Raw genomic sequence first — 71,070 nt, forward strand, 5'->3', positions numbered from 1 at the left:
CCAGAGTACTCAGGACCTCAGACTGAGTGGCCGAGCCAGAGCCCGGATTTGAAGCCGATCGAACATCTCTGGAGAGACCTGAAAATAGCTGTGCAGTGACGCTCCCCATCCAACCTGACAGAGCTTGAGAGGATCTGCAGAGAAGAATAGGAGAAACTCCCCAAATACAGCTGTGCCAAGCTTGTAGCGTCATACCGAAGAAGACTCAAGGCTGTAATCACTGCCAAAGGTGCTACAAACAAAGTACAGAGTAATGGATCTGAATACTTGTATAAATGTAATACTTCAGTTTTTAATTTGTAATACATTTTCAAACATTTCTAAAAACCTTTTTTTTGCTTTGTCATTATGGGTTATTGTGTGTAGATTGATGAGGGGGGGGGGGGGGGTTCTTTAATACATTTTAGAATGAGGCTGTAACGTAACAAAATGTGCGAAATGTGAAGGGGTCTGAATACTTTCCGAATGCACTGTATATAATACATTGGAAGAGGCACTGTATATAATGTGTACATTATACTTTGCTCATTTCCCTTTCCAGTTAAATAATTGTTTAATGATACAATTTTGTCTAAGAGGCAAGGCTACTTACTCTAACTTGGACAAGGCTACTTACTCTAACTTGGACAAGGCTACTTACTCTAACTTGGACAAGGCTACTTACTCTAACTTGGACAAGGCTACTTACTCTAACTTGGAGAAGGCTACTTACTCTTACTTTTGACTTATTCCTAAGAGTGACTATTGTGTCCAGGGGACAGTTCCCAACAGTTCTATAGTAACCCAGGCATCTGTAAGGCCCATTAGCCTCCTGCTTCCTTTCACATACACTAATAGTTCTCTCAGTCTACTCACAGCACTTTTAACTGCACTGTCAATTAAATGTTAGTTGCATGCTCAGCACTCATTGGCGTAATCAATTTAAATCTTCCTCTGAGAGTAATTGAGTGGATTTCTCCTTGGTTAAAGACTTTACCTCCGGGCCTAGTTCTGATCCGGAGCGGCCACTCGAACACAGTTGATTAGGTTATCCCGTAGTTTGGTTTATAACATGATTACTATTTCAGCATGTAGTTAAGTTCACGGTAAGTGAATAACTCTAAATCTTGATAAGGTACAGTATCTCTAGACTGAATAATTGATAAATACACTACAATTTGCTTGCTATATAGCAAAATGCATGTAAATGATAAATGAAAACATTACTTTAAATGGGAGACAACCTAAAATAGTAGGATTCTATAGGAGATGAAAGCAAGCTATGAAACAAGAACAACTTTTCGGTGGAGATATTGGGGGGATGAACATTTTAAAACGCATTTCCTTCAATTCACAGTTTGACATGGCGTATTATGCTTCTTTTGAGAGGTATTTTTAGGGATATTTGAAGGGGTATTCTGAAAAAACAATAAGTGGAAGGCCTCCCACCCCCATTTTGCCATGGGGCAGAGAGAAAAATGTGCTGTTTTATAGCTCATCTCATGCTTTTCTTCACAGTTTGCCATGAGAATGAGAGAACATTTTGCAGTTTTAATGCTAATTTCCTGCTACTCTACACATTTTGCCATGAGGCTGAGAGAACATTTTGATGTTTTAAAGTAACTATCCAGTGAAAATCTCACATGCTGTTAACCAAATAATATTGCTGACTCATCATATATTCCTATTTGTGGACAAAGCATAAATTCAAGAAAAAACACTTCAAAAACCTGACCTCAAACTTGTATCTCAAACAGACCATTTAAAAAATGCTTGCTATGTCCATATAAAGGATGATGTCATCCTCCTGAGGAGGATGAGCTGGCCAATCAGCGGTATACTTGTCTGAATATTTTTTATTACCGATATAAGCCCACACCATTCCAACACAGAAGAGCTGTTTTATTTGTTTATGTTTGGAAACAAAACTATCTCACTCATATTGTAACTAATTATAGGTCATATTTCAAAGAAATCTGGAAATCAAATCAAATCAAACTTTATTTGTCATAACACATGTTTAGACCTTACCGTGAAATGCTTACTTACAAGCCCTTAACCAACAATGCAGTTCAATAAAGAGTTAAGAAAATATTTACCAAATAAACTAAAGTAAAAAATTATAAAAGTAACACAATAAAATAACAATAACGAATATACAGTGCGTACTGGTACCGAGTCAATGTGCGGGGGTACAGGTTAGTCGAGGTAATTTGTACATGTAGGTAGGGATATAGTGACTATATATAGATAATAAACAGCGAGTAGCAACACTGTAAAAAACAAATGGGGGGATTCAATGTAAATAGTCTGGGTGGCCATTTGATTAATTGTTCAGCAGTCTTATGGCTTGGGGGTAGAAGGTTTTAAGGAGCCTTTTGGTCCTAGACTTGGCGCTCCGGTACCGCTTCCCATGTGGTAGTAAAGAGAACAGTCTATGACTTGGGTGACTGGAGTCTTTGACAGTATTTTGGGCTTTCCTCTGACATCGCCTAGCATATAGGTCTTAGATGGCAGGAAGCCTGGCCCCAGTGATGTAATGGGCCGTACGCACTACATTCTGTAGCGCCTAACAGTCAGATGCCGAGCAGTTGCCATACCAGGTGGTGATGCAACCGTTCAGGATGCTCCTGATGGTGCAGCTGTAGAACTTTTTCAGGATGTGGGGACCCATGCCAAATATGTTTTTGGGTACTGAAAATATTTGCATGGGTCCCCAGATCCTGCAAAAGTTGGTGATGTGGACACGAAGGAACTTTAAACTCTCAACCCGCTCCACTCAATGTTAATGGGAGCCTATTCGGCCTGCCTTTTCCTGTAGTCCACGATCAGCTCTTTTGTCTTGCTCACATTGAGGGAGAGGTTGTTGTCCTGGCACCACACTGCAGGTCTCTGACCTCCTCCCTATAAGCTGTCTCTTCATTGTCATTAATCAGGCCTACCACTGTTATGTTGAGAATCAGTGTGGCAGACGTGTTGTTGCCTACCCTTGCGACCTGGGGGCAGCTCGTCAGGAAGTCCAGGATCCAGTTGCAGAGGGAGGTGTTTAGTCCCAGGTTCCTTAGCTTAGTGATGAGCTTTGTGGGCATTATGGTGTTGAACACTGAGCTGTAGTCAATAAACAGAATTCTCACATAGGTGTTCCTTTTGTCCAGGTGGGAAAGGGCAGTGTGGAGTGCAATTGAGATTGCGTCATCTGTGGATCTGTTGGGGCAGTATGCGAATTGGAGTGGGTCAGTGTATCTGGGCTGATAATGTTGATGTGAGCCTGGACCAGCCTTTCAAAGCACTTCATGGCTACGGGCGGTAATCATTTAGACAGGTTACCTTCGCTTCCTTGGGCACAGGGACTATAGTGGTCTGCTTGAAACATTTAGGTATTACAGACTCGGGCAGGGAGAGGTTGAAAATGTCAGTGAAGACACTTGCCAGTTGGTCAGCGTATGCGTTGAGTACACGTCCTGGTAATTCGTTTGGCCCCACGGCTTTGTGAATGTTGATCTGTTTAAAGGTCTTGCTAACATTGGGTACGGAGAGCGTGATCACACAGCCATTCGGAACAGCTGGTGCTCTCCTGCATGCTTCAGTGTTGCTTGCCTCAAAGCAAGCATAAAAGACATTTAGCTTGTCTGGTAGGCTCGCGTCACTGGGCAGCTCGCGGCTTGGTCTCCCTTTGTAGTCCATAATAGTTCAAGCTCTGCCACATCTGACGAGTGTCAGAGCCGGTGTAGTAGTATTCAATCTTAATCCTTTATTGGCGCTTTGCCTGTTTGATGGTTCGTCTGAGGGCATGGCAGGATTTCTTATGTGTACGGATTAGTGTCCCGCTCCTTGAAAGTGGCAGCTCTAGCCTTTAGCTCAGGGGTGTCAAAGTCAAATGGACGGAGGGCCAAATAAAAAAATCAGCTACAAGACGAGGGCCGGACTGTTCGAATGTTCATTGAAAAATGTTTAAATGACGCATATAGTCTAGTGAACCTAATTGAACCTACTGAAAACCTAACAAATATATTACAATATGATCAGATAAATAAAGCAATATTTTCTTATGGCTCTGTCAGTAATCTTTAATTTTCAACAGACACAAAAGACAAATTTCCTTTATATAAATATCCCCATAACATGAACATTAAATGAAAGAAACCGGTATTCAAGGCACCATCAGTAGACTATATTTTCTATTTTAGCAAAAGTGGGCTAAATTTACTTCAAAGAAAAAACAATAATAGCAATTTTCTATCATCCACTCAACTGAAATATTTTTAAAATATAATTGGATTGAAATACAAAAAAATAAAGTGCAAAAATCTATTAATCAAAAACAACACTTTGTTTAAGGAGAAGTAACATGCAGTGAAAACAAATATTAAATTTTAACTTTTAAACTTGAACTGAGTAAAAACTCTAAATATGTGATTGCACAGTAATGTTCACTTGTTTGAGGTTGAGGGTGATACTTGGTGGTGTCCCATCTTTTCCACAAGTTCATCAATGTTCGGGGTAAGGCTCTGAGCTGAAGAAATCCTCAGAATTGAGTGGAGGTGTTCAGCAGTAAGTCGACTTCTGTGTGATGTTTTGTTCAGGTTCATCAAAGAAAACAGTTGTTCACACAGGTATGTGCTGCCAAACATAGACAACGTTTGAGCAGCCTGGATGCGCAGCTGGGGCATTGTGCCGGGGAGGAAACGGGCGAACTCCGCAGCACCCACTGCCGCATATTTTGCCCTCAGTGCATCATTGCATTGGAGGTCAATCAACTCCATTTGGAGGTTTGGTGGTGAGCTTTCCACGTCAACAGCAAATGGGTTACCGAGCAGTTCCAACCTGCTTTTTTGTGCTTCAAAGTCAGCAAATCGGCGTCGAAAGTCAGCGGCAAGCATACCTATTTTATCAGCCAACTGTGTGCTCGGGAACGCACTGGTAGAGAGCTTCTCTTTCATGGTCTGGCAGCTGGGAAAGTGGCTCAAATTTTCTTTCCGCATCTGCGTCTCCCACAGAGTCAGTTTGGTTTTAAATGCCTTCACTGTACTGTACATATCAGAGATGACACGATCCCGACCCTGCAGCTGCAAGTTTATTGCATTCAGATGACTCGTAATGTCACACAGAAAAGCCATTTCACACAGAAACATTTCGTCTCGGAGTTGTGTTGTGTCTTTCCCTTTGCTGTCCAAGAACAGACAAATCTCCTCACGAAGCTCGAAACATCTTTGAAGCACCTTTCCCTGGCTTAGCCATCGCACCTCTGTGTGATAAGGCAAATCACCATGCTCCGTTTCTAACTCCGTCAGAAATGCCTTGAACTGGCGGTGATTCAAACCTTTGGCTCTGATAAAGTTAACTGTGCGCGTGATGATGCTCATTACATGCTCCATTTTCAAGGCTTTACCGCACAACGCTTCCTGGTGTATGATACAATGATAAGCTGTCAGCTCACCTGTCGCGTTTTCCTCTTGCATCTTTTCCCGTATCTTCGCCACCAGTCCGCTCCTGTGTCCACACATCGCAGGTGCTCCGTCGGTTGTCAAACCCACGAGTTTTTCCCAAGGCAGCTCCATCTCATTTACACATCTTGACACCTCTTCATACAAATCATGCCCCGTAGTTGTGCCATGCATAGGACGTAAAGCCAAAAACTCCTCTGTCACGCTTAGGTTGGAGTCCACTCCGCGGATGAAAATTGACAACTGGGCAATGTCAGAAATGTCGGTGCTCTCATCCACAGCCAAGGAATATGCAATAAAATCTTTTCCCTTTTTCACAAGCTGCTCTTTTAGATTGATGGACAACTGGTCTACTCTCTCGGCAATGGTGTTTCTGCTCAGACTCACATTTAAAAAGAGTTGCCTTTTTTCTGGGCAAACTTCGTCACAAACTTTAATCATGCAGTTTTTGATGAAATCCCCCTCCGTAAATGGCCGGGCTGATTTAGCGATCTCTTCTGCCAAAATAAAACTGGCCTTGACAGTTGCGTCCGCGTGTGTGTCCGCGTGTTTCGTTTCATAATGTCGTCTCAGATTATACTCTTTCAGTACCGCCACACTTTCTCCACACAGAAGACACACAGGTTTTCCAGCTACCTTCGTGAACATATACTCCGACTCCCACCTTGTTTGAAACCCCCGGTTCTCAGTATCCACCTTCCGTTTTGCCATTTTTGATGGGTATCTGAAAGTTAATTTTACTGTGATGCTGACGACTGCTGTGCCAATAAATATTGAAATGAAGCAGCCTACTGCTCGGTGCGTCACCTTTGCATTGTGGGAAATGTAGTATTGGTGCGTGTAAAAGATCTGCGGGCTGCTGGCTTGCTGCGGGCCGGTTCTAATAATAAATCAAGATCATCCCAGGGGCCGTAAAAAACCTTCTTGCGGGCCGGATGTGGCCCGCGGGCCTTGACTCTGACATATGTGCTTTAGCTCAATGAGGATGTTGCCTGTAATCCATGGCTTCTGGTTTGGATATGTACATACGGTCACTGTGGGGATGACGTCGTCGATGCACTTTTTGATGAAGCCGATGACTGAGGTGGTATAATCCTCAATGCCACAGACTGAACATATTCCAGTCTGTGCTAGCAAAAGTCCTGCAGTCCTGCAGCATAGCATCCGCGTCATCTGACCACTTCCGTATTGAGCGAGTCACTGGTACTTCCTGCTTCAGTTTTTGCTTGTTTTCAGGAATGAGGAGGATATAATTATGGTCAGATTTAACAAATCGAGGGCGAGGGAGAGCTTTGTATGCGTCTCTGTGTGTGGAGTAAAGGTGGTCTAGAGTTTTTTTCCCCCTCTGGTTGCACATGTCACGTGCTGGTAGAAATGAGGTAAACGGATTTAGGTTTGCCTGCATTAAAGTCCCCGGCAACTAAGAGCGCCAAAACACTGGACAGTTACTTTGAAGCTGCAATATGGACCCAACCAAATTCACACAGAAATATGAGTTATAGGTCTGACAGATTACCAGGACGCATACTCAGAGCATGCTCTCTCTAGCTGGTAAGTGTCTTCACTGACATTTTCAACGCCAAAGGTAACCTGTCTAAATGACTGTGACTCCGTTGCATGCACATCTGTAGCCATGAAATGCTATGAAAGGCTGGTTATAGCTCATCGTCCAAGACACCTTGGACAACCTCCAATTCACATCCCGCCCGAACAGATCTATGCAATCTCTATGCCCTTTCCCACCTGGACAAAAGGAACACCTACAGTACAAATGTAGTATCTTAATTTGATCACTATTTTCTTGCTGATAATTTTTTCTGCACTGCACAGCAGCAAATGCGAACTTGTAGTGTATTTGAGTTTTAAAAGGATTCTAAAATTTGTCATTTCTACTTTGAAAATTCAGACTTCTTTTGCCCTAATGAAAATGTATCAACCTCTACAAAAATGTCTGTTAATTAAAATCCACATAATAATTGTCTTGCTATAGCTTGATAAATATCCCTGCGATAACTGCAATTATTCCTTATTGCTCCGATCATTGACTAACAGTGAAATGTTTCCCCTCAGAGCTTCACATGTGCTTACAGTATCAACACCATGCTTGATTTACTTTGAAGGGACCTGCTCTATTATTGAGTCAGGGACAGACTAGGACCAGAAATCGGCCCGGGCAGGCCCACTGGGCTAAAGATGGACCCGTCCATCTGTCATTTGCCAGAATTGGCAGTCTGCCACGTCAGTGAGATCTCTTCATATTCAACAACATATTCCATGATCTCAGTGTTGATCTAAGATTGGATTAGTTTAGAACTCCAATATTTGAAGGTGCACGTTAATTGAATTGAATGACCTGATTACTAAAAGTCCCTAGTAAAAAAAAAAACACGATGTGTAGCCTAGTTTCTCCACTGAGACAATTTGTTGTGTTCACCATGCGCTGCTGCCGCAGTCACTGGCTCTTAATGGCCTTACGGCCAGGAATTTTAGATACACTTCCCCTCACCAGCAGAAACTTATGATGAGATGCAATAAAATACATGGGCCAGTCAAGAGCTTAAATAAAACACATCAATGTCCCATATTTTATTTGTATTGTATAGCTTGGTCTCTGTAACAGTAATTGACAATACCAACAAATGGCCACAAAGTGAAATAGTCTAGCCACATCTATGACTAAGTGTATGATTTTGCTCTGCCTAATGAATACTCAGAGAGAGAGAGAGAGAGAGAGAGAGAGATGGAGAAAGAGGGGGTCAAAATGAGACTGAGGAAGGGAGTCACACATCTGCATCTAAAACCAACGAAACACCATTTAGTTCTTGCTCCTTTTGTCTTGGAACTTCCTTTCATTTTGACTGAAGCTCCTCTAAATCAGGACCGCTGAGTGGGATCATTCTTCCAATGTATCACTGTGCCTGGTCTTTCCAGTCCTGTCTGTCTGTGTGCTGAGGTCTGGGATTCTACTGTTCAAGCCAGTGTGTCTGCCGTAGGGAAATGTGTCAGAGGACGGGAGTTACCTACAGCCACAGGCAGCCTAGAGAGTAGTCTGATCAGAAAGCTGGGTGTCTCTCACATGCTAAGGAGACATGGCGGGGGATATTGTGGTGGGGATACTCTATAATTTAGTACTACCTCTTCTTCTGCTTGCAGGTAAGTTGGGTTTGGAAGAATGTAAGTTAAGAATTCAAGTGTTAGGTACAGCAGGATGGTGGACTTGTTAGTTATTTATGTCATAGCAGTGGTTTTTCCAGTTCAATTGAGAGATTTTGCTTTTATAAAGTGCTTAAAGAATGCTGTTAGAAACACCGTTTTGGATACTTTACAAAAAGCACAGATGATGTATGTGAGACATGTTGTCTGGGGGAATGGGCAGATTAAGCCATTATTTCTTGTTTCCCCTGATGGTAATTCTTTGAGTGGACACAGAAACGTTGTAATAATGTGAGAAGTAGTCATTGAGTAAATTGTGCCATAAAACTGTAATGGGAAATAAAATGTTTGAGTTGTTGAATAGTATGTTTATTGTATTGTTTTGTTCTCAACAGTACAATATTGAGCATGTGAGTTCAGAGATGTGTGTAATTGTGCACTAAAATCAGATAACTTTGAACTTTTCAGATTGTGGAATTTTCACTTTGCCCTTAAATTACATAATTTCTGAGTATTCCAAAGGAGCATGTTGACAACTGGCCATGCCTCTCATAATGTTAAATCAAGGAAACAAAATCAACTCTGACCAAAATATTATTGCAGATCATTTTATGATCTATTTAGCTGTTGTATAAGAAAGGAAAAATAAACAAACAGGGAAACTTTTGCCTTTCTCTTTTAAGACACATTTTCCATGTTAATTGTATTTTTTTAAGTGTATTTTCTACCTCACCATCAAGTAAAGCAAATCAAGATTCCAAGTCATTTCAATAAGAAAGAAATATAATACTCATTAAATTATACTTTGTGTTTTGTATTATTAAAAGTTTTAAGTTCAGACTAGGATCCATGATTTTGTTGTCAGTTTCATTGGCATTGTTGGTCGAAGAAGACCAACAATAAAATAAAATGTGGTGTGACCAGTAAGCAGCATTATTTTTTAGCTAGCTACTTGTTAACCGTGTGATGGGGCTTTGTTCAGTCCAACACGTATGCATTTTGTACTAGTAGGTGCAATGGATCAGAGCATTATATTACCAATCCCTTTTCTCTTTGATGGATGAAACAGTAGGCTATTTATTTCTAGCAGCTGTTGTTTAATTATGGGTTTCTGTTTCAACTGTGCATATTTGGATTTTCCGTAAGATGGACTCAACATAATGAACAATCACATAAAATACAGCACCCAAGACAAAAATGTCAGTATATACCTAGATATTATATTGTACATACAAATAAACATCCATGTAAAATCTTTGTTATCTCTCCATAGCGTCATCCTTCCGGTACAATGGTCTGTCTGTGGTGTATTTCCTTTTCCTGCTCACCCTTCCCCTGCTGCCAAACCCCTCTCTCACCTCCATGCAAGGTAAGACCTCAGAGGAACACCACTGGGTCTGAAATGGCACCTCAAGTTCTAGACTATAAACAATAAGGCACATTTTATTCCAAGTTACACTGTCTTTTGTTCTATGCTACAGGGTCCTCTATATGTTTTAATGTTTGCTAATAAACACCATGTTTGATCAATGTGGCCCTTGGGAGACAAATCATTTTAACGTTCATGTTTATTGGGCTGCCTGTCTATTATTTCCAGAATATTGTTAAATTACACCCATAGGGTTCTTCGGTTTGTCCACATTGGGGAACCCTTTTTGGTGCTAACCTTTGCAAAGGTTCCTACCTAGAACCCTCTATGTAGGGTTCTCATAGAACCCTCTGTATAAGGTTCTGCCTGGATCCCTCTATGAAAGGTTCTACCAATAACCATTTTATAATCTAAAGATTCTTACTAGAACCATCTATGAAGGGTTCTACCGATAACCATTTTTATCTTTGGAGGGTTCTTCCTAGAACCGTCTATGAATGGTTCCACCCGCCTCATTAGCCTTTAAAATAACATTCTTTAGAACAATAATTAGATATATCAAAATGCCTTTATTTGAGGGCCTGCTTATACCCTAACACATTAGGCTTGGAAGTCACATTATGCTGGCTTGCAAATAGATGTGTAATTCCTACTGGATTCTAGCCAGAGTTAGGATATCCAACAAATTGACTTTTTTTATCATCCGCAACCTGCATTCAGAATGACTGCTAGGGTAGGGAAGATTGAATACAGAGACTACCTCAATCATCTAAACTAGAACTACAATCCCAGTAACGGGCATAATAAGTTGTGTGTAATAAGTACTAACAGATTGGATTAGTTTAAAAAAAGGTTATTTATCTTTGTGTATCATAAAATGTATCAACCAATCAATGTACATGCAAAAACACAGATATTAAAACAAACAATTCTGAAAATAACCCACAATAGAGCATGCTGGGAAATATGGTTCCATGTAGAACCTTTCTTGCCTCCCAAAGAACCCTTCTTGCCTCCCAAAGAACCCTTCTTGCCTTCCAAAGAACCCTTCTTGCCTTTCAAAAAATCATTCTTGCCTTCCAAACAATCATCGTAGGATGTTAAAGGTTCTAGGTAGGACCCTTTGCCTTAGAAAGAACCCTTGTCTTCCAAAAAGGGTTCTTCAGATAAAAACAGTTCTAGGTAGAACCCTATCCCTCCCCAAAGAACCCTTTTGGAACCCTTTTTTTCTGAGAGTGTTGCAGTGTGTTGCTTGTGTGTGTGTGTTGTGTGTGCAAGTTTGTGTGATTCCTCAACTCATATTGACCAACATACAAACATGTGTGCATTCTATTGTATGTTTATCAATAAAGTTGATGAATTAAAACATTGTCTGTGTACTTTGTAAAGGGATGTAGCCAGTATGCCCCGATCTATAATGTATAACCTACTAATTACATACTGTAGTGGGATGAAATGTTGTGGTGTCAGCGTTTGCGAGATGGTTGCATGCTGGACTGTTAGCCTTTTTCTCTTTAAAAGCTTTGTTGATCATTTTTCAATCTCTGTCTTGCTAATATGACACCACCCCTGGGTTGAGTGGTCAGGGGTGGGGTGCAGAGATTAAACACATCATACTGAAGCAGAATTGACCGGCCTTCACTTAGTAGAGCAGAAATGAAACAAAGCTTTTAGTGAAAACCCGGGCATCGGAAGCCCATCTGCTGGCTCAGCTAATGCTGCACCATTCCACCAGGACTTGTTTTCACTCTTCTCTCTTAATTATAGGGGTCAGCCTCTGTAAATATGCCACTGATGTCTTACAGCTCTGTTCTGTTCGGTTGTTGCCTACAAAGGAAATTGTTTGCTTTTGTTGGTGTTGAATATTTTAACATTTCAAGAACAACCCTTTAATATAAAGAAAAGACATACAAATTTCAAAGAGCATTATAAATCTTTGTCTTCATAGATTCTGTATCTATTCGATGTACACACACAATTAAACTGAAACCAAATGTCTTTGTTAAGTACAACTGTTATCTTTTTTTGATTGGATTTGTTCTGCTGTTCAGGGGAATCCAGAACCATGAAGCCTACTTTATTAAACTATCAATCACAGAAACTGCTCTTAAGACACAGAATGACTCTGTGGTTTAAATACTGCTGTTAGGCATCCTTTGGGAAGGCAGAATGTGACCGTCCTCGTTTAGTAAGCACAGCTCACTATGTATCTGCAAGTACGAGACCTATAGTATCTGTAAGTACAGAGACCTGTAGTATCTGTAAGTACAGAGACCTATAGTATCTGTAAGTACAGAGACCTATAGTATCTGTAAGTACAGAGACCTGTATTATCTGTAAGTACAGAGACCTATAGTATCTGTAAGTACAGAGACCTATAGTATCTGTAAGTACAGAGACCTGTATTATCTGTAAGTACAGAGACCTATAGTATCTGTAAGTACAGAGACCTATAGTATCTGTAAGTACAGAGACCTATAGTATCTGTAAGTACAGAGACCTATAGTATCTGCATTCCCACAGTAGACTCTACCACTAGCCTCAGCCATTAAGATGGGGGAAAATTGAGTAAAAAAGGCCATTAAAAGAAACAGCCTAATTACATGCAGTTTCATTTTGTCATTCTTTTTTTTTTTAACCAGGCAAGTTAGTTAAGAACAAATTCTTACTTTCAATGACAGCCTAGGAACAGTGGGTTAACTGCCTTGTTCAGGGGCAGAATGACAGATTTTAACCTTGTCAGCTCGGGGATTTGATCTTGCAACCTTTTGGTTATGAGTCCAATGCTCTGATAACAGAATACCGACTGGCTGATCTGAATACCTTGTATGTGTCTTGGAGGGGTAGGGAATAGGAAGAAAGACATATTATTTCTCACAAAAATTGAAAGTAAAGTTTCCATTCTCTTCTATTCTCCCCCCAGTAATCTGTGTCTCTGGTCTTCTATTTCTGAAGGAAAAACAGGGACGTTCCTGCTGCTCATTTGTTCTACCAGCGTGACGTTTCTGTCTCTCCAGTGTTTCATGCAGATCACTTTTGCCTACGTGCCTCAGTATGGTAAGATAACACCAGCCTCTATCGGCTCACTGAGTTACTAACAACAAATACTCTGAGATGCTGCTGGACAGCAACCAAAAGAGAGACAGATGTTTGTTTTAGCGTTTTCATACACGGAGAGTATAATGAACTTACTCATTCAAGAAAACATTTATGAGGGTGGATGTTGCTTTGGAATTTTGCTGATAAGACGAGACTTGATTTCTATTTGTTGTTCAACAGAGAACGAATATTGGGAGAATATTCTCTACCATCTGGGCATTGTACGGTAGGGCAACATTTTCTTTACTTTTCAAAAACGGACTTTGGTGTTTTTTCTAATGTGGGTGTTGTTAATCACTTGTTGTGTGTTGTGTCCCCAGGTTCAGTTTGGTGGATGCAGGGAACATTGTGCGTCTCTTAGCCCCTGATCTGGGGCTCTTCCTGTCAGCGCTCTTCATACTGCGTCTGATCAGGAAGCTGCTGCGCCCCACGCCCCAACTTAACCAGAACTGTATCGCACCCTCTGACCCTGAGGTATGCACATGGCCAATTTCACCTGCCTCTTTTGTTCAATTCACAGTACACAGAAGTTGAACCATTATTGTTTTAAATGAGAGTGTTAGAATGTACATCATACATTCCAATATGTTGTAAAGAATTTGAAGGTGAGGCGCATCACTTTCTAATGCAGTATTTCAGCACTTCTTCTCTACTGGTTTGAACATGGAACTCCTTTAGATTGAATCTGTTACAAAGTAAAAATGTTGTTATGTCTGTCAAACTAGTGCTCTTTTGACAAGCAGGATGTGGAGATGTCCGACTCAGAGTCTGAGGTTGGCAGTGAAGTCACAGACGGCTCGTCTTATGACAGCTCAGATGAAAGCATAGAGGTGCCGGCAGCCCTTCCTCAGTTTGTCCAGAAGTTCATGGCATTTTCCCTTGGACTGCGCCTCTTGCTGTCCGCCATCATGAACACAGCAGGGAAAGTAGTGGTCACCATACTACTAGGGCTGGCAGGTACATCTCAAAAGGCTTTCCTTTCCTTGCTGTGGATTGTAATCTAATTCATTGCATTCAAAGAAGTCACTTTGGACTCTTATGTACTATTCTTGCGAGCCAACCTCAAAGTCTTGCATTGGCTCAGCCTTCTCCGCTGTATAGCCCAGCCAAATTAAGGCAACTCATTTACTATCTGCTCCCCTACACTACCATAATCTTCTCCTTTCTCCCCTTGACTGGTGCTTATCCCCATGTACCAGGCATCGCTCTGCCCTCCCTGACCTCAGTGGTGTATTTCGGGACGTTCCTGTGCCTGGTGTGGTGGTGGGTTTTTCTCCACTCCCTCAGCTTGCTGCTCTTCGGTACCCTCTGTGTGATGATGGCTATATTCAGCGCCGGTCACCTGTTGAGCCTCTACCTGTACCAGCTGCCCCTGGCCCAACAGATCGTACCCCCACAGGACATCTACGCCAGGTAGGGCCACGGGACCAGGATGTAGCATCACAGGATACTGGCTGGACACTGACTATACAGATACACACAGTCCTTTTTACCATATTGGTTTGCGGGCTGAAACCCAGCCACTGAAAAACGTATTGTATTTATTCATATTGTTGAAATAGAAGATAATGACACACTCTACTACACTGGACACAGACATACACAAATCCCTGTTCAATTTCATAAACTGATACATGCCATCTATCCACTGTGAATATTGTTTGTTAACCGATCTGGTGCATCTCTCTCTGATTTTGTTCAGGCTGTTTGGTATAACAGCGGTCATCCAAACCAATGAGACTGAGCCATACAGTCTGGGTCTGCAGCCAGACATCAGCTGGCCTGTCTTCACCAACCCCATGGTGCTGCTGCTCCTTTATTACACACTAGTGGCTCTGCTGCACAAGTGGGTCAACATCACTGAGGAGGAGGAGGTACTTTAACTAAGACTGAGGCACCAATGCAACTAAGAGGCCTAAGTTATTGATTGTGTCCGAAATGGCACCCTATTCCCTATGTAGAATATGTGGACAACTACAAATACCTAGGTATCTGGTTAGACTGTAAACTCTCCTTCCAGACTCACATCAAACATCTCCAATCCAAAGTTAAATCTAGAATAAACTGATACATGCCATCTTCCTATTTCACAACAAAGCATCCTTCACTCATGCTGCCAAACATACCCTTGTAACACTGACCATCCTACCGATCCTCGACTTCGGCGATGTCATTTACAAAATAGCCTCCAATACCCTACTCAATAAATTAGATGCAGTCTATCACAGTGCCATCTGTTTTTTCACCAAAGCCCCATATACTACCCACCACTGCGACCTGTACGCTTCCGTTGGCTGGCCCTCGCTTCATACTCATCGCCAAACCCACTGGCTCCAGGTCATCTACAAGACCCTGCTAGGTAAAGTCCCCCTTATCTCAGCTCGCTGGTCACCATAGCAGCACCCACTTGTAGCACGCTCTCCAGCAGGTATATCTCTCTGGTCACCCCCAAAACCAATTATTCCTTTGGCCGCCTACCCATCCAGTTCTCTGCTGCCAAAGACTGGAACGAACTACAAAAGTCTCTGAAACTGGAAACACTTATCTCCCTCACTAGCTTTAAGCACCAGCTGTCAGAGCAGCTCACAGATTACTACACCTGTACATAGCCCATCTATAATTTAGCCCAAACAACTACCTCTCCCCCTACTGTATGTATTTCTTTATTTTGCTCCTTTGCACTCCATTATTTCTATCTCTACTTTGCACATTCTTCCACTACAAATCTACCATTCCAGTGTTTTACTTGCTATATTGTATTTACTTCGCCACCATGTCCTATTTATTGTCTTTACTTCCCTTATCTCACTTCATTTGCTCACATTGTATATAGACTTATTTTTCTACTGTATTATTGACTGTATGTTTGTTTTACTCCATGTGTAACTCTGTGTTGTTGTATGTGTCAAACTGCTTTGCTTTATCTTGGCCAGGTCGCAATTGTAAATGAGAACTTGTTCTCAACTTGCCTACCTGGTTAAATAAAGGTGAAATAAAATAAAAATAAAAATAGTTCACCACTATATGGCTAGGACTCTATATAGTGTATAGGGTGCCATTTCATATGCAGCCAATGAGTTGTTAAATGAAAAAAAATGGGGTTTAAGTTGCTGGTTTATGCTTTACTGGACGTGTTCATTGTGTGTCTGTCATTTCATGGTGCTGTCGGTGTATTTCTGCCAGGATACTCTGGAGAAGTCTGAGAGTCCAGTAGAATCCCTTGAGGATCCACCCAGCTTCTCCAAGGTCTTATTCATCTCAGGAGACAGATTGGAGGTGTTAAAATCTTCTACATTTCCCAATCTAGCCTCTTGTAGTGTTACCAACATGATTCTACAGATTTCTTGAACAGTTGTCTTTCTTTGTCTATCACAGCTACTGACCAGTACGGATGATGAAGCGTACATGCCAGACGAGGAGGTACATGAACTACTTTCTGCTCTCCCAATGTACCCCAAATTGTTGTTGTTATAACTACTTTAAATAGACTTTAAATGTCTGGTTAGATACTGTAAATTTGATGTGCATCACTTATCTTCAAAGACAAAATTCATAGTAAACAGTTTTTCCTCTGCAGCCAATGGTTTTACTGATGAGCAGATCATGGCATGACCTGAGAGGACAGGAGATGGGGTCCCTAATGGGAGCGCCAGCGGCAGGATATACAAACTGCTACCCTCCACCACAATATGAAGGAATAGACTTGGCACCCTCACAAGGTAGATGGTCACATTGTTTTGGTCACATTTAATTTGGATAGTCCGGAATGCTTATCTGTTGATAAGCACCTGCTTGCTAATGTTACAGTTAGGGTTACGGTTAGGTTTAGAATAAGGGTAAGGGTTAAGTTTAGGGTTAAATTAAAGGTTACGGTCAGGGTTTGAGCTAGGGTTAGGGTTAGTAAATAATTTAAATGTTACTGATAGTCTGTAGAGAATCTACAGATGGACTATCCAAATAAAGTGTTAGCGTATTATTTATATCTACCTGAATATTTTGATCTTACCCAGTCATGAATAAATGGTAGTAAACTGATATTGAATAAATATCCCTCACTAGTGTAGAAACTGACACAGTAAAATATGCCAATTATATGCAATAGAAACTCTTATAAACTCCTTCCTCCAGCTGTTTCTCCTCTCTCAGAGTCAGAGGAGTTGAAAGAGATGAGTGAGGAAGAGAAGGAGAGGAGTGAGGTGTCTATGAGTGATACAGAGACTGGTCCCACCCCTCCTGGCCCCAGTGGACTGGTTGTGTTCGGCTTGTTCATCATGAAGCACAGCTACGTCAGCGCACTCATCATCATGATGGTAAACCACTTTAGTCACTGAACAATGAACTTTCCGAAAACAATTCCTTTAAAAGTCTAACTGAATAGAGATCAATTATCTTCATATCTCTGTAACATAAACGTGGTTATATAACTACACTAGGAGAAAAAAAGTGCTATCTACAACCTAAAAGGGTTCTTCAGATGTCCCCATAGCAAAATCCTATGAAGAACCCTTTTTGGTTCCAAGTAGAACTGTTTCAGGTTCCATGTAGAACCCATTCCTCAAAGGGTTCTCACATGGCACCCAAAAGGGTTCTCCTATGGGGACAGCCGAAGAACCCTTTTGGAACCCATTTTTCTAAGAATGTATTTAAGATGTGTAGAGTGTCAGCGGCAGGTAGCCGAGTGGTTAGAGCATTGGGACAGTAACCGAAAGGTTGCTGGATGGAAACCTCGAGCTGACAAGGTAAAAAATCTGTCGTTCTGCCCCTGAGCAAGGCGTGTTAAACTGTTCCCCGGGTGCTGAAGATGTGGATGTCGATTAAGGCAGCTGTTGGATAACTGACTAGGTATCCCTGTGTCCTGTGTTCCTTCAACCCCTCAGGTGTGGAGCATCACCTATAACAGCTGGCTGACGTTTGCCCTGCTGGTGTGGTCGTGTCTGATCTGGATAATGCGTGACCGTCGGCGCTACGCCATGATGAGTGCTCCCTTCCTGGCAGTGTACGGCACCGTGCTGCTACTGCTTGCCTTCCTGAGCAGTCTGAGGCTGCGGAGGGACGAGCTTTACCCTGACCTAGCCCACGCTGTGCTGGTAGATTTTGACATGGCCAGTTACCCAGCACCCTGCGTCCACCTGGGAGCCAAGGTGTTCTACGCCTTTAGCTTCTTGCTTCTGTTCCGTCAACAACTGAAGGAGAAACAGGAAGAGCAGGATCTGAAGGAGTCAGAAGAGTCTCTGGATGAAGTCAAAGTGCTACCACGTCTGGACTCTTCTCCTTTTATGCATACTTTATGGATTCAAACTGATAAAGTCACATTCTCTAATACAGTAACAAATGCATTAGAAATGAAAATTATATTGTACCCAGGTGTCTGTAACATTCTTCACTTAACAGTCCTCTAACCCACAGAGGTGTTTGACCCTTTGAACCAGTTCTATGTTGTGTTCATCCTCTCCCTTAGCGGATGAAGGTGATACCTCCCTCATAATGGAGATGCTAGGTTCAGCGGTCAAGGGAACCCTGGTGAAGTACTGGATCCTGTTCTGCTGCTCCATGTTCTTTGTGGTCAGCTTCTCCGGGAAGGTGATGGTCTACAAGATCCTCTACATTGTGCTGTTCCTCTTCTGTGTCGTCCTCTATCAGGTGGGCCTCCTACTTACTTCTAGATAATGTTAAACCGATGTTGTCGTGTACACTACACAGGAAATACCATATGGATTGTGCTATATAAATAAAGTTTATATTATATAAGATTCAATCTACAATGTTATTTATAAGAGAAGGGTGAAACTGAGTGAAAGATTGTGTCAAATGAAAAGGAAAACGGCTGTGAAATTGTTTGATTTAAGAGCCGTAAAATCTAGTTGACCAAAAAGTTCATTTCAGACCCTCGCTCTGTAAATACAGTACCTTATCACTGACCCCACTCACCCTTACACAGTATGATTGTCTCACACGCTAGTGATGCTACTGATATGGTAATTAACTAACTAACTAACTAATAGTCATCATTAGCTGTTTACGGCACTTAAGAAGCGAAGAGGGTCAACAAAACGTTATGACACATTTACTGCCCCTTCGCATCCAATACCTCAACGACAGCTCGAGACTCTCATCAATACAGATCCGGTTATGAATATTGATCCTACTTCGTAAACACAGACACAAAACATTTATGCTGCTGTTTTCCTAGTTTCCCTCCCCATCTTGTATTTCTGCTGACCTTTTAGCTCTGAGCACTTACAGAAGCTTAATGGCTTAACTACGACCTCACACCACAGGAAGCCAAGATGACCCTTTTGTTTATCACTGCCAGCATCATAGTTGTTTCACATACAGTCTGACTGAGGGTAAATACACTGCTCAAAAAAGTAAAGGGAACACTTAAACAACACAATGTAACTCCAAGTCAATCACACTTCTGTGAAATCAAACTGTCCAATTAGGAAGCAACACTGATTGACAATAAATTTCACATGCTGTTGTGCAAATGGAATAGACAACAGGTGGAAATTATAGGCAATTAGCAAGACACCCCCAATAAAGGAGTGGTTCTGCAGGTGGGGACCAAAGACCACTTCTCAGTTCCTATGCTTCCTGGCTGATGTTTTGGTCACTTTTGAATGCTGGCGGTGCTTTCACTCTAGTGGTAGCATGAGATGGAGTCTCCAACCCACACAAGTGGCTCAGGTAGTGCAGCTCATCCAAGATGGAACATCAATGTGAGCTGTGGCAAGAAGGTTTGCTGTGTCTGTCAGCGTAGTGTCCAGAGCATGGAGGCGCTACCAGGAGACAGGCCAGTACATCAGGAGACGTGGAGGAGGCCGTAGGAGGGCAACAACCCAGCAGCAGGACCGCTACCTCCGCCTTTGTGCAAGGAGGAGCAGGAGGAGCACTGCCAGAGCCTTGAAAAATGACCTCCAACAGACCACAAATGTGCATGTGTCTGCTCAAACGGTCAGAAACAGACTCCATGAGGGTGGTATGAGGGCCCGACGTCCACAGGTTGGCAAATTCGCCACTGGCGCCCTGTGCTCTTCACAGATGAAAGCAGGTTCACACTGAGCACATGTGACAGACGTGACAGTCTGGAGACGCCTTGGAGAACGTTCTGCTGCCTGCAACATCCTCCAGCATGACCGGTTTGGCGGTGGGTCAGTCATGGTGTGGGGTGGCATTTCTTTGGGGGGCCGCACAGCCCTCCATGTGCTCGCCAGAGGTAGCCTGACTGCCATTAGGTACCGAGATGAGATCCTCAGACCCCTTGTGAGACCATATGCTGGTGCGGTTGGCCCTGGGTTCCTCCTAATGCAAGGCAATGCTAGACCTCATGTGGCTGGAGTGTGTCAGCAGTTCCTGCAAGAGGAAGGGATTGATGCTATGGACTGGCCCGCCCATTCCCCAGACCTGAATCCAATTGAGCACATCTGGGACATCATGTCTCGCTCCATCCACCAACGCCACGTTGCACCACAGACTGTCCAGGAGTTGGCGGATGCTTTAGTCCAGGTCTGGGAGGAGATCCCTCAGGAGACCACCCGCCACCTCATTAGGAGCATGCCCAGGCGTTGTAGGGAGGTCATACAGGCACATGGAGGCTTGTTGTTTTAAGGACATCAAAGTTGGATCAGCCTGTAGTGTGGTTTTCCACTTTAATTTTGAGTGTGACTCCAAATCCAGACCTCCATAGGTTGATAAATTTGATTTCCATTGATAATTTGTGTGTGATTTTGTTGTCAGCACATTCAACTATGTAAAGAAAAAAGTATTTAATAAGAATATTTCATTCATTCAGATCTAGGATGTGTTATTTTAGTGTTCCCTTTATTTTTTTGAGCAGTGTATATATTGTGCATATTGCTGCATTACATTTAATAATTTAGTTATTATTATGTAAATAAATTGTGAATGTGTAATTAACATATGAAGACAGGGGACACATTATTTTCACACCACTTTGATACAGCTACGACTGGAAGTGATTTTCGTAGCAGGTTAGCAGAGCATTTTCGCTAACCCTAACCCTTTTCCTAGCCTTAACCTAATTCTTCTAACCTGCTAAGTTAATTCTCCCAACCTAATGCGTAAGTTTTCCTAACCTGCTAAAAAAGTAACTTCCGGTCGTACACTCTTAGAAAAAAAGGGGCTAAGTAGAACCATAAGGGGCTCTTCGGTTTGTCCCCGTAGGGGAACCTTTTTTAATGCTGTGTAGAACCCTTTGCAGAGGGTTCTATCTAGAATCCTCTATATAGGGTTCTTCAAAGAACCCCCTGTGTATGGTTCTACCTAGAACCCTGAATGAAGGGAACCCATTATAAAGCGGTTATCATCGAAAGGTACTTCCTAGAACTGTCTGTGAAGGGTTCTACCGAGAACCCTTTTATCTTAGGAGGGTTCTTCTTAGAACCCGCTATGAGCGGTTCCAACAGCCTTATTAGCCTTTACAATTGCATTATTTATGATAATACATTACATATATCATAAGGCCTTTATTTGAGGGGCTAATAATACCCTAACATAGTGATGTTGCCATATCAGGCCTGCAAGTCACGTTATGCTGGCTTGCAAAGTGATGTGTAATTCCTATTGGAATCAGAGTTAGGAATTGTTAACCTCTACAGGATCTTTGCCCCTGTGTTAACCTCTACAGGATTTTTGTATTATCTTTCACCAGATTTAGTGTGTTATATTCTCCTACATTAACTTCACATTTCCACAAACTTCAAAGTGTTTCCATTAAAATGGTATCAAGAATATTCATATCCTTGCATCAGGTCCTGAGCTACAGGCAGTTAGATTTGGGTATGTCATTTTATGCGAAGATGGATAAAAAGGGTTGGATCCTTACCTGCAACCTGCATTCAGTTCCGTGTAACACGGAACCCAAACCAACTGCGCGCGTGCGCCATCGTGCATACATTTATTTTGTCCCCCCACACCAAACGCGATCACGACACACAGGTTAAAATATCAAAACAAACTCTGAACCAATTACATTAATTTGGGGACAGGTCGAAAAGCATTAAACATGTATGGCTAAACTTTCATAGTATTACCACAATGACCGGCAACAAAGTTCGTCTTTCAATCACCCACGTGGGTATAACCAATGAGGAGATGGCACGTGGGTACCTGCTTCTATAAACCAATGAGGAGATGGGAGAGGCAGGACTTGCAGTGTGATCTGTGTCAGAAATAGGAATGATTTCTATTTTAGCCCTTGGCAACGCAGACGCTTGTTGACGCGCGCGAGCAGTGTGGGCGCAATAATTGAATAACATAGATTCCTACATTTATTTTGCAACGCTCGTGCACGCGATGCTTGCGGTGTGGTCAGCCTATTAAAGGCCTTACAAAGGACCCTTGTCTTCTTAAAAGGGTTCTTCAGATCAAAACAGTTCTTAGTAGAACCCTATCCCCCCCGCAAATAACCCTTTATTCTAAGAGTGTAGCCGTATCGAAGTGGTGTGAAAAGAGTGTTTCTCTCGAAGACTGCGATGATAAATGGGTTTGAAAAGACAACTTATTTTGTGCCTGTTGTCATGAAATGTGTGTAGTAATTGAGGGAAATCAGAGTGCTTGAATGATCTTTATAAAATAACATTGCTCCCTGTGATTAGTATTTGTAGAGTGATTTGACCTTGATCATCATGGTATCGATGTTACCGTTCCTCAGATCCGTTATGACGTGTGGAGGCGAGTGCTGAAGTACTTTTGGGCGGTGGTGGTGGGCTACTCCATGGTCGTCCTGATAGCCATCTACATGTACCAGTTTAAGACAGTGTCTGGCCTGTTCAGACAGATCATGGGCATGTCTGAGGAAGGGTGAGTGTGTATGGTGGCACTGTGGCCAACACTATACATTCACAGTGCTTCTTATGCCTCCATATTGTTGGAGTCACCCCAAGACTTTAAAGTGCTACAGTGTTAATTGATTCATTGAGTCATTCATTGGCCAGAAATTCCACATATCTTGTACCCTGTGTCTGAAAGTCTCCCTGATGATCCATGACTAATAACATACTGTAGGCATCCCAGGAGGTTGCTGGCACCTTAATTGGGGAGCATGGGCTCTTGGTAATGGCTGGAGCGGAATCAGTGGAATGGTACAAAATACATCAAACATATGGTTCCTATGTGTCTGATGTCATTTCATTAGTACCGTTAACACCACTGGTAGACGTTAGGTGCTCAGTGTTGTCCCTGTCCTCTGTCCTCTAGTCTCCGTGATCTGGGGTTGGAGCAGTACGACACTGTGGAGCTGTTTGCTCGGATCCTCCTCCCTGCAGCCTTCCTATTGGCCTGCATCCTGCAGCTGCACTATTTCAACCAGGACTTCCTGGAGCTCACCAAACTGGACAACATACCTGTCCGCCAGGGACAAACCAGGTTGGACAGCTAACCTGATCACAACCCCTGGGATACTTAAGCAATAAGACCCGTTGGACAGTATGGTATATGGAAAATATACCATGGTTAAGGGCTGTTCTTACACACAACGCAAGGGTGGAGTGCCTGGGTACAGCCCTTAGCTGTGGTATATTTGCAATATACCACAAAACCCGGAGGTGCCTTATTGCTATAATAAACTGGTTACCAACATAATTAGAAGAGTAAAAACAAATGTTTTGTCATACAACGTATACGGTCTGATATGCCATGGCATTCAGCCAATCAGCATTCAGGGTTTGAACCACCCAGTTTATAATGTGCTTTATATCAGGGAAGAGGGAACTGTTACTAGTCCATCAAAGTGGTCCTTTCATGTCATTTTCATGCCAACTGGTATTTTTAGCATTTTCTTAAAGGTTCAATGCAGCTGTTTTCATCTCAACATCAAATAATTTCTGTGTAACAATTAAGTACCTTTTTTCAATGAAAATGGTCAACAAGAAGCAAAAAAAGCTTCTTATTAAAGAACAATTTCTCAAGCAATAATTTTGCTATGACTGTCTGGGAGTGGTCTGAGTGGGGAGGGGAAAACAGAAAACAAGCTCTTTCTTATTGGTCTATTAACTAATTTACCGTCTCTAGTGATGTCTTCCCACCAAAACAGGTTGAAATTTCAGGTGGTCTTCTCAAACAGCTCTTACACTAAATGGGCATTATCATAATTTTCACAATTTCACGGCATTATTCCAACCTCATATTGTGGAAATATATTTAATAACGTTTTTGACTACGCTGGGCCTTTAATAAAAAAAGATGTACAATGGCATTATCAGTATAAATCTAAAAATTGAAAACAGAGAAAATTAATGTAATGATCTGATTGCTCCAATTATGTTTATTTCTTTGGAAAATCATGCTGTCATTCTCCACTCATCTCTACGTTGTGTGTCATCTATTCTGTCCATCTCTCTTCATCCAGAGAGGAAGAGCTGAGAAAATCAGTCAATGTGATAGCTGACATGTAAGAGCTGCATTTCTGTCTCTGTGAATGGCATGCTTCACACACCGTGGTTTGCCCAGTGTTTCAGAAATCTTAAACACCCTTAGTTGGGCAAACGTAAAGTATAAAAAAGGAGTCAAGCTCATGCTTTGATAATGTGTTGCAAAAATATATTTGGGTGATATCATTTCATTCCATCAGTCCATTACGAATTCTTAAAAATGGCAACGTAATATTTTTCAGATAATTTAAAAGAATGTTAGTACTCTAAGTACAATGTTTAACTGATTTGTATCTTTCATCAGAATTAAAGAAAACATTGAAAAGTTACAGAAACGGTACATTTTTACATTTCCTTCATTTGCATGTATTGTATCATTGTTATACCGTATGTACTGTATATAGTGTATTACTTATTATATGACTTGCCTACCGTCTCCCTGCTAGGATGGCGAAGGAGCAGAGAAAGCAGATGAGTGAGGAGTCAGGACGTGTGGGGAGTCAGCACACGTTGGACAGTGATGGACTGTCTGCCTCATCAGAGAAGAAATCTGAGGAGGACCGGGAGGGAACAGGTGTGTGCCACTGAGATTCAGATTCCAATTCACTGTACCAGAAGAAAGCTCATTTTAACAGCACATAGACAATACAAACAAATATGCTACATAAACAGAACAGTCTGTGAAATCGAGCACAGCATATCACATCTTTTATCTGACCCTGAGTCTGCTGTCCTTGTTGTGCCCGCTAGGCGCCCCAGAGGAGCGTCTGACCCAGTGGGGATTGATGGTGGACCGGGCTGGCCTGCTGCTGCTCCAGGCTCTGGCTGTCTTCCAGCGGGCTCAAGAGATAAGTTGGAGGCTGCTGGAGCTCCACAGCCTCAAGATCGTTTCTACCGGCATTATCTGGGTGTCCCTGCAAGAGGTCAGATGTCTTTATGTGACCCTGAAACGCCATGTTGTCATTGTACCTTGACCCCATTTAGAGTACCTTTTATAGTGCATCTACTGCATTTACACTGCACTGATTTCACCACAAATGCTGTGTAGGGGGTCTGCACTAAACATGTGCTTTCATGCTTTGCGTTCCTTTGCCCAAGGTGTCTCTGATGAACTTCCTGTTTCTGGTACTGTGGGCCTTTGCCCTGCCCTTCCCCCGGCTCCGCCCCATCGCCTCCAGTGTGTCCTCAGTCTGGGCCTGTGTCATGGTGGTGTGTAAGATGCTGTACCAGCTCAAGGTCATCAAACCTCTGGAGTACTCCTCCAACTGTACCACTGTGAGTTCACTTACCGCTAGAATGCAAAACGCTGACCAAATACTGAAAATTAATTATTCTGCAGCATCTATATCTACTTGGTAATGGTTGGCTTGTAAGGGAATTACAGTGCCTTGCGAAAGTATTCGGCCCCCTTGAACTTTGCGACCTTTTGCCACATTTCAGGCTTCAAACATAAAGATATAAAACTGTATTTTTTTGTGAAGAATCAACAAGTGGGACACAATCATGAAGTGGAACGACATTTATTTGATATTTCAAACTTTTTTAACAAATCAAAAACTGAAAAATTGGGCGTGCAAAATTATTCAGCCCCCTTAAGTTAATACTTTGTAGCGCCACCTTTTGCTGCGATTACAGCTGTAAGTTGCTTGGGGTATGTCTCTATCAGTTTTGCACATCGAGAGACTGAAATTTTTTCCCATTCCTCCTTGCAAAACAGCTCGAGCTCAGTGAGGTTGGATGGAGAGCATTTGTGAACAGCAGTTTTCAGTTCTTTCCACAGATTCTCGATTGGATTCAGGTCTGGACTTTGACTTGGCCATTCTAACACCTGGATATGTTTATTTTTTAACCATTCCATTGTAGATTTTGCTTTATGTTTTGGATCATTGTCTTGTTGGAAGACAAATCTCCGTCCCAGTCTCAGGTCTTTTGCAGACTCCATCAGGTTTTCTTCCAGAATGGTCCTGTATTTGGCTCCATCCATCTTCCCATCAATTTTAACCATCTTCCCTGTCCCTGCTGAAGAAAAGCAGGCCCAAACCATGATGCTGCCACAACCATGTTTGACAGTGGAGATGGTGAGTTCAGGGTGATGAGCTGTGTTGCTTTTACGCCAAACATAACGTTTTGCATTGTTGCCAAAAAGTTCAATTTTGGTTTCATCTGACCAGAGCACCTTCTTCCACATGTTTGGTGTGTCTCCCAGGTGGCTTGTGGCAAACCTTAAACAACACTTTTTATGGATATCTTTAAGAAATGGCTTTCTTCTTGCAACTCTATTCATAAAGGCCAGATTTGTGCAATATACGACTGATTGTTGTCCTATGGACAGAGTCTCCCACCTCAGCTGTAGATCTCTGCAGTTCATCCAGAGTGGGCCTCTTGGCTGCATCTCTGATCAGTCTTCTTCTTGTATGAGCTGAAAGTTTAGAGGGACGGCCAGGTCTTGGTAGATTTGCAGTGGTCTGATACTCCTTCCATTTCAATATTATCGCTTGCACAGTGCTCCTTGGGATGTTTAAAGCTTGGGGAATCTTTTTGTATCCAAATCCGGCTTTAAACTTCTTCACAACAGTATCTCGGACCTGCCTGGTGTGTTCCTTGTTCTTCATGATGCTCTCTGCGCTTTTAACGGACCTCTGAGACTATCACAATGCAGGTGCATTTATACGGAGACTTGATTACACACAGGTGGATTGTATTTATCATCATTAGTCATTTAGGTCAACATTGGATCATTCAGAGATCCTCACTGAACTTCTGGAGAGAGTTTGCTGCACTGAAAGTAAAGGGGCTGAATAATTTTGCACGCCCAATTTTTCAGTTTTTGATTTGTTAAAAAAGTTTGAAATATCCAATAAATGTCGTTCCACTTCATGATTGTGTCCCACTTGTTGTTGATTCTTCACAAAAAAATACAGTTTTATATCTTTATGTTTGAAGCCTGAAATGTGGCAAAAGGTCGCAAAGTTCAAGGGGGCCGAATACTTTCGCAAGGCACTGTATGTCATGTTTTCGTGTGTGTGTGCGTGCGTGCGTGCATGTATGTGTGTGTGTGTGACTATCTACATTTACAGTAGTATGCATCTCTGTTTGTGCAGAGCCTGGTGTCAGTTAATGGGACAGGGCTGGAGCTGGAGGGGAACATGGCAGAGCTGCTGAGGAGGTCTGTGCTTTATGTGAAGCCTGTTGACCCAGCCATATGGTGTGGAGAGCTGCGCAAGTGTGAAGACAGGATCCTGCCCTGTCTCAGGGTAAGACAAGCTTTTCACTCAGTGTCTGTGGTTATTTAGTAATATTGATGCCATGAAAACCATTGAAAGAGAGATATTGAGATGTATGCATTTTAATAACAGATTAATACATAATGGTAAGTATGGTACATATAAATGAATATCCTATTATTAGTGTGGTAGCTTCATTAATCTGTGGTTCTATCGTCTGAGTTTTCTTTGGTTGTGTTTTTCTTTGATGTCAGAACCACCTGATGGTGCTGGGGCTGCTGGTGTTTGAGGTGACGGTCCATAGACACCAGCTCTACTATCGCCTCCACAATGACCTCAAGGTCCCCACCTTCAGCATCATCTTCCAAGGCATCACACGCCAGCACCTGGACCAAGGTATCCTGCCCTGCATCAAGTACTTCATCAACTACTTCTTCTACAAGTTTGGCCTGGAGGTAGAGTAGCTACAACCAATATAGCTCTTTTACTGGTGCTTCCATTCGAGATGTTGTGCTATTAATCTATTTGTTTTCATTTTGAAGGATCATCATGTCACAGTGGTTGCATAGCTCTTTGAGATGGTCTTCCTGTCCCTCAGGTGTGCTTTGTGGTGGCGGTGAATGTGATTGGCCAACGGATGGATTTCTATGCGCTGCTGCACTCCTGTGCTCTGATGGCTGTTCTGTCACGACGACGCAGGAAGGCAATAGGGGAGGTGTGGCCTAAGTACTGCTGCTTCACTGCAGGACTCATGGTGCTGCAGTACCTGCTCTGTATCGGCATCCCTCCCGCTCTCTGTGTCGGTAAGGAGAGATATCTGGAGATTACAATGTACTTCAGTAGTAACTACACCATAATTGATGTGTGATTAGGATTTGAGTCACACGATTGCATATGACATAGGCCTCATTCTAGAGTTACTGCCATTAAAAACATGTGCAGTTACCCTGTGATAGAATAGTAAATAGTTTCTATCACTGCTTTCTTAATTTTCTCCTCTATCTGTCAGATTATCCATGGAGGACCTCCAGTCAGGCCCTGACCTCCAACCTCATCAAGTGGCTTTATCTGCCTGACTTCGCCATGCGTCCTGCCCCATACTTCATTTTCTGTGAGTCTCTCTGTCTTCATCCCAGCAATTTCCAATTTCAGTAATTTGGGGGAAATCTCCTATTGACAATCTTTCTTGATTTACATAAAAGTATGAATGCATATCTCAAGGATTCAGGCCATTGTCTACTATGCAGTGCATTTGGAAAGTATTCAGTCCCCTTACAGCCTTATTTTAAAATGGATTCATTAAAAAAAGTCCTGATCAATCTACCACATAATAACAAAGCGAAAACAGTTTATTTTTATTTCAGCAAATGTATTACAAATAAAAAACAAAAATACCTTATTTACATAAGTATTCAGACCCTTGGTATGAGACTCTAAATTGAGCTCAGGTGCATCCTGTTTCCATTGATCATCCTTGAGATGTTTCTACAACTTGATTGGAGTCCACCTGTGGTAAATTCAATTGAGTGGACATGATTTGGAAAGGCACATGCCTGTCTATATACAGGTAAGGTCCCACAGTTGACAGTGCATGTCAGAGAAAAAAACAAGCCATGAGGTCGAAGGAATTGTCCGTAGAGCCCCGAGACAGGATTGTGTCGAGGAACAGATCTGGGGAAGGGTACCAAAAAAATGTCTGCAGCATTGAAGGTCCCCAAGAACACAGTGGCCTCCATCATTCCTAAATGAAAGAAGATTGGAACCACCAAGACTCTTCCTAGAGCTGGCCATCCGGCCAAACTGAGCAGGGGAGAAGGGCCTTGGTCAAGGAGGTGACCAAGATCCTGATGGAGATGGGAGAACCTTCCAGATAGACAACCTTCTCTGTACCACTCCACCAATCAGGCCTTTATGGTAGGGTGGCCAGACGGAAGCCACTCCTCAGTAAAAGGCACATGACAGCCCGCTTGGAGTTTGCCAAAACGCACCTAAAGGACTCTCAGACCATGAGAAACAAGATTCTCTGGTCTGATGAAACCAAGATTGAACTCTTTGTCCTGAATGCCAAGCGTCTTAACTGTTCTTAACTGACTTAAATAAAGGTTAAATAAATGGTGGTGGCGGCATCATGCTGTGGGGATGTTGTTCAGCAGCAGGGACTGGGAGACTAGTCAGGATCAAGGGAAAGATGAAAGGTGCAAAGTACATAGAGATCCTTGATGAAAATCTGCTCCAGAGCACTCAGGACCTCAGACTGGGGCGAAGGTTCACCTTCCAATAGGACAACAACCCTAAGCACACTGCCAAAACAATACAGGAGTGGCTTCGGGACAAGTCTCTGAATGTCCTTGAGTGGCCCAGCCAGAACCAGACTTACCTGAGAGACCTGAAAGACCTAAAAATAGCTGTGCAGCAGCGCTCCACCTCCAACCTGACAGAGCTTGAGAGGATCTGCAGAGAAGAATGGGATAAACTCCCCAATAACAGGTGTGCCAATCTTGTAGCATCATACTCAAGAAGACTCAAGGCTGTAATCGCTGCCAAAATGTGATTCAACAAAGTACTGAGTAAAGGGTCTGAAAACGTATGTAAATGTGATAGTACAGTTTTCATTTTTTATGAATTTGCTAAAAATTCTACAAACCTGTTTTTGTTTGGTGAGATTGTTGAGAAAAAAACAACAATTTAGTACATTTTAGAATAAGGCTGTAAAGGTAACAAAAGAAAGTCAAGTGGTCTGAATACTTTCCGAATGCCCTGTATATAGTGTGTAATGTAAATCCATTCATACAACATCAATTTTTATCTCCTACATACACTATAGATATATTACTGGTTTCGGCTATTTCTGCCAGACCCGTTGCTGACAGCCATGCAATCTCCATAGACAAACGTTGGCAGTAAAATGGCCTTACTGAAGAGCTCTGTGACTTTGAACTTGGCACCGTCATAGGATGCCACTTTTCAACAAGTCAGTTCGTGAATTTCTCCCCTGGTCAACTGTAAGTGCTGTTATTGTGAAGTGGAAATGTCTAAGAACAACAAGATCACAGAACGGGACCGCCGAGTGCATAGTGCATCAAACAATTGTCTGTCCTCAGTTGCAACACTCACTACCGAGTTACAATCTGCCTCTGGAAGCAATGTCAGCACAATAACTGTTCATCGGGAGCTTCATGAAAGGGGCTTCCATGGACGAGCAGCCGCAGACAAGCCTAAGATCACCATGAGCAATGTAATCGGCAACTGGAGTGGTGCAAAGTTCACCGCCATTGGACTCTGGAGCAGTGGAAACAAGTTCTCTGTAGTGATGAAGCACGCTTCATCATTTGGCAGTCTGATTGACAAATCTGGATTTGGCAGATGCCAGGAAAACGCTACCTGCTCAAAGTTTGGTGGAGCAGGAATAATGGTCTGCAGCTGTTTTTCATAGTTTGGGCTGGGCCCCTTAGATCCAGTGACGAGAAATCTTAATGCTAGGGCATACATTGTATACGATTCTGTGCTTCCAACTTTGTGGCAATAGTTTGGGGAAGGCCTTTTTCTGCTTCAGCATGACAATGCACAAAGTGAGGTCCATACAGAAATGGTTTGTCAAGATCGGTGTGGAAGAACTTGACTGGCCTGCACAGAACCCCGACCTCAACCCTATCGAACACCTTTGGTATGAATTGGAACGAATTGGGATGAATTTGAACTGGCCAGGCCTAATCGCCCAACATCAGTGCCCGACCTCACTAATTCTCGTGATCTGAATTGAAGCAAGTCTTCGTATCAATGTTCCAACATCTAGGGGAAAGCCTTCCCAAAAGAGTGGAGTCTGTTATAGCAGCAAAGGAAGGACCAACTCAGTATTAATGTCCATGATTTTGGAATGAGATGTTTGACGGGCAAGTTTTCCACATACTTCTGGTCATGTGGTGTAAGTGATCAAGGCAGCCATTTTGTTTTTCTGCGTGTCCAGACGACCACCTCCTGCTCATGTGCTCATCGCTGCAGTGGAAGGTGTTTGAGGAGGAGAACCGTGCCGCGGTGCGCCTTATGGGCGGGGAGAACGTGGAGATCAGCCGCAGCTTGGACCCACGCTCCTTCAACCAGTACATCCCTGTCAACAACTTCCTCCACTGCAGGTCAGTGGACTCTCTAAGCTAGCGTGGCCGCAGATCTGTAAGTGCTTTAGACAACTCTTTTATAGTTTTCATGAAACAACTTACAGCCTACCACTACGGCCCAGAATTTTTCCCAGCCTGGTTACATGGTATAGAAAAACTCCTGCACCTACTCAATTGGTAATATGGATGTCTCTCCTTCCCTCAGGTCCTACCTGGACATGGTCAAGGTGTTTGTGTTCAGCTACTTCTTCTGGCTGGTGCTGTGCCTCATCTTCATCACAGGCACCACCCGCATTAACATCTTCTGCCTGGGCTACCTGCTAGCCTGCTTCTACTTCATGCTGTTCGGGGGCAGCCTGCTCATGCAGCCTGTACGATACATCCTCAGGCTCTGGGACTGGCTCATCGGTTACACCTGTTTTGTCATCGGCATGAAGAACCTGCTATCTGTATGTTAGCCAGCTAATCACTCACCGTCTCAGCTAGCCTATCCTCAAACCTAGCCTATCCTCGTTGCTGAAAGGGATTTTTCATTCATATACTATGTGTACCACATTGTATTATGCTAATAACACAGTTGGTTTTAATCACTCATCAATGCTAACAGCCTGCTCTGTGTTACTGCACTAATCTAGTCTTCATTCTTTGATGCTAATGTAACAGCTTCACTTACTGACTATCAGTGTCTCATGTCCCGTCTTCTGTCTCCTCTGAGCTATCTGTCTTGCTGTATGTGTGTCCACAGCTTGGCTCATGTGCTTATCTGGACAGCCTGTTGAAGAATGGTTGCTGGCTAATTCAGGCCTTCAGCATGGTCTGTACAATCAAAGGCTATGATCTCCGTAAGTGTGACTGATAATCACATTAACACACTGTGTGTGTTGTTGTGCATTTATGTAGCCTGTTCTATCTGTGTCTGTGTGTGTTTAGCTACGTGCACACCTGCGTGTGTGCTTACATATGTGTATATGTGTGTGTTCCCCAGCTGCTCCTGATGATGAGTGTGAGCTGCCGGAGGGGGAGGCGGGCATCGTGTGGGATGCGATCTGCTTCACCGTGCTCCTGGCTCAGAGGAGGGTTTTCCTCAGCTACTACTTCCTGTATGTGGTGTCTGACCTCAAGGCCTCCAAGATCCTGGCCTCCAGGTTAGAATTATCTAGTTTCTGACCTGACCACTTCCTTACCAGTAAAGTTTTGAGATGACGGTTTATTAATCTATTGAATGGAACCAGCTGAATGTATGACCACATAGGTTGTTTTTCTTTCATATTTCAAGGGGTGCTGAGCTCTTTGAAGCCAAAGTGAAGAAACTGGTTGCTGCAAGACTGGAGATGGAGAAGAAGTCTGTGGAGACGCTGAAGAAGCAGTAAGACTTATGCCACAGCAGTTTGTTTGTTCTCATCTAGTGTTCAGTCAAAGGGGTTTGCTATTGTTGCATTGTTTTAATTCACTGTGTTGAACCCTTCCTCTAGGATGGAGAAGATCAAATCCAAACAGAAGAGTAAGCCTGGCCAAGGAGACGTAGCAGCGCCCCCTACTGATATAGTGCCAAAGGGTGAGCGTCATGGAGCTAGTAGAAGTTGTCCATAACCACTGACGAAGGGTCCGTTCTTAAACGTATACTCTGATATTTGTATTTACCCCTACTAGAATTGGGAGGTAAGATAGTTTGATCCTAGCTCTGTGGTTAGGGGCAATGTTTACCTCCAGCTTTAATATTAGATTCAATAGCACTAGACTATTAAAACTGCTCAAATCGCTTTACATTCTAAGGTGGGGGAGACTCAACTCATTATTCTTCTCAGTCTCACTGAATGAAAGGATACATTTATGATGGAGGGATGGGATGAATGGGGGAATATGTTTTCCAGGTGAAATTGAGAAGGCAGAGAATGATCAGGAGAAATGGTGGAGACCATGGGTTTCACGGCCTGGTGGTAAGTGTTCCATAAACCTAAGTAATAAGATTCAGATTTGTTCAATTACAAACAGAACTTCAATAGGGGATATGGTTCAATCTCATTATGAATTGTCATTTTTTTATTCAAACTCAAGGAAATTTAAGTGTTTAAAACAGTTCACATACTGCAATAGTTTAAAGTAGAATGAGCAGGAGTTCATGTCTTTGTTGTTTCACACTTCTGTCTTTCCTCCAGTTGAAAACAACTGTGGCTACCATCTATTTGAGAGTGACAGTGAAGAGGAAGAGGAGGAAGTCCAGGAAAAGAAAGAGGAAGAGACACTAACAAAGAAGAAATCTGCTTTTCAGGTGAGGGACAAAGAAGACAAACTACAAGGAGTTGTAAAATAGTGTTAGGGTACGTTGTTGAATGTGCCTCCTTTCTCCACAGTTAGCCTATGAGGCATGGGTCACAAGCTCAAAAGCAGCCCTAAATTTGCACAGAAAAGAAGAGTTGAAGATGAAAAAAGAGGAGAAGAGGAGGGCAAAGAGACAGCTGAAGAGACAGCAAGGTAAGAGGGTCTGGTTTGTATGGGACTGTTTGCGTAATTCTGTCATAGAGACAGAATAACTCATGTGTTGTTTTGTGTCATCATGATTTTAATTGTCTGATCCAAGGCATTGAGAGGGACGAGTCTAGTGAGGATGAGTTGGAAGAGGAAAATGAAGTGGAGGAGAAAGGTCAACATTCCACCTCAACAGACCCTTCATGGATATACAGTAGAATAACTATAGAAGTCTGTGTACTGCCACTAACTTGATACAATGTTTCTGTCTTCTCACAGAAAATATATTTCAGAGGATTATCGACTCACTCAAGTTTTTATGGGTGTTTATCCTGTCCCTTCTGGATGACCTCACTGAGGGCCTGAACTCCTTCTGCAAAGATGGTCTGGACATCTCCAAAGTGCTACGTTTTGAAAGGGCTCTTCTAGGCCAGCAACAGAAGAAGGTGAAGTAACATTCATCCACAGGGGATATGTCATTTCACTTGTAAAACCCTGTTTTAAGTTATGTCCTCCCTGCAGTGTTGACAAAAATAAAAGTGTTCCTTTTACAGGGGAAAGAGGTGTCACAGGAGAGCGTGAAGCGCTTCTATGAGAACTGGATGTCCAGACAGAACACCCTGGCCTCCCTGGAAGACCAGGAAGACATAGTTCCCCCTGTCTCCTCCCCTCCACCTGTGCCGTCATCAGCACGAGGTTACTCCACGTTGAAACACACCCACTCCAAAATCTCCTGGGGTAGCAGCTTGTCCAGGTCAGCATCACCTACAGAGTCTTGATTCATTCATTTGTGAAATTCGTTACCTATTCCATTAGCAGGCTGCATGTATTATACAGAACCGATCAGTTTTAAATGCATTATTGAGTATTTCTACTATTATGCTATTCTGCATTATAGCCTCTTTATGGAGGCTTTATGAATGGCTTCATAGGACCAGGATGGTCAACATGTTTCCCTGTCATCATGTCTTAGCTGCATGACGGATGAGACCCTGCTGGGGTCTCGTCAGCCCACTCTGGATGAGCTGGATGACCCTCCTATACTCCAGGCCGCTGCCGACCAACTCAGACGGAAACTACTGAAAACTACCAACCTGGACCTTGACTCATTTGACACTGAAGACCCTCCACTAAGGTGATGGTGACACTTATGCACTTATGGTTTCCTCTGCTCTGTATACCGTACACCATTATTCAAGATGGCGCCAATGGAGAAGGTGGCCGTTTTCCCAGCTCCTCCTCAACAAATAAACTATTATTTTATTTGACTTGCTGTATATTTGGTTTCATATCTACTAACTTTCTATACCCCTCTATAAACTCATAGTTTGTTTGACTCCATCTTATATCCATCTTTCTTTCTGAATTACATTTTTCATCAGCCATGATGATACTGTTCCCAATAAGGAGGACAGTAAAGAAGGAGAGGATGCATATGAAGAAGAGGAGGGGGAATATAAAGTGGAGGAGGAATATAGAATGGAGAAGGAGGAATGGAGGGAGGAAGAAGAGGAGGAGAGGGAAAAAGCTGTGATGATTTCAGGATCCATCTCCCTGGACTATCTGGAGTTTGATGAGAACAGCGAAGATTTCCCAGACTCCTCCAGGACTCTTAGTGAGACCAGGAACCTCACGGCCAGCGAGCTACTGCTCAACAAGTCAGTCATGGGAGATTGGGACTTGGTTTTTCTTGTTACAATCAAAGTGTACCCATTCAGTTGTATCACAGTACCTTATAGTAAAGTTGAGAATCAGAAAAAAAATCTATTTTTCTCACGTACTGTGATTCTCCTCTATTGCAGTATGTTTGGGAATGATGAAATTGAAGCGTCTGATCAGTTCTTCCAGTCTCTCCCGAGACACCTGAGACTGGTGTTTGCCCTTTACAACACCATGGTGTCTAAGTCAGAGATGCTGTGCTACTTTGTGATCATCCTGAATCACATGGTGTCGGCCTCGCTGCTCAGTCTGATCCTGCCCATCCTTATCTTCCTCTGGGCCATGCTGTCTGTGCCACGCCCAACCAAGCGCTTCTGGATGGCAGCCATCATCTACACAGAGGTACGCACAGCAGGCACCCCCAATAAAGTGATATGTTGATTGATTGGTTGGCTGGTTGATTATTTAGATTGATGGTTAATTAAAAATAATATACACTATAAATACAAAAGTTTGTGAACACCTCTCCAAATGAGTGGATTCGGCTATTTCAGCCATATCGTTGCTGACAGGTGTATAAAATCGAGGACAAAGCCATGCAATCTCCATAGACAAACATTGGCCATAGAATGGCCTTACTGAAGAACCCAGTGACTTTCAATGTGGCACTGTCAGAGGAGGCCACCTTTCCAACAACTCAGTTAGTCAAATTTCTGCCCTGCTAGAGCTGCGCCGGTTAACTGCAAGTGCTGTTATTGTGAAGTGGAAACGTCTAAGTTATACAATGTCTCAGCTGCGAAGCGGTAGGCCACACAAGCTCACAGAATGGGACCGCCGAGTGCTGAAGCGCATTGTGTGTAAAAATCGTCTGTCCTCGGTTGCAACACTCACTACCAAGTTCTAAATTGCCTCTGGAAGCAATGTCAGCACTTGAACTGTTCGTTGAGAGCTTCATCATATGGGTTTCCATGGCCGAGCAGCCGCAGACAAGCCTAAGATCACCATGCGCAATGCCAAGCGTCGGCTGGAGTGGTGTAAAGCTTGCAGCGGAAACACGTTCTCTGGAGTGATGAATCAAGCTTCACCATCTGGCAGTCTGACAGACAAATCTGGGTTTGGCGGCTGCCAGGAGAACACTACATGCCCGAATGAATTGTGCCAACTGTAAAGTTTGGTGGAGGAGGAATAATGGTCTGGGGCTGTTTTACATGGTTCGGTTTAGGCCCCTTTGTTCCAGTGAAGGGAAATCTTAACACTACAACATACAATGACATTCTACGATTCTGTGCTTCCAACTTTGTGGGAACAGTTTAGGGAAGGCCATTTTCTGTTTCAGCATGACAATGCCACAGTCCAGAAAGTGAGGTTCATACAGAAATGTTTTGTCGAGATCGGTGTGGAAGAACTTGACTGGCCTGCACAGAGCGTTGACCTCAACCCCATCGAACAATTTTGGGATGAATTGGAACACCGACTGCCAGCCAAGCCTAATCACCCAACATCAGTGCCTGACTTCACTAATGCTCTTGTAGCTGAATTGAAAGTCCCCGCAGCAATGTTCCAACATCCAGTGGAAAGCCTTCCCAGAAGACTGGAGGCTGTAATAGTTGCAAAGGGTTATCAACTCCATATCAATGCCCATGCTTTCGGAATGAAATGTTCGACGAGCAGGTGTCCACATACTTTTGGTAATGTTGTGTGTATGTCTATATATAACAATATATGCCATTTAGCAGACACTTTTATCCAAAGCGACTTACAGTCATGCGTGCATACATTTTATGTATGGGTGATTGATGATTCCTATCTCTTCCAGCTGATTGTGGTGGTCAAGTATTTTTTCCAGTTTGGCTTTTTCCCCTGGACCACCTCGGCCTACCGAGGCATCAATGCGGACCGGCCCTTTGCTCTGCCCAACATCATTGGGGTGGAGAAGAAAGATGGCTACGTTCTCTTTGACTTGATACAGCTCCTGGCTCTGTTCTTCCATCGCTCCATTCTAAAGGTACTGACGGGAATGCTGGTTTCTGTGGAACATCATATAAAAGATAATAAAGCACAATTTTGCAAAACTTCTTCTTCTCTCCGTAGTGTCACGGTCTTTGGGATAACAAAGAGGTTGAGATGCCGGACTTCTTCAAGAAGTTAAAGAAGAAGACTGAGAAGAAGAAGATGAGTGGAGGAGACAAAGCAGGGGATCAGCCAAAGCGAAGACTGCCCTTCCTTCCTCTACAGGCCTCAACTGCATCCTTGTTTCGTAGACGGGGAAAAGCCAACTCCACTGAGACAAACGGTACATACATTCAGTAGACTAAACAGTGCTGAACTAATGAGTTTGTTTGAGAGGGTATTATAGTTGAAATGGGGTGTTGCCTGAACAGATGGGAAATGTTACCCAACCTGAATATACAATGCATCTTGATGTAAATGTGATATTCTTGCAGATGATATGCAGCTCAAAAAGCGCCACTCGAAGAAGAGGCACCACAATAAAGTTCCCCTGACCAGGAAGGAAAGGATCAAGAAGCTAATCAGAGAAAGGATGCTAGAGGCTAAAGCTGCTATCATAGAAGTGTGAGCATTTAGCACTCTATACTTACGGATATTCATTGTAGGTGTATTCTGTTACTTTCATTCCATATCCCCGGTGATAACTGGCAGTTTACAAACTGGAGGCAGGACTTGACGGGACATGAGTGCATGTTTAAGTACTGGTTTAAAAATGAATGGACATTTTCAGTCATGGTCGTCTTTTGTCTTCGCAGTGCCCTACACATATACCTACCTATCAGGCAGTTCTTCTATGACATCATTCACCCAGAGTACAGCCCAGTGTGTGATGTCTACGCTCTCATGTTTCTGATCGACGTGGTCAACTTCGTTGTCATAATATTTGGATACTGGGCTTTTGGGGTGAGAAAAGAGAAAAAAGAGAATACCTGTCTTGAGTCACAATTTAATTTGGAAAGCTATTTGGCCTACTTGTTTCAAGTTGATTTTTTCCACTGTTTTCTTTTTGTGTCGGAACAGAAACACAGTGCTGCTGCTGACATCACAGATGCTCTTGGGGAGGACCAGGTCCCATCGGCCTTCCTGGTCATGCTGCTCATCCAGTTTGGGACCATGATAGTGGACCGTGCTCTCTATCTCCGCAAAACCCTTGTGGGAAAATGTGTCTTCCAAGTGGTGCTGGTGTTTGGTATCCACTTCTGGATGTTTTTCATACTCCCTGGGGTGACTGAGAGGTCAGAGTTAATGTTCATTAATTTAATTACAGTGTGAATACATGTGCAACCATCAAAAAAGGAGCCGCTTATTGACCTTTTTCATGGTCCTTCTCTTGTGTTCTAGGAGGTTCAACATGAACCAGGTGGCACAGTTGTGGTACTTTGTGAAGTGCATCTACTTTGGCCTCTCAGCCTACCAGATCAAGTGTGGCTACCCAAATCGTGTGCTGGGAAACTTCCTGACCAAGAACTATAACTACCTCAACCTATTCCTCTTTCAAGGGTACAGTCAATGCTCTATGATAGATTAACAAAGGCCAGAACATCCCATAATACCAGTGTTGTCCCACAGAGATAGTGAGGACTCTAGGGCCCAAAAGCCTGTTTTAACATGGGCAGCACCATTAAGGACTTCCAGTAGTCAACTGGGTGGTACTTCCTATGGGGACGGATAACATCATGATCGCGCACACGCATGCGCACGCGCGCACACACACACACACACAGACACACACACACACACACACACACACACACACACACACACACACACACACACACACACACACACACACACACACACACGTTCATGTTTTTAAATGAACAGTTGAAGTCGGAAGTCTACATACACCTTAGCCAAATACATTTCAACTCAGTTTTTCACAATTCCTGATAATTTGAGTACAAATTCCCTGGCTTAGGTCAGTTAGGATCACCACTTTATTTTAAGAATGTGAAATGTCAGAATAATAGTATAGAGAATGATTTATTTCAGCTTTTATTTCTTTCATCACACACCCTGTGGGTCAGAAGTTTACATACACTCAATTAGTATTTGGTAGCATTGCCTTTAAATTGTTTAACTTGGGTCATACGTTTCGGGTAGCCTTCCACAAGCTTCCCACAATAAGTTGGGTGAATTTTGGCCCATTCCTCCTGACAGAGCTGGTGTAACTGAGTCGGGTTTGCGGGCCTCCTTGCTCGCACACGCTTTTTCAGTTCTGCCCACAAATTGTCTATGGGATTGAGGTCAGGGCTTTGTGATGGCCACTCCAATACCTTGACTTTGTTGCCCTTAAGCCATTTTGCCACAAGTATGCTTCGGGTCAATGTCCATTTGGAAGACCCATTTGTGATCAAGCTTTAATTTCCTGACTGATGTCTTTAGATGTTGCTTCAATATATTCACATAATTTTCCTCCCTCATGATGTCATCTATTTTGTGAAGTGCACCAGACCCTCCTGTAGCAAAGCACCCCCACAACACGATGCTGCCACCCCCGTGCTTCACGGTTGGAATGGTGTTCTTCGGCTTGCATTCCTCCCCCTTTTTCCTCCAAACATAACGATGGTCATTATGGCCAAACAGTTCCAATTTTGTTTCATCAGACCAGAGGACATTTCTCAAAAAAGTATGATTGTACGTTCATCTGTAGGAGACAGAACACGTCTCATTCCTGAGCGGTATGACGGCTGCGTGGTCCCATGGTGTTTATACTTGCGTATTATTGTTTGTACAGATGAACGTGGTACCTTCAGGCGTTTGGAAATTGCTCCCAAGGATGAACCAGACTTGTGGAGGTCTAGAATTATTTTCTGAGGTCTTGGCTGATATCTTTTGATTTTCCCATGATGTCAAGCAAAGAGGCACTGAGTTTGAAGGTAGGCCTTGAAATACATCCACAGGTACACCTCCAATTGACTCAAATGCATTCCGTTTTGTCACCAAAGCTCCATATACCACCCACCACTGCGACCTGTATGCTCTCGTCGGCTGGCCCTCGCTACATATTCGTCGCCAGGTCCACTGGCTCCAGGTCATCTATAAGTCTTTGCTTGGTAAAGCTCTGCCTTATCTCAGCTCACTGGTCACGATAACAACACCCACCCGTAGCATGCGCTCCAGCAGGTATATCTCACTGGTCATCCCCAAAGCCAACACCTAATTTGTCCGCCTTTCCTTACAGTTCTCTGCTGCCAATGACTGGAAAGAATTGCAAAAATCGCTGAAGTTGGAGACTTATATCTCCCTCACTAACTTTAAACATCCGCTATCTCAGCAGCTAACCGATCTCTGCAGCTGTGCACAGCCCATCTGTAAATAGCCCGTCCAATCTACCTACCTCATCCCCATATTGTTTTTTAAAACTTTTTTCTCTTTTGCACGCCACTATTTCTGCTTGCACATCATCATCTGCACATCTATCACTCCAGTGTTCATTTGCTAAATTGTAATTACTTCGCTACTGTGGCCTGTTTATTGCCTTACCTCCTCACGCCATTTGCACACACTGTATATAGACTTTTTTTCTATTGTGTTATTGACTGTACGTTTGTTTATTCCATGTGTTGTTGTTTGTGTTGCACTGCTTTGCTTTATCTTGGCCAGGTCGCAGTTGTAAATGAGAACTTGTTCTCAACTGGCCTACCTAGTTAAGTAAAGGTGAAATAAAAAAATAAAAAATAAAAAAATTATGTCAATTAGCCTATCAGAAGATTCTAAAGCCATGACATAATTTTGGGGAATTTTCAAAGCTGTTTAAAGGCACAGTGAACTTAGTGTAGGTAAACTTCTGACCCACTGGAATTGTGATACAGTGAATTATAAGTAAACAATTGTTGGAAAAATGACTTTTGATGCACAAAGTAGATGTCCTAACCGACTTGCCAAAACTATAGTTTGTTACCAAGAAATGTGTGGAGTGGTTGAAAAACAAGTTTTAATGACTCCAACCTAAGTGTATGTAAACTTCCCACTTCAACTGCATGTAAATTGTAAAGTCTTTTGTCTCTTTCTTTTTTGTTACGTGTCGGACCCCAGTAAGACTAGCTGTCACCATTGGCGTAGGCTAATGGGGATCCTAATAACAAATCCACATCATCAGGAGGGATCAGCCAATTAATTATATCTGTGAGAAAGCATTCCATAATTGCAGTTGGTAGTATATCACCAACCTTGGCTTTATACCTCTAGATGGCAGTAAACAACCTTCCAGTTTGTTTTCCAACTCACATTTGTAGAATAATAAAATGGACTACTTTAAAATGAGGATGGCCTCAATGGCACTGCCATGCTCTCACAGACACCATAATGGGACATATACAATGTGGTGTCCTCTAACTATCTCTATGGGTTGTCCCTGTCTCCTCCTCAGGTTCCGCCTGGTTCCGTTCCTCATAGAGCTGCGTGCCGTGATGGACTGGGTCTGGACCGACACCACCCTCAGCCTGGGCAGCTGGATCTGTGTCGAGGACATTTATGCCAACATTTTCATACTCAAGTGCTGGAGGGAGTCGGAGAAGGTAACTGGGATGCCAAACTGCCACTAGACTGGCAGCAGTTGTCAATCTCAAACTCACCTCCATAGAGAGTAGATCTGACTGATAGTTTATGGTGAATCGCTGTAGAATTCAAGTTTTTTTTTCTGTCTTCATGTTTTTTTTAATATATATCTATGAACACTAGACTAAGAATTATTGTATCAAGAACAATTGTGGGCTAATAATTACAACTTGAACTGACCGAAATTGTGTTGAACTATGAATCATTTGTCTCTTTAATTTGTACAGAAATACCCACACACCCCAGGGCAGAAGAAAAAAATGGTGGTGAAGTATGGAATGGGCGGCTTCATCATATTCTTCCTCATCAGCGTAATTTGGTTCCCCCTCCTCTTCATGTCATTGGTCAAGTCAGTGGCTGGGGTGACCAATCAGCCTCTAGATGTCTCAATTCAGCTCAGCATAGCAGGATATGAGGTATAGATGACCTCATAAACTCACAATCTTTCTATTTTGGTAAAATGTTCTCCTTCTGTGAGACTGTTAGTGCTGATGTTTTCTGTGTACATTTTATACAGCCACTGTTCACAATGAGTGCCCAGGAGCAGAACCTGATGTCATACTCAGAGGCAGGCCTCAACCGGCTCACCAACCTCTATGCCACTCACCCGGTAAGAGGATCTGGTTACAACAAGTTGCAAGTTTGAGGGACTGTGGAATTGACCCTAAGGACCTCTGACATACTCCTCTTTCTAACTCTCTCAGTCAGCCATGCAGTTCCTTGTGAACTACATGGCCGAGGACATTGTCATTGCAAAGATCAAGAGTGATGCCAGTCTACTGTGGAGCATCAGCCCTGCCAGCCGTGATGCTATGATCCATGAACTCAGCAACTCCACCCACATCTACATCACCCTGCGATGGGTACTACTCAGGTACAGTGTAGCAGGGTTGGATAGGGCTCTAGGTTGGTTACATGTGAAAGGGGTATATAACGCCATTAAGGCTTGAGGTCTGACTTTTTGACCTTGTGTCAAAGCTAAGATTGTGTGGTTTGTGCTATAAACATATGCCATATGATACAGCTATAATAAACAACTTAACCAGTTAGTGATAGTGGTAGTGATTTCACTCTGTATGTGTGTGTACGTGTGCCCCTCCTCCCCAGGAATGCGTCTCTGTCGATGAACGTGGAGACCGTGGGGGAACACACTGTCAAGTATGAGGACAGGGCCTTGAGGGACCAGATAGTTCAGATGCTCATAGGGACACGCAGTGACTCTGTGTGAGTCTCATCATCACAGCACTCTCACTACATCATCAACTGTTACTAGAATTTACAGCCACAGTCAACATGACATTACTGTCAATAAAATAACCTCTCTGAAAGCTAGTTGTAGAGGAACCTATTACATTCAAAAGAACTCCACATAGAAAAGATATGATCACAATGGTAATAGAATGTTGGTGCTGATATGCTGTCATTCATTCTCTCTGCTAGGGTCATTGAGTCTCTCCTGCCCAAGTTCATCAGAGGTCCCGGAGGACTGGAGTCCAAGATGGCCACCCGTCTGGAAGTAGGTAAGTAACCCTCTATCCAACCATCATACTGTACAGAAAATACTTTTAACAAATGCAGATGCTTGTATAACCATGGATCTTAACCAGTCAACTGAAGTTCATAGTCTCTGCTTCTCATTTATTCAAATCTTCCCTGACCCATCTCCAACATCCCAGAACACTCAGATAGGCCTGAGGACCTGCAGATGTTGGCCTTCTACCGGCCCCTGTCCATCAAACTACAGCGGGCAGAAGACAGTGGAAGTGCAGAGGGGGGTCAGTGGTGGATGGTGGAGGAATGCACTCCTGGACAAGGGCACATCCAGAGCAGCTGTCACAGCATTGAGATAGTGGTTTTCAACGACAAAGTCAGCCCCTCCAGCCTGGGTGCTCTAGCAGGACAGGGGTAGGTAAAGAAAAAAACTCAATGCTGCCCCAGGAGCTATTTACATTTTAAGAGAACTATCCCTTCAAAGTGACAATCAGCAGTTGATACAGCCAGTTTTAGACTTATACATTAATACTGTATGTATCCATTGACTCTTGAATAATATAACTTATAATTATGAGCTTAGTTCAACTGTTGTTCCCCATCAGAACCCAAAATATAAGCTTGTTTTACCAAACAAAATGTAAACAAACACTATATAGCCTCAAAACATGGTTAGAACTATAATTTTGATATTGTGGATCAGTCCTTGCATCCAAAGCTTTGTCTATGAATTTCTGTGGTTACATTTCTCCAGCCTAATCACTCAGCTTTTACCGAACCCGGGGCAGGGCGATTGATTTATTGTTTCTACTGCTGATTGACGCTTTGACTTGTTGATTTGTTCTCACTGCTAAATAAACTCTTTGTCCTCTTTTCCATGAAATCCCATATACTTATGTTGCTTGTCTGGCCTGGACCTGCAACCTGATACCACCTCCTGTGCCATTCCACCTTGCTACGGTAGAATCGTGGGCCTGTACATGTCTGTGGTGCTGGTCGTTGGAAAGTTTGTCAGGGAATTCTTCAACGGGATATCCCGCTCCATCATGTTTGAGGAGCTGCCGTGTGTGGATCGGGTGTTGAAGCTCTGCACGGACATCTTTGTTGTGCGAGAGACTGGTGAGATGGAGCTGGAGGAAACACTTTTTGAGAAGCTCATTTTCCTGTATCGCTCGCCAGAGACCATGATCAAGATGACCAGAGAGAAGAGAGACTAGAGAGCACTATGACATTTTAGTTACAAAAAGGATGATTTGTTTGTTTGTATTCCTACTGTACAATGCATGCATTTTGAATCACTGACTACTTTTAAGTGATTCAAATTTTTACAGACCTTAGGCCGTAATCATAGAAATGTGCTCCAAGTGTGAAACTATTTAATTGAAGTTGAGATGCAACATTATGCCGTTTTAGATTCAAATGGCTTGTATAGAGCTTACAGATGCACGTCTGCTCTACAGAATGTATTTCTCTCAACATTCTGCAACTTTACACATCCCACTGAACACAACCCTGTTTCATTGCACTGAAAAGCTCATCTAGAAGTATTCACTCTCATTTCACACTGTACTCCACATCTATGTACAGTATTTAATTAAATGAATAAAATTCAGAGATTATATCCTACTTTTACATAAGACTCCTGAAGTGTTAAGTTATGAAGATCCACTCACAGTCCATGTTGCCAGGTAAAGCACAGGGCTTTGCAAAAGTATTCATCCATGGCATTTTTCCTATTTTATTGCATTAAACTAATTTAATTATTTTTATTTGGATTTCATGTAATGGACATACAAAATAGTCCAAATTGGTGAAGTGAAAAAAATAACTTGTTTCAAAAAATTAAAAAAGGTGGTGAGTGCATATGTATTCACCCACTTTGCTATGAAGCCCCCAAATAAGATTTGGTGCAACCAATTACCTTCAGAAGTCACATAATTAGTTAAAGTCCACCTGTGTGCAATCTAAGTGTCACATGATCTCAGTATATATACACACACCTGTTCTGAAAGGCCCCAGTGCGCAACACCACTAAGCAAGTGGCACCATGAAGACCAAGGAGCTCTCCAAACAGGTCAGGGACAAAGTTGCAGATTACAGATCAGGGTTGGGTTATAAAAAAATATCAAACTTTGAACATCCCATGGAGCACCATCAAATAAGTTTTAAAAAATGAATATGGAACCACAACAAAACTGCCAAGAGGGAAGGTGAACCAAAACTCACAGACCAGGCAAGGAGGGCATTAAATCAGAGGCAACAAAGAGACCAAAGATAACCCCAAAGGAGCTGCAAAGCGGCGATTGGAGTATCCAATCTGATGGATGCCGCTAAATACAGGGAAATCCTTGAGGGAAACCTGTTTGTCTGCTAGAGATTTAAGACCGAGACAGAGGTTCACCTTCTAGCAGGACAATAACCCTAAGCATACGGCTAAAGCAACACTTGGGTGGTTTAAATGGGAAACATTTCAAATGTCTTGGAATGGCCTAGTCAAAGCCCAGACCTTAATCCAATTGAGAATGTGGTATGACTTAAAGATTGCTGTATACCAGCGGAACCCATCCAACGTGAATGAGCCAGAGCAGTTTTGCCTTGAATGGGCAAAAATCCCAGTGGCTAGATGTGCCAAGCTTATTGAGGCTGTATTTGCTGCAAAAGGTGGCTCTACAAAGTATTGACTTTGGGGTGAATAGTTATGCATGCTCAAGTTCTGTTTGTTTCACAAAATATTTTGTATCTTCAAAGTGGTAGGCATGTGTAAATTAAAATAGATTTTTGGGGGGAGTTTATTTTAATTGCAGGTTGTAAGGCAACAAAATAGGGAAAATGCCAAGGGTGAATACTTTCTCAAGCCACTGTACATCTTCACAAAACAGGGGCAAACAAGAGTCATGGATGCAAGCTTAAGTAATCCAGCAGACATCTTTTAGATAGGAGTTTTAATTCATTTTCTTAATTACAAAGGAAAAACAACATCTCCATTCTGTTAGGTCCCCTATCTATCCACAAATCTAGATTTAACCCTTGCATTTTCATCCATTCACAAAGACAGACATGTTGGCAGGGACTTTGAAAAATCCTCTTGGCCCTGAAGAACATCCATTACATTTATTCAGATCCTGCAAGATAAAGAGAGGGAAACATGTCAAGTTACACTGATCTTAAACTCTGAACTATTGATGTTATCTAGCTACTTGTTCTAGTTGCTTGAGAACTGCAGATTACAAAAAGACAATGCCCATAGACAATATATAAATTATGGTGATTACTGTCTGATAATCTGCAGTTCTGTAGTGTTCTACATCTATGGCAATGAGAAAGTTGACTTGCCTAATAAAGCAGACTGATTTAGTAGGTAAATACTTGACATGCTTACTTGGCAGCTGCAGTAAATAGAACCAATATAAATCAGGTGTGATAGCCCAAGCAGCAAGAGTTGAGGCAATATTGTGTGATGGTTAGGAGGTGGTAGATGGATACAATTATTATTTTAAAAGATTGTAGTGATTTGTCCTTTCAATACTCACATGCTATAGCCTTTGGGACATAGACTTTGACGCTGGATTCTGCAACTTTCATTGCCTCGACTTTGAACTGTGGTTTCAGTGCCGCTCGCACTGCACTCGCGCAGATCGCAGAGAAGCGAATGTAGCTGCAGTGGAAACAGAAAGAAACACTTTAGCCAGGGCTGCTACCTTTTGAAGAAAGCTTGGAGTGAGATTTTCTATGAATTTCCTTTCCCCCTGGCACGCTACCAAGATGGGGGGGATCCTCCCCCGGAAGATTGTACTGTTTTAAAGCTAATTCCCTGCCATTCTATATATTTTGACATGGCTTACCCCTATGACCAGGGGGGAGAGAAGAGGGAAAAAAAGAAAAGAACACTGGTCAGGTGTATTCTGGATGCTTTGGACATTCAATTATCACTCAATTCTACAACTTTGTAACAGATTTTTGGAGGGGATGAAATTAAAGTTCTTGGGTGGTTTGACACATTCAGACAGTAATGAAATGTGATAGGGAAATGGGAGAAACAGTGGGAAGGTTGGAAGCAGGGATTGATTCCTGTTGTCAGGTGGAAAGTTGTATATGACATGTGTAGTGTAACCACTACACCAAGGCTCTGCACAGGAAATACTCATGGTTGATGACACTGGGTAACCAAATCATAGATTGCAGTCTCCTTGTCAAGAGACTCCTTTCAAGGTAAGGACAAACATGTTGTATCTTTCAAATAGCACTGAAAGAAAATCCTTCTTGCTCTCCAGGAAGGTTGGCCACCCCTGATCTGTTTCCCAAGCGCTGGGTGTTTGAAAGTGTTCTTGCTATAACAATTCATTTCTCAAAATCACCCAGCCTTTAAGAAAATCTAATGAATATCAACATTCAGGTAGCTGATGCCTACTAGTGGAATATCCTTGCCATTATCTTACTCTACATAGGATGTGTTTATGAGTTCCCCTAGCATGTACAAAATACTAAAATGTCAAATTATATTTGATTCTTGGAGCATTTAATATGCCATGCTTATTTGTATAACTTATTCAAAACTGTCCATGAATGGCTGCAAAAATACATTGCCTCAATTCATTTACAAAGACAAGTAGGCATAAAGGATTTAAAAAAGAAAAAATTGTGAAGTAGTCACATTTTTAAAAAAGGGTGGGGAATAACAGTGTTCTTGCAGACAAAACAGTAATTACTCTGTTTTAGCCCATTGTTAAGATTTACTTTGAGAATTGTTCCTCTCAGACAATAGATAAAATCGCCTGAAGTCAAGACGACATCAATTAGCCCCTACACCCTAACCAAAATATTTTGTCGATGTATTGTTCCCCCTCTAGAATCCTAACGTACAATTCTGGTTTCACAATCTACTTGACAAAATGATTTTCATAGTTACAAGTTACCAAACTTCCCTGCTTACATACTGCAGGTCTCTACTGCCTTTTCGTTGTCACAACCTAAATTTCAATCGCCAAACAAGGGGACTAATGCAAGTATGGATTAAATCTACTTTAGTACATGCTGTCAAAAGGCTGATTTCTGCAATAGGGACGGGAGTAACAGCAACCTCATCTTGCGCACACATTGTACATTAAACAGCGCTACCATGCTGCTCTTTTTACAGTTTTATAAACTCAGCAGAGAACGTTCTGGCTCTCCATTCAGCGCCACTAATCCTGAGGGGTGTTTCTTAAAAAAATGCATCCAATCCACTTTATCCCTTACATTACTAGACCAATCATATGCTTCAATGTGGCGCGGGTCAGTGTTGTGGCAAGCCAGGACAAGGATAGACGTTCCGCTTATGTTAAATTGCAATCGCAGATGTTCCGAGTTCAACACGATTTGGAGAACAGTTGAAAAGTTAACGCACTGACTATACAATGGACTAATTAGAAATATAATTGCAGTACTTTTCAATGCGTGAGATATGTGCCGTGAGCGTTCAAATGCGTGTCACCGCCAACGCACAAGTTGGCAGTTCTGCTTTAAAACAGACTGGGTATAGCATTTCGATTATACACATTTCAATGAATTTGTCCTAAAAATAATGTCGATACGTAAGACAGTGATATAATTGGTGTGACTGACCGTGATATGACCACTTTGATTATAACGCACGGGAAACACGCTATATTAGCTAACTCGTCAAATTCGTTTATAATATCGTCTAACTAGGCGCTAGCTGGATATCAATCACACCAGAGCCGTCAAGCAAATATGCAACTTAGTAGCTACATCGTTTAAGTGCATGACCGTACAATCAGAATACAGTCCAAATGTGACATTGTTCAATATTGAATACATTTACCTAAGGCCCGCTTGTCTCCAGTATGCAACCATTTTGCCAGTGATATTCCGCTCAAGGACAACTCCGATATGTTATAAAAAATCAGGGCGGAAGAGGCGAGAATGACGTCGCTAGGGTTGACACGCTTCCTGGGGCGGGACTTTTATCTGCGCTTTATGATCGACAGTATGTAAAATCTGATGAGTGCCGTTTTTTTACTCAATGGGGATTTGAGTTCTTATTTATGCTACATTTGGCTTTGTTCGAAATAAGGTGCACTCTCTCCTCTGAAATACGCGTCAGGGAAATTCCAGACATTTCAATGGATGTTATTCGGTAATTTTTCACTCTGAAGGACCAGGGAGGGTGGGACGTGGTGATGGGCATTCCGGCTCTTTCCAGTGAGCAGGCTCGTTGGGCTCAGCTCACCAAAAAGAGCCGGCTCTTTTGGCTCCCAAACGGCTCTTTAAAAAAAAAAGTTGTTTTGTAATTTTTTCAAGTCAAACAGTTTGCGATAGTTTGTCTATGATTGGTGTTAAAACAATTATAATTAAATTATTAAATGAAATCATACTCTAACTTAACCACAATGTATTTAAAAAATTGATTGGTTTGTTATGAAAAAGAATGCTATATAGTATAACTTTTTAATGTTTATTAATTAAAAAAGTGCATATAAAACGAATACAATCTGAACACCATAATAAAATATTGCACCATATCAAAGAAAAATAAATAACAATTTGCAAAACTGCAGCATCCCACAAATTGAAATGAATGTAAAAAAAAGAAGGATGCTATTACCCATGTGCATTTAAAGTATAACTTTTTTAATGTATATAAACAAAGTGCATATAAACATAACAATTCAAAACGAATACAATCTGAACAACATAATAATACAATATTGCACCATATCAAAGACAAATAAATAACAATGTGCAAAACTGCAGCATCCCACTTATTAAAACATTAAACTGGTCCCTCTTTCCTCTCTCTTCTCTATTGCCATGTTATAACCAGCAGCACACGGCAATGCTGACCATATTTTGCTTTTATGGGAGATTTGCATTCAGAAATGCAAGCTGCCTCACTTTTGAGGAGCTGATGCGATTTCTTCTCTCAGTAATTATTTGTCCCAGAACAGTTCAGGTTCATGTTTTGTCTACTGATATTACATTCTCATCTACTGCTCATATACATATATAATACTGGATTAAATAATGATGCAGTAATAACTGCTTACCGTACCTCTCTCCACTGATCTCCACAGTGACCTGCTCAAAGGGTTCCAGGACTCTGCACACCTCCTCCACCACCTCCCATTCCTCTTGGGTCAGAGCATCAACAGCTGCATTGACAATGGCCAGGGTAGAGATGACGGCATCCTTTGACTCAAGAAACCGCTTCAACATATAAAATGTTGAATTACACCTTGTAGTGCAGTCTTGTTTAGGCCTCAGCTCAGGCATCCCCATCTGGCGTTGTGTAGACTTTAGTTTTCCAGCACTTACTGTGCTCCTGTGGAAGTATTCCACAGCTGCTTTCACTTTGTCCACAGTGGGTTTCATCACCTTCAGAGCATCTCTTACAACCAGGTTGATTGTGTGGGTAAGACATGGATGATGAGTCAATTTAAAAATGGTTATGTTAGCTTCATTGTTGCTAACAACAGACCACTTTTCCATCTACTTGCCATTCTCTGGCCACTCTCAACAGTTCCTCTGCCAAGTTCTCTGAGGTGTGTCTGTCGCTGAACTCAAAGCAGTCCAGAAGACAGCTAGACATTGAAAAATCTTCAATGAAGTGACATGTAACTGACATGTAAGAAGTGGTTACCCTTAATGTCCTGAAGTCAGTGGTAAGGCAAACTGCAGCTTTTTGGACTCTTTCCCACACTGAAGCCTGTGTGCTCTCGTACAGTTGTGGAATAAGTGATTTTGAAAGGGTTTTCCTGCTTGGAATTATGTACATTGGATTTAGGCTATTGCTACAATTTCTAAAACCTCTGTCCACGATCGAAAATGTCTGGAAATCAGTGGCAATCATTTTAGCCAATGCAATATCAATTTGGCCTTGTTTTGCTACAGACATAGACTTTGGCATAAATTGGTCCATAGAAGACTGCGTTGCTGTGGGTCGTGGAGTAGGCCTACTTGACTGAGTGGATACATCTCCACGTGTGGAGGTGCTGGCTCCACCACTATCACTAGCAGGCCCGCTAGTTTCTCGAAGCTCCGCTACAGCTAGCTTCACAGTTGGGTGGACAGTTCGCATATGCTGGTGAAGGTTGTGCGTAGAACCGGCTTTATATGAGATTTTGTTTTGGCAAATTCTACACGGTGCTCCAACATTGTCTACATTATTAAAATGCATCCAAATGCTACTATGTTTCCGACTCATTTTCCAGCTGTTGTTTTCACAGCTGTCCTTCCTCACTGTTCTCGGCTGCTCAGTGTGTGACTGTGAGTGAGTTGGCTCAGCACTCCCTTACCCATCTTTGGTTCATTGGTTGACACTGCGTGTCTGATTGACAGGAACAACAGGTGAGGCTGTTCGTCTGAGCAGACAGTCAGAACGAATGTGTGGGCTTGAGCATTTAGACCCATATTATTTTATTTATTTTTTCGTTCTTTGAATTAGCTAATTCTATTCATTTAAATCTTTTGATTATTAATATCTTAATTTGTATATATTTTTATAAATTGATTCGGCTCTTCTGATATGCAAGCCGTCTCCCAACGTTCACCTACAAGAGCCGGCTCTTAGAGCCGACTCGTTCGCGAACGACCAATCACTAGTCGGATGACATACTTCTGGTCGCCACCAGAGGGAGCACCACTTGTTGGGCAATATCTTTCCTTTATAGCTGCTGTCATAAGTCACCGGCGCCCAAGTACTGACTGAACGGTTTAAAACATGAAGATCTGGACCTCAGAACACATATTCAAGTGAGTAATTTATACAAGTTCTAAAACGTGTTTAATTGAAATACCTTGATATTAACTTGCTTATTGAAGTTTGTAGCTAGGTTAGCAACCAGCCAGTTAGCGCGCGTTAGCTCTTTGCTTTTAGTCAACTAGCTTCTGGTACAATCAATGGGTTTTAGGTAGCAAACAGCTGACTTTAGCCAAATATTTGGCTAGCCAACACATCAAACTTCCATTTTATCATTACTAAACTAGGAAAAATAATGATAGTTAGCTAGCTATACAACAAAGACAGTACAGTAAGTGAATGCAAGCTAGCCAGCCACATTACCATGTCTTTGACATTACATTAGTTAGCTGCATTACAAGTAGCTAACGTTAACTGTTAGCCCGAAGTTTACAGCAGAGTGTCACGGGATTCCGGTGCTTTGCTTCAGCTAACTGTTACTTGTTTAAGGTCATGTGAATTCATCTATTAATCGAATTTTAGCTCAATGTTCTTTTTGGTGATGTCCCGTGCCGCACCACTAGGCATGCGCCCTCAGACTGGAATAAAGGTATTTCTATTCCAACTAGCTATACCGGAGGCTCGGTCAATGGTGGAATCATGGTTGTTATGTCACTATATATTCAGGGCTTAATACTCTTTGGGGAATTAATTGAGTGAGGAAATGCCTCTGTTTACCTCACATCATGAATAGGGATTGTAAAAAATAAACATTGTCAAGGTCAAACCAAGTACCTTGTATTACTGAACCCATAATTCATATTTCTTAACCGAATCGACATAACACAGTACAATAATGTCAGGACAGTTTTTCAAATGTATTCATGTGGGGGCACACCAGGAGGTCCACATGCACACATTATGATACTGTATTATTACAGTAATATTGATTTCCTGTGTTGTCCCCCCACAGCCACCCGTGGGAGACAGTGACCAAGGCGGCAATGCAGAAGTACCCCAACCCCATGAACCCTGGCGTGGTAGGGGTGGACGTGTTGAACAGACATGTGGACACACAAGGTCGGCTATGCAGCAACAGACTGCTCAGCACAGAGTGGGGACTGCCCTCCTTGGCCAAGACTGTAAGTCCTCAGCACAGTGGATGCCTGTCTCCAATGTTGCCACTAATGCGATTCTCCTGAGAAGTGCATTCAGCAGATCTGAGGATGTATTATTTTGTTAGTGATGTCATATTTCACTGACAGTGAGGATGTCATTGTCTTTTCTCACAGCTCATTGGTATAACACGAACAAACACATACATCCAGGAGCATTCGGTGGTAGACCCCAAGGAAAAGACATTTGAGCTACAATCTACAAATGTGAGTTCACAGCTGTTGTCGGATGTTCATTTGTGAATACTATAGATAACTCCACCTTTTAGCCTTGTTGGCTAACGTTGATGCACTTTCCTCTGCTTTCAGATTTCATGTACTAACATAGTATCTGTGGACGAAAAGTTAACATACAGGCCGCATCCGCAGGATCCCGAAAAGTATGTGATTTGTTGATGGTTTGAGTTTATAGACGGGACAATTGATAAATAGCTTTGCGTTTTCACAGCTAAACTGTTTTTTTTCTGTTTATCCTTATGTTTAGGACCATACTGACACAAGAGGCACTGATCTCTGTGAAAGGAATTAGTCTGAGCAGTTACCTGGAGGGGCTCATGGCCAAAACCATCTCGGCAAATGCAGGCAAAGTATGACCTCTATCCTTCGCACATGCAGCCTGGATTAAATATTTATGAATGGAAATGTTCAGCCCCTAACTTTCCCCTGTGTGTTTTGTTGTGTCCAGGGACGAGAGGCGATGGAGTGGGTCATCAGGCGGTTAAACACAGAGATCGAGGAGCTGGCAGCAACTGCACAGGCCACAATCCGCATCCCCATGGCAGCAGCAGTCACAGAGAAATGATCATCCTTCATCTCAATGTACCTCAGACATTTCCCCTGAAAGGGGAGACCAACCTTATCTGCCAGCACAGCCACCTCCTGTATTGGTCCACTCATCTTGTCACAAGAACGCACGATTCCCTCAGCGGACTATCTTTACAAGCAGGGTACATGCTGTTGGGTACACAGAGTGAAGCTGATGACATTGAACAGGGTGGAGCCAAGTTGCATTTGAGGCTCATGGGATTTGTAGTCTAACATTTTCAATCACACCGTGCCTATAGGTCATCAAGTTTCTATTTATTCTCCTCCTGTCTTTTTTCTATTGTTATTCTATGGTCGGCTGTCTAACAGGTTTACTCTGGCACTTGACCATTCCATTTAACATCATTCTATGTTGCCTATGCAAGCCATGTACTTACCAATCTTTAAAAGGCTGTCAGTCATTTTCATGGAACTGTTCACTTACTGAGAAGATAAAATATATTTTTATGCTTGTTTGTGGGTTTGTTTTATTTGTGATGTAAAGTCACTGTGCTACATATTCAAGAATGCAAACTTGAATTTTAAAGCAGCAATCAGCAGTAGAAACAATAACAAAATGACCTCCCCAACCCTGTTTTGGTAAAAAGCTAAAGGATGGTGCTGGAGAAATGTAACCACTGTCAAATTCAGACATATAACAAAAGTATAGTTTTGAGGCTATATAGTGTTTGTTTACATTTTATTTTGTTGACAAATGATTGCAGATTTTTTTCTGGTTATGATGCGGTATGGCAGTTGAACTAAGCTCATGAGACATACGTTATATCCTTCAATCAATGGGTACATCATTAATTTAGAAGTACTGTTGGGGAAATTCACCACTAAGGACTCAAATTTAAAGTAAAGGAAGAAATCTTTATCATGGCTGGAGAGGTTCACAAACTCTGCCTGATGAAACTCTGAAAAGGGGCATTCCCTTTGTACTGCTACACAAACAAGTCTTGTAAGCATGGTTGGTTCCTGCATGAGACTGACTGATAGATGCCAAGCTTCTTACCTTGAAACTGAGATACTCCTAGATCCCAGAGCAGTGTTCTGGGTGTACTCTTGTGTAGTCAATATGTCACTCGCATGAACCCAACCAAGACAGATTATTAGAAAGCAGCATTATTCTAAACATGTCCCCCCCAATCAAACTCAAAATGTTTGTAGCAACTGCTGATTACCCCTTTATGGACTTTAATTTATTGAATTTATTTTTACAAAGCAGCACCCAAGTAACAAGTGTGAAAACGTTTGGAAGAATTGAACAAATGGCTTGACCATTACTACAATATGCGATTTACACAACAGTGTTGGGTGTAGTCAGTGAACGTCAACAGTGGACACTGGGACAGGGTTATGTTCAGGATAATTGGACAGTGACAGTTGATTTTGAACATGCCGAACCAAATGCCCCTTGGTTCGGGCATGTTCAAAAACCCTTTTTCTGAGGACTCTTTTTTTAAATGTCAAAGGCAGAGGATGATACTGTACATTCCAGTCACACATTTGCTAGATAGTTTAATCCCTCCAGTCGTTTCTAGATCCAAGCTCCCCATCTTTTTGCATGTTGTACAGCCCAGTTTTTAATTCTGCTGCATGACAAGCCAGGGGTAATACGTTTTCTTGTTCTTGAACTGCAAATTGCATCTGCTCCCCGTTTCCCTCTCCTGCTCAGTCTGACTCGCTAGTGGAGGTGTGGGTGGTGATGCTGAACTGGCGGGATGAACAGCTTCTAGCTAAGGCATCGCCATCAGGAACAGTTTGCCCCTCACTCCTTTCCTCCGGCCGGCACTGACAGTTCTGTCTCATTCTGGGTTCGATTCACCAGTTCGCTCTGGATTTTTGTAATCAACATTAATCAAACTCGATGACTACACAGAAGGATCACCGCGCATTAACGTAATGGTCTTTCTAGGCGCGGGAGAAATAACGAGGAAGCAACTTAATTTAACGCCCATCGCTTTTATTAGAATGTTTACAGTGCGAACATTGACACAATGAATCAATCGTGCCGCAAGAGGTACTGTATCCGGGTAAATAGGTGCAGGTGTTGTGCCGAAAAGCTCCCCCATGCCAGAATTCTCCCCCACCCCTCCTTAGCGTGGATGCGCACGCACTCAATTCTTCATTGCTGCGACTTGCTTGCTAGTTGAGATTTCTGATCACGTTCGGCTGCGTTTCATTTATTTTTGATGTCGGTTTGATAGCGGGGGAGGCACAAGTAATGTCTGCAGTTTTCGGTTTGGCTATTTTTTTCAAGTGTATTAGACTATAAATACATCTCTTTGCCAAAATTCGTCATCTCTTCCATGTCTTAGTTGTTGTGAAATGTTTGCTTGCCTACATTTTACTCCCTCCTCTATGTTTAATATATCACACATACATTAATTATTCATTTCAGTTGCCTAACCTGACGTGAAGTTTGTTCTATAGAAAGTACTTGACTGATTTTCTTGCAAGGCCTGGCACACTTCATAATCATTTTTGGTAGCTTATGTTGACCAGTAGTGTGTGCTACAGAAAGTATGGCTCTAGCCACAAAATTGATATTGGAAAGCTGCACCTACCCGCCCGTCCAGCATCACTACTCTGGACGGTTCTGACTTAGAATATGTGGACAACTACAAATACCTAGGTGTCTGGTTAGACTGTAAAGTCTCCTTCCAGACTCACATTAAACATCTCCAATCCAAAATTAAATCTAAAGTCGGCTTTCTATTTCACAACAAAGCATCCTTCACTCATGCTGCCAAACATACCCTTGTAAAACTGACCATCCTACCGATTCTCAGACTTCGGCGATGTCATTTACAAATTAGCCTCCAACACGCTTCTCAACAAATTGGATGGTCTATCACAGTGCCATCCGTTTTGTCACCAAAGCCCCATAAACTACCCACACCCTGCGACCTGTACACTCGTTGGCTGGCCCTCGCTTCATACTCGTCGCCAAACCCACTGGCTCCAGGTCATCTACAAGTCTCTGCTAGGTAAAGCACCGCCTTATCTCGGCTCACTGGTCACCATAGCAGCACCCACCTGTAGCACTCGCTCCTCACAGGTCACCCCCAAAGCCATTTCTTCCTTTGGCCACCTCTCCTTCCAGTTCTCTGCTGCCAATGACTGGAACGAACGGCAAAAATCACTAAAGCTGGAGACTCTTACCTCCCTCACTAGATTTACGCACCAGCTGTCAGAGCAGCTCACTACACCTGTACATGCTCATCTGTAAATAGCCTATCCAATCTACCTCATCATCATACTGTATTTTTTTTTATCTTGCTCCGTTGCACCCTTGTATCTCTACCACTCCAGTGTTTAATTGCTACATTGTAATTACTTCACCACCATGGCCTATTTATTGCCTTCTCTCTTATCCTACCACATGCTGTATATAGATGCTACTGTATTATTGACTGTTTTACTCCATGTGTAACTCTGTTGTGTCGAACTGCTTTGCTTAATCTTGGCCAAGTCGCAGTTGCAAGTGAGAACTTGTTCTCAACTGGCCTACCTGGTTAAATAAAATCCACAAAATTAAGGAAATTAGAGGGTGGGGGGGGGGGGGGACTCCTCCCCCCACCCCCCCCTTCTATTTTGGGACTGCAAGGCCTGGCACACTTCATAATCATTGTGGTAGCTCATGTTGACCAGTAGTGTGCTACAGAAAGCAAAATTAGGGTATTAAGAATCTTTTTTAAGAAACATTGTCATTTAAGAAAATACACAAATATCACACAATACAGAAAGTTAGGTTTGTAAACATTAAATACAAATTTCGATCTTTGCATAGTAAGAAATAAAATGACAATAAATAACAAAACAAATATTGGAAAGCGGCAACAGCTCAACTGAACATTTAGTCCACTTTTTATGGAAGTTTCAGGTGATACCGTCACCTGGAACTCAAGCCTAACCTCGTCCTGACCAGGCAACGCAGACAGTCTGAATTGTTCTTAATAATAATTTGTTTTTGTTTTTTTTAAACCTTTATTTAACTAGGCAAGTTGCCTAGTTAAATAAAGTTTTTTTTTTAAATTGATGAGAGTTTTCATACAGGACTAGTGGAATCATCGTGGGCAGCGGTCACAAACAATCAACTTTATGATGACAAATTAATATATTTAACATTAAATCCATTTTCTTGAATTACAATTATTTCATTATCAGACAAAGATTATACTACCTCTGGAAAATTGACTGCTTATACACATTCATACTGCTAAAAATGTGCCTTAAGAAGTGAACAAGCAATTACCCAGTTAGTGTCTTCCTCATTGTCCACCTCCCCACAGAAGTGGCACAGTTGGCTCAGGTCATCTGGCAAAACAATGTCAAGTAGTCTATACATCTTTACATGTATTTTTCTGAGCAAATGGAACAGTATAGATTTCTTGTAACATAATTATTTAAATACATGTTTTAGTGGCCATCTAAATGTAAAATGTTTTTTTAATCTACAATTATATTAAATTAGAAATTGAACATACCAGTGTTTGAGGAGTGTGACTGCTATTTCTTCTCACATGATGTTATCTTTGTCCGTATTTGACAAGACAATTGACTCCAGAACACATTCAGCTAACTGGGGAAAAAAATTCAAATGGCACTTGTTTCCCCAACAAAATTGTTACACTTAAGATTCTAATTCGCCAGTATACAACGACATAGCTATAATATAATTTGACAGTTCTGTTTTGCTTTTTAGTCCGTATACTTTCAGTAGGTTAATTTTACATTACTTATAATCTCGCACTTACTTTCAAGGCAAAGACCCCACAAGAAGTAACATCTTCTTGGCATGGGTGAGGAAGGGCACCACTAACGCTCGTCTGAAGAAGAGGAACAAAGCGCAGCACGGGTTCATGATAATTTATTCAAACGGACCAAAACGAACCAGTTCTGTCTGTTGCAGACACAAAATAGAAAACAACTACCCACAAATCCAGGTGGGGAAAAGGCTACCTAAGTATGATTCTCAATCAAAGACAACGATAGACAGCTGCCTCTGATTGAGAACCACACCCGGCCAAACACAAATAAATAGAAAACATAGAAATAAGGAAACTAGAATGCCCACCCTAGTCATGCCCTGGCCTAACCAAAATAGAGAATAAAAGTCTCTCTATGGCAAGGGCATGACAACCACACACCCATCTGGAGATATTACACCCCTTCTTTCTCAAGAATGATCTGAACATCTATATTAATAAAAGTACAGCATTTTGAAACACTTTTTTTGATTACAATATAGAGATTAATAACAGAGGCAAATCTGATAATGCAGAGATTCCAACAGGGTGTGAGTTGAAGTCGTCAAATATGGAGCTGACAAGGACTGGAATGTAAACGACGTGATCATCTCAGATGATCTAATTTCTGAGAATGGGCAGGCATTCCCTCGGATGAAGAGCATCTCCGTCTTGCTAATTATGTGCTGTCATCCAGGTGGAAATGTCACCTGCATATCTGATGTAGGAAAAGAGATGAGAGATAAGTTGAGTGTCTTATGAATATGTTTATGTATATGTACTGTACATATATAAAATATAAAAATATATATACCAAGATACACACAAAGGCAGGTTGGATTGAATCACTGTAATGTAGTTGAATTGAACTCCATGTAAAACTTGTAAAGTTGATTGAATTGTTTCGAATATTGAATATTGAATATTTTGTATTTTAATTTATATTATTATTGTCATTATTGTGTTTTGTGGTTGAGGGGTGGGTGGAGGTTGATGGGGATGGTGGAGGTGCTGGGGGTGTCCTATTGAGGGCAAAGGTATAAGGGGTACGTACTGGTGGCAGAGAAGTCAGACGCAGGAGAGCAAAAACTGTGTTTCCAACGGCGCAGTTTAATAATAAAAACTCACCGGAAACCAGAACAATCATTAAATGGGTACAAAACCCGACGCACACCAGACATAACGTGCACAAGCACTTACAATAAACAATACCGGACAAGGACATGGGGGGGACAGAGGGTTAAATACACAACATGTAATTGATGGAGTTGAAACCAGGTGTGTGGAAAGACAAGACAAAACAAATGGAAAATGAAAGGTGGATCGGCGATGGCTAGAAGACCGGTGACGTCGACTGCCGAACATCGCCCGAACAAGGAGAGGGAGCGACTTCGGAGGAAGTCTTGACAAAAGGGACCTATTGGGGAGGGATTCTTCATGGAGGCACATTCAGTCATAGTTTTGTTTATTATATTATTATACATGTATTTATTTTTTTCTTAGTTTTTTCTATTATTATAACAGTTTACTGTGATTATGGATATGCACTCACGTTGACTTATATATTTGAACTTTTTATTTCGCCCAGAGTACACGTTTTATTTATTATTGTTATTATTATTTTATTATTACTACTGTACCTACATTCTTAAAAACTAAAACAGAAAAGTTGTAAAACATTTTAGGAAAAGCCATAAGAGGGAAAAGCATGATGGGATGGGGGATTGAGGAATGGGTAGAGAGAGCAGTAGAGGCCTCTGAAAACTATTATTGCTGAAATAACCACATCCTTTTGTGACTAGTCACCAAAATGGATTCTGAAGCGTGCCAGGCCTTGCAGTCCCATGATAGAAGGGGGGGTTGGCAGGCAAGAAACTAGCCTTGCCAACCCCCCCCCCCCCCCCCCCCCCACCCCCTCCCTTCTAGTTTCCTTACTTTTGTAGCTAGAGTCAAGTACTTTCTGTGGCACACATCAGTCAAATACTTTCTATAGAACAAACTTCACATCAGGATAGGCAACCGAAATGAATAATGAATGTATGTGTGTTATATTAAACATAAAGGAGGGAGTAAAATATAGGCAAGCAATAAACCTTTCAGAACAACTACTAGTCGAATAAGAGATGGGAGAGGTGACAAATTTTGGCAAAGAGATTTATTTATAGACTAATACACTTGAAACAAATAGCCAAACCGAAAACTGCAGACATTACTTGTGCCTGCCCGCGATCAAAATGACATCAAAAATCAAATGAAACGGAGCCGAACGTGATCAGACATCTCAACTAGCATGCAAGTTGCAACAATTAAGAATTGAGTGTGTGCGCGTTCACGTGAAGGGGGGGGAGAGAATTCTGGCAGGGGGGATCTTTTCGACACCACACCTGAACGAAATAAATCAAATCTGAGAGGTGCCGGATCCTGTTCTGGCTCAAATTAAGCACTGCTTGGGGGACTACATGTTTACTGTAGCCTTGTAAACCTTGTCATAGCGAACACTTCAAGAAAACAGAAATGAACTTTTAGTAAAACAACAATTTTTCAGTGTATTAATGTGGTGTTTCATTGTATTGCATCACACAGCTGTATTGTCCAGAGTTGCAATCAGGTTTATTGTGAGCTGCAATCAGTTGTCTTGTTCCTCTCTTTAATCAGTGAGTTATCCAAAATGGGGCACTGCTCAAATGTAATTTCAGGGGAAGCAGTACATTTCATGTGATTCTTGTGATAATTGATTAACTGAAAACTAGGCAAAGCTGAAAATTGTCTCTTGAATAATAGGTTTTAAAATCTATAACAATCGTCTGGTGTTTTAGGTGCAAAAATGTAACCATTAATTAGTAATTAGTTACTGTGTAGCTACTTGCTGTTCTACATTAAGAAATTAGTAATGTATAATTTTTTTCTGGGATAATAATGAATGATATTAGCAGGCACCACCTACAGTCGGTAATGGTAAATCCCTTCAGAAAGGCTCTCTCCCTCGCCAGATTTAACATCAAGGTCTGATGCAATGGACACAAATCCCTGTGGGAGAAAAAAACATCTGAATGAACCCAAAATACTGTCTTTTTTATACCTTTATTTAACTAGGAAGTCAGTTAAGAACAAATTCTTATTTTCATTGATGGCCTAGGAACAGTGGGTTAACTGCCTTGTTCAGGGACAGAACAACATATTTTCACCATGTCAGCTCGGGGATTCAATCTTGTTACTAGTCCAATGCTCTAACCACTAGGCTACCTGCCGCCCCTAGTTCTGGTGTATCTCCCAGAACTACTTTGGTGAAAGTAAAGATACACATACACACTGTTAAATAGTTAATTAATGGTGCCCAAACTATCTACACTGACCCTATCTGCACTGACCCTATGCACACTCACTAAACTATATATACACACACACACACACACACACACACACACACACACACACACACACACACACACACACACACACACACACACACACACACACACACACACACACACACACACACACACACACACACACACACACACACACACTACATTGACACTCCTACACAAAACCCACACACATTCACATACACACACACATAACACACATACATATTACACACGCACAGACATAAACACACACTTTTACACTCATCAGTTGCTGCTGCTACTCTGTTCTTTATTTTACTTGTATTATTATCTATCCTGATAACTAGTCACTTTACCCTGCTTTCAGGTGCATATCTACCTCAAATACCTCGCACCTCTACACATTGATCTGGTACTGGTACTCTCTTTAAAAAAAATGTATTCCTCTTGTGTTACTATTTTATTTTTAAACTCTGCATTGTTGGGAAGGGCTCGTAAGCAAGTATTTCACAGTAAAGTCTACACCATTTGTATTCGGCGCATGTAACATAACATTTGATTTGACACACACTTACATACTCAAAATACTCAAAACTGGCAAAACATACTCAAAACATACTCAAAACTGGCAAATTAAACACATTTACAGATTTCCAACCTATACTAATTGAGGCTGGTTTAAAAGATACACTAATAGATCAAATCCAATCAAATGTTATTTGTTACATGCGCCGAATACAACAGGTGTAGTAGACCTTACCGTAAAATGCTTATTTACAAGCCAACAATGCGGTCTTAAGAAAAATAAGAGTTAAGATTTTTTTTTAAAGTTTCTAAAAAATGATTAAAAGTAACACAATAAAATAATACATGGTATCAGACCTGCTGGATCTTCAGCGCAGGGTTAACCAGATGGATGTGGTGCATGGTGGGTAAAACAATGCCCTCCTCCAGTTTGGCTGCAACAAACAAAAACCAGTAGTTTAGGGTAACTATTTCAGCAGTCCAGTCATTAGGTTTACACACAATGGTTTTGTATGTTAAAAGGTAATACCATGATGAAGTGTGGTTTGACAATGTGTATATGCTCAATATGAACATGAATAGGCCTACTGTAGTACTACTCTAGGATTGTATGCTCTTTTTCCCGCATACATTTCAGAACTTACCGTTCAGTTTAGCTAACACTGAAATCTTCATCCCCAGCTTCATAAACTTTTCCAGGGCTGCAGTCTGGAAAATAGTGATCGTTGTCAACATTTGGTAGCTCTTTATTTATCCATACAGGGCCAGTTTCCCAGATACAGATTAAGCTTAGTCCTGGACTAACAAGCATGCCTAATGGAGAAACCGTCCCACAGCGTACTGAGGTTAAGCAGTGCACCATATCATTGTAAAGGTAATGCAGTGTCTTTGCATCCTACCTGGAATGTTCCCACTTCACTTGATGCAAGTGTCAGGGTAAAACTAGCAAATGGAGAGTTGTATTACTCAATTAATTTACAAATCAAATGTATTTATTTAATTCAAGTGGAACTGAAACTCATCTTACTTGCTTAGTTCCACCAAGCCTTTGAGTTTCTCTTCTGAAATGCGTATCATCCCACTAAAAATGGAGTCCTGGAAGAGAAGAATTGATTGGAATTAACCCTGCACAGAATGCATTCTGAAAGTACATAATAACTGAAAAGGATTTACATGAACCCTGAACCAAAAAAGCTAACTCACAACATTGAGCTTGAACAGTGGAATCCGTGAAGCATTTGGCTGGATGGCAAAGGCCTTAACAGCACCTGGAAATTCCATTGTCACCTTATCAGCCTGGAAGGAAAATATTGGAACGTTCCTGGCATACACCTGCAGTTCCATCAGCATGTTGGGGAAGAGCTTGGGAAGCTGGGGGGAATGAAATAGTGCATTTAGAAAGATTTTGTTCAAGGGCAAAACTACACTGTCCATACACACTCATTGACAGTTTATTAAGTACACCACCCCGTTCACGAAAATGGATCGCTCCTACAGACAATGATTCACGTGGCCTTGGCTTGCTATATAAAGCAGGCAGACAGGCATTGAGGCATTCAGTTACTGTTCGATTGAATGTTAGAATGGGCAAAACTAGTGACCTAAGCGACTTTGAGCGAGGTATGATCGTGGGTTCCAGGCACGTCGGATCCAGTATTTCAGAAACGGCTGCTCTCCTGGGCTTTTTTCATGCACGGCAGTGTCTAGGGTTTACAGAGAATGGTGCGACAAACAAAAAACATCCAGTCAGCAGCAGTCCTGTGGGTGAAAACAGCTCATTGATAAGAGAGGACAAAGGAAAATGGCAAGAATGTGTGCAAGCTAACAGGCGGTACACAAACAGACATATAACGGCGCAGTACAACAGTGGTGTGCAGAACGGCATCTCGGAACGCACAATCCGTCGATCTTTGTCACGGATGGGCTATTGAATCAGACGACCACACAGGGTTCCACTCCTATCAGCTAAAAACAAGAAGAAGCAGCTCCAGTGGGCACGCGATCACCAACACTGGACAGTTAAGAAGTGGAAAAACATTGCCTGATCTGACAAATCCCGGTTCCTTTTGCATCATGCTGATAGCAGTCAGGATTTGGCATAAGTAGCATGAGTTCATTGATCCATTTTGCCTGGTGTCAACGGTACGTTATTGGTGTGGGGAATGTTTTCCTGGCACATGTTAGGTCCCTTCATACCAACTGAGCAACGATTGAACGCCACTGTGTATCTGAACATTGTTGCTGGCCAAACCCAATAGAGCATCTTTGGGATGAGATGGAATGGGCCGTTTGCAGTATGAATGTACCGCTGTCCAATCTGCAGCAACTGCGTGATGCCATCACGTCAGTATGGACCAACATCCCTGTGGAATGTTTCCGACAAGAATTCAGGCTGTTCTGGAGGCAAAGGTGGGTCCGACCCGGTACTAAGTTGGTGTAGCTAATAAACTGGCCACTGAATGCATTTTACCTTTGGCAACGGCCAAGGATTTTCTGGGTGTTACCTGAGGGATGAGAGGCCCGAAGGAGGTTGTGTTGAGACGGAAAGGAGAGGTCTTGGGGATCTGAGATAAATAGAGGCAGTAAAGGGAAGGGTTAAATACGAAGGTTTCTCTACAGTTTGCATACTTAGATTAAAAGGAGCGAAATGACTGTAGTTGACAGAAAAACAGACAGACAGACAGACAGACAGACAGACAGACATGAACATTTGCACGCACGCACACACACACACACACACACACACACACACACACACACACACACACACACACACACACACACACACACACACGCACACACACACAGAAACACGTTTGTTTTACGTTTGTTGTTGTGGGGACCAAACAATTGATTCCCATTAAATATCATATTTTCCCTAACCCCTAACCCTTAACCTAACCCTAACCTTTGCCATAATTCTAAACCTAACCCTTAACCTAACCCTAACCTTTGCCATAATTCTAAACCTAACCCTTAACCTAACCCTAACCTTTGCCATAATTCTAAACCTAACCCTTAACCTAACCCTAACCTTTGCCATAATTCTAAACCTAACCCTTAACCTAACCCTAACCTTTGCCATAATTCTAAACCTAACCCTAATTGTAACCCTAAACCTAACTTCTAAACCTAAAATAGCAATTTTCCTTGTTTTACTATTCTTGTAAGGACTTCTGTTCCACACACAAACGCACACACACCATGCTGTCGTTTATTTGGGCCTGCAGGAGTCCAGCGGAGAAGTAAGCATAGGAGGCAGAGTTGACAGTGAATTCAGACAGGCCCAGGGAGAGCATGTGGCCTTTGTCCTCTGGCAGATTAAAAGGCTCGGCCTTAAAAGGAGGATCTGTGTGACTCTGAACACTGTAGAACTCACCCTGGAACACAGAAATCAGTCAATCTGAGCAAGGATCCTGAGTTTTAAAAAATACACCATTTGTTACTGATGCAAAGTATGATACCCCCAGTCCCCACACTATTTTCTTCATGTAACACAATCATATTGGGTTATGTTGTATCCATTCACATCAGGTAAAGCTACCTTCAAATCCAGACCAAGGCTAATAGAATCGACGAGGGGTGAGTTAGTGAGGGGGACGTCCAAAACTAGAGCAGAATTGACCTTGAAGGACACTGTAGTGAAAAAAACAACACCATGAGCACCACAATACTGGTAGAAAGAATATTTGTGAAGCCTATTTTCTTTCTTTGTCCTCCCTACTGCAATACCTTGCATTTCTGATAGATGTCGCTCCAAATCGGTAACATGCTCTTCAACCAATGGGCAGATCTGGGTGCAGTGATATATATACATTATATGGTCATGCAGTCAGTTGAAAAATACCCCACATCATTTGAACATTTACTGGTATAAGGAATACAAATCATGAGTGAATCAATTTACTCACTCTTTCCTCAATTATAGCTTTAATGCGATGGTGGAAAAGGCTCACAAATGGCTGGAAGATCAAACTGTTAACAAAATGGTTACCAAATTATAATAATGATTATAAATCTCTTTCTTTCTCTCCCTCTCTCTAAATACATTTTGAAACATACCTGGCTCCTCCATGGAAATTGATTGATGCCTCGCCGACACTGGCATCACAGTTTTCGCTGGAGATAGAAATGTGTCCACTCTGATCACTTCCTATCTGCACCACAGAGGTCACGTCCACATTGAACACTGCCAGGTCAAATGAGCCACCATCGGTTCTGCAAACACACAGAGAGTGGAACGAGACATAATGTTCTTAGAAATTTGATTCGTTTTGAAGTCATTACAAAAGGAACAGGCTTCAAAGCTCAAATCTTCTGATGTGAAAACAGGAAGAGCCGTTGAGAGAACTATTGTACTCATTCTTATCTGACTGGTCCCAGATATAATATGTTTGTTCTCTGTACAGATTTAGTGTATCAGTGTATCAGTTCCTGTTATACTGTCATCAGCAGTTGTGTTACCAGTAGTTGTGTTACCTTGTGTCACCAGTAGTTGTGTTACCAGTACATTTAACAAAGATTCTCCCTTTTCAGGAGACAGACATCAATAATGTACCTGACCCTCATAATCCAATAGCATGGAAAGATTAAAAGATGGAAAAATAGAAAAACAGGCACCAATCAGACAACAGAAACTGATTGCTGTCACTCACATGATGCCAAAACGTGTGTGCCAATTTCCACTCATTGAAATGCTGAGGCCACTGATCACAGCCTTGAGTCCCACGCCCTCATAGAACTCCACTGAAGGCTCTGGAACATCACACCCAGACACTGAGATTCTAGAGAGAAGGTTGGTGGAGACAGTCAATGTTGTGCACATTGTGTCAATAGCACTGTTTTAAATCATAGAACATCTTCGGAGACTATGTTATAATATTAGACTCAAACTCATTCTTGGTACTTTGCCACCAAAGGACAAAGCACAAAATGTCTGTAGCAGGTTCTTTGACTAATGATGATTAAGTTAAATGTTATTCTGAGATTATAAACAGTAATGGTTTACTTTAATTTCATAAATTAAAGCCACAACATGTACCCGTCAAGGACGTAGTGCACCGTTCCTATACCAATGTCAACACCACCTCTGACATCTGGTATGATCACACTACCTATCTTCTCCTGCATCCAATCAGCCCCAATGTGTGACCCTGGAGGATACAAGAATAAGGTAGCTGTTGAAATGCAATTTCTCTGGTTTGGTATTTTAACTCAAGACAATTGAGGAAATAGCATTTTCTTACCATATTGAAGTCCTTTATTTGACAATATGGCCTTTATTGCAGGATTTTGTCCAAAAGCATGATTGGTAAGATTCAGCAGCAGTATTAGGAGGGATAACATGCTTAACACCCTATATGGAGAGATATACAGTGTTGTTCCTCTGAAATAGTACTGCTTTTATAAAATACCATAAACAACTTTTTTTTCAACTATATCCAGCAAATCAGCAAATAAAGATAATTTTGTTAACATGATTTGCATAAGAGATACATACATACAGACTATAGATTTATGCATGTACAATAAAAGGAAGAATTTTACCTAGGTTGATTATTAGCTCTAGTGTAGATAGATGGCTGTAGGTCTGATTTGGGACTGTGCTCAAATCATGTGATATTTATATATAGTCTATTAACTTCCTGTTTCATTGTAAAGTGAAACTGCTGAACACCTATCCCCTTTGGTGAGTGGTGCTGAGATATACTGTTGCTAAGTAGAGTGTGAAAAACAGGAAACATACTCTCCATGTCTGATGACTGTTAAACTTTTCTTTTGGTCTGCTTTATAATCTCCACGTTTTAATAGCAGTGCTTAGTAGAATCAAGAGAAGGCTCATAGCAAATAAATGTTCTATGAAATAAGGCCTCCCTCTTTACTCGTTGTCTTCCTCCAGCTTGGAGTAAGCTAGCACACTCCAGTTGAGATACAGTAGCAGATATTTATCCAAATAACAACTGAACAGAATAATAGTGCGTCAACCCAGCGTCTAAATTGTGACATTAGGCTTATTTATTAGGCTTACAAAGAATATTATTTTGTAACATTTTTTTTCTCAACAGTCCCCGAAGTGTCCAGTTGGCTTTAACCAACATTTGGTCAAGAGGCCCATGGACCGGCTCCCAACCAACAAGACATGAAATATGAGTGATGTCTTTACAAATTAACTAAATGTTGTTTTATAGTTTTTTTTAATGTATGCTGATGACTCAAATCAAATCAAATCACATTTATTTATATAGCCATTCGTACATCAGCTGATATCTCAAAGTGCTGTACAGAAACCCAGCCTAAAACCCCAAACAGCAAGCAATGCAGGTGTAGAAGCACGGTGGCTAGGAAAAACTCCCTAGAAAGGCCAAAACCTAGGAAGAAACCTAGAGAGGAACCAGGCTATGTGGGGTGGCCAGTCCTCTTCTGGCTGTGCCGGGTGGAGATTATAACAGAACATGGCCAAGATGTTCAAATGTTCATAAATGACCGGCATGGTCAGCAGCACGGTCAGGTGGACTGGGGACAGCAAGGAGTCATCATGTCAGGTAGTCCTGGGGCATGGTCCTAGGGCTCAGGTCAGTTGAAACTGGAGCAGCAGCACGGCCAGGTGGACTGGGGACAGCAAGGAGTCATCATGTCAGGTAGTCCTGGGGCATGGTCCTAGGGCTCAGATCCACGAGAGAGAGAAAGAAAGAGAGAAGGAGAGAATTAGAGAAACGCACACTTAGATTCACACAGGACACCGAATAGGACAGGAGAAGTACTCCAGATATAACAAACTGACCCCAGCCCCCCGACAAATAAACTACTGCAGCATAAATACTGGAGGCTGAGACAGGAGGGGTCAGGAGACACTGTGGCCCCATCCGAGGACACCCCCGGACAGGGCCAAACAGGAAGGATATAACCCCACCCACTTTGCCAAAGCACAGCCCCCACACCACTAGAGGGATATCTTCAACCACCAACTTACCATCCTGAGACAAGGCTGAGTATAGCCAACCCAGACAGGATGACCACATCAGTGAATCAACCCACTCAGGTGACGCACCCCTTCCAGGGACGGCATGCGAGAGCCCCAGTAAGCCAGTGATTCAGCCCCTGTAATAGGGTTAGAGGCAGAGAATCCCAATGGAAAGAGGGGAACCGGCCAGGCAGAGACAGTAAGGGCGGTTCGTTGCTCCAGAGCCTTTCCGTTCACCTTCCCACTCCTGGGCCAGACTACACTCAATCATATGACCCACTGAAGAGATGAGTCTTCAGTAAAGACTTAAAGGTTGAGACCGAGTTTGCGTCTCTGACATGGGTAGGCAGACCGTTCCATAAAAATGGAGCTCTATAGGAGAAAGCCCTGCCTCCAGCTGTTTGCTTAGACATTCTAGGGACAATTAGGAGGCCTGCGTCTTGTGACCGTAGCGTACGTGTAGGTATGTACGGCAGGACCAAATCAGAGAGATAGGTAGGAGCAAGCCCATGTAATGCTTTGTAGGTTAGCAGTAAAACCTTGAAATCAGCCCTTGCTTTGACAGGAAGCCAGTGTAGAGAGGCTAGCACTGGAGTAATATGATCAAATTTCTTGGTTCTAATCAGGATTCTAGCAGCCATATTTAGCACTAACTGAAGTTTATTTAGTGCTTTATCCGGGTAGCCGGAAAGTAGAGCATTGCAGTAGTCTAACCTAGAAGTGACAAAAGCATGGATTAATTTTTCTGCATCATTTTTGGACAGAAAGTTTCTGATTTTTGCAATGTTACGTAGATGGAAAAAAGCTGTCCTTGAAATGGTCGTGATATGTTCTTCAAAAGAGAGATCAGGGTCCAGAGTAACGCCGA

At 42.2% G+C, this 71,070-nt stretch overlaps 4 protein-coding genes across 4 annotated transcripts; 2 read left to right on the top strand and 2 right to left on the bottom strand.

Annotated features, from left to right (window-relative positions):
* Positions 1-8,512: 8,512 nt before the first annotated feature.
* On the top strand, positions 8,513-45,200 carry LOC139367350 (piezo-type mechanosensitive ion channel component 2). The gene is made up of 55 exons (XM_071105555.1): positions 8,513-8,576; positions 9,850-9,945; positions 12,901-13,002; positions 13,225-13,270; positions 13,365-13,518; positions 13,785-14,001; positions 14,244-14,457; positions 14,747-14,918; positions 16,228-16,320; positions 16,420-16,464; positions 16,622-16,763; positions 17,173-17,354; positions 17,922-18,300; positions 18,503-18,684; positions 22,718-22,866; positions 23,263-23,430; positions 24,413-24,454; positions 24,739-24,771; positions 24,881-25,008; positions 25,185-25,357; positions 25,533-25,709; positions 27,536-27,688; positions 27,913-28,113; positions 28,257-28,461; positions 28,668-28,769; positions 31,623-31,788; positions 31,976-32,219; positions 32,516-32,612; positions 32,756-32,915; positions 33,047-33,136; positions 33,243-33,325; positions 33,421-33,429; positions 33,642-33,707; positions 33,927-34,039; positions 34,122-34,242; positions 34,349-34,411; positions 34,516-34,682; positions 34,791-34,990; positions 35,210-35,371; positions 35,619-35,894; positions 36,039-36,297; positions 37,712-37,900; positions 37,987-38,188; positions 38,340-38,469; positions 38,661-38,808; positions 38,926-39,140; positions 39,247-39,405; positions 42,278-42,425; positions 42,693-42,881; positions 42,983-43,075; positions 43,170-43,339; positions 43,573-43,689; positions 43,906-43,985; positions 44,142-44,370; positions 44,921-45,200. Exons 1-55 carry the CDS (start codon positions 8,513-8,515, stop codon positions 45,171-45,173), a joined length of 8,217 nt encoding a protein of 2,738 aa, XP_070961656.1. The 3' UTR covers positions 45,174-45,200.
* A 1,694-nt stretch (positions 45,201-46,894) lies between these two features.
* LOC139368742 (ATP synthase F1 subunit epsilon) lies at positions 46,895-49,903 on the bottom strand. Its single transcript, XM_071108042.1, has 3 exons — positions 49,778-49,903; positions 47,487-47,611; positions 46,895-47,078 (listed from the first exon to the last, which is right to left on the bottom strand). Coding segments are annotated over exons 1-3 (159 nt in total). The 5' UTR covers positions 49,810-49,903; the 3' UTR covers positions 46,895-47,076.
* A 2,693-nt stretch (positions 49,904-52,596) lies between these two features.
* LOC139367705 (PRELI domain containing protein 3B-like) lies at positions 52,597-55,088 on the top strand. The gene is made up of 6 exons (XM_071106003.1): positions 52,597-52,707; positions 53,607-53,775; positions 53,926-54,015; positions 54,118-54,188; positions 54,293-54,395; positions 54,494-55,088. The coding sequence occupies exons 1-6, from the start codon at positions 52,676-52,678 to the stop codon at positions 54,608-54,610; spliced, it is 582 nt and encodes a 193-aa protein (XP_070962104.1). The 5' UTR covers positions 52,597-52,675; the 3' UTR covers positions 54,611-55,088.
* A 4,388-nt stretch (positions 55,089-59,476) lies between these two features.
* LOC139368744 (bactericidal permeability-increasing protein-like) lies at positions 59,477-68,841 on the bottom strand. The gene is made up of 17 exons (XM_071108043.1): positions 68,789-68,841; positions 68,488-68,597; positions 68,283-68,394; positions 67,897-68,025; positions 67,304-67,459; positions 67,153-67,216; positions 66,974-67,034; positions 66,786-66,877; positions 66,445-66,621; positions 65,746-65,805; positions 64,445-64,612; positions 64,269-64,336; positions 64,141-64,183; positions 63,886-63,949; positions 63,599-63,675; positions 62,314-62,396; positions 59,477-60,087 (listed from the first exon to the last, which is right to left on the bottom strand). The coding sequence occupies exons 2-17, from the start codon at positions 68,585-68,587 to the stop codon at positions 60,045-60,047; spliced, it is 1,497 nt and encodes a 498-aa protein (XP_070964144.1). The 5' UTR covers positions 68,588-68,597; positions 68,789-68,841; the 3' UTR covers positions 59,477-60,044.
* Between the last annotated feature and the right edge of the window lie 2,229 nt (positions 68,842-71,070).

This window comes from Oncorhynchus clarkii, chromosome 16 (assembly GCF_045791955.1).
Source record: "Oncorhynchus clarkii lewisi isolate Uvic-CL-2024 chromosome 16, UVic_Ocla_1.0, whole genome shotgun sequence".
Taxonomy (NCBI): Eukaryota; Metazoa; Chordata; class Actinopteri; order Salmoniformes; family Salmonidae; genus Oncorhynchus; species Oncorhynchus clarkii.

What these genes read in the sequence shown, in the direction of transcription:
- LOC139367705 (XM_071106003.1), top strand. Translation starts at nt 52,676, where the DNA reads ATGAAGATCTGGACCTCAGAACACATATTCAA. An exon ending in ACCTCAGAACACATATTCAA is followed by an intron (nt 52,708 to 53,606) that starts GTGAGTAATTTA and finishes GTCCCCCCACAG; the next exon opens with CCACCCGTGGGAGACAGTGA. An exon ending in CATCCGCAGGATCCCGAAAA is followed by an intron (nt 54,189 to 54,292) that starts GTATGTGATTTG and finishes CCTTATGTTTAG; the next exon opens with GACCATACTGACACAAGAGG.
- LOC139368742 (XM_071108042.1), bottom strand. Translation starts at nt 49,809, where the DNA reads ATGGTTGCATACTGGAGACAAGCGGGCCTTAG. An exon ending in TGGAGACAAGCGGGCCTTAG is followed by an intron (nt 47,612 to 49,777) that starts GTAAATGTATTC and finishes TTTCCACTGCAG; the next exon opens with CTACATTCGCTTCTCTGCGA.
- LOC139367350 (XM_071105555.1), top strand. Translation starts at nt 8,513, where the DNA reads ATGGCGGGGGATATTGTGGTGGGGATACTCTATAATTTAGTACTACCT. An exon ending in TGCCTACGTGCCTCAGTATG is followed by an intron (nt 13,003 to 13,224) that starts GTAAGATAACAC and finishes GTTGTTCAACAG; the next exon opens with AGAACGAATATTGGGAGAAT. An exon ending in ATGGGCATGTCTGAGGAAGG is followed by an intron (nt 22,867 to 23,262) that starts GTGAGTGTGTAT and finishes TCTGTCCTCTAG; the next exon opens with TCTCCGTGATCTGGGGTTGG.
- LOC139368744 (XM_071108043.1), bottom strand. Translation starts at nt 68,587, where the DNA reads ATGTTATCCCTCCTAATACTGCTGCTGAATCTTACCAATCATGCTTTT. An exon ending in AATTTCCATGGAGGAGCCAG is followed by an intron (nt 67,217 to 67,303) that starts GTATGTTTCAAA and finishes TTTTGTTAACAG; the next exon opens with TTTGATCTTCCAGCCATTTG. An exon ending in AGTGTTAGCTAAACTGAACG is followed by an intron (nt 63,676 to 63,885) that starts GTAAGTTCTGAA and finishes TGTTTGTTGCAG; the next exon opens with CCAAACTGGAGGAGGGCATT.